General features: G+C 40.8%; 6 protein-coding genes across 10 annotated transcripts; 2 read left to right on the top strand and 4 right to left on the bottom strand.

Annotated features, from left to right (window-relative positions):
- Positions 1 to 1,257: 1,257 nt before the first annotated feature.
- acbd3 (acyl-Coenzyme A binding domain containing 3) lies at positions 1,258 to 10,930 on the bottom strand (the record flags this gene model as incomplete). Of its 4 annotated transcripts, none has more annotated exons than XM_083934491.1 (8): positions 1,258 to 3,583; positions 5,011 to 5,295; positions 5,665 to 5,911; positions 6,363 to 6,537; positions 6,682 to 6,840; positions 6,979 to 7,119; positions 7,804 to 7,945; positions 10,649 to 10,930. In XM_083934491.1, 8 exons carry the CDS (start codon positions 10,914 to 10,916, stop codon positions 3,369 to 3,371), a joined length of 1,632 nt encoding a protein of 543 aa, XP_083790617.1. In that variant the 3' UTR covers positions 1,258 to 3,368. The 4 variants fall into 4 exon arrangements, with proteins under 4 accessions (XP_083790617.1, XP_083790615.1, XP_083790616.1 ...); XM_083934489.1 differs by having other exon boundaries at positions 5,011 to 5,298; positions 10,649 to 10,916; XM_083934490.1 differs by having other exon boundaries at positions 6,360 to 6,537; positions 10,649 to 10,916.
- A 4,151-nt stretch (positions 10,931 to 15,081) lies between these two features.
- mixl1 (Mix paired-like homeobox) lies at positions 15,082 to 16,836 on the top strand (the record flags this gene model as incomplete). The annotated part of the gene is made up of 4 exons (XM_083933711.1): positions 15,082 to 15,178; positions 15,387 to 15,607; positions 16,053 to 16,182; positions 16,298 to 16,836. The coding sequence occupies 4 exons, from the start codon at positions 15,082 to 15,084 to the stop codon at positions 16,834 to 16,836; spliced, it is 987 nt and encodes a 328-aa protein (XP_083789837.1).
- A 505-nt stretch (positions 16,837 to 17,341) lies between these two features.
- On the bottom strand, positions 17,342 to 26,724 carry lin9 (lin-9 DREAM MuvB core complex component). 2 transcript variants are annotated; one of them, XM_083933910.1, is made up of 15 exons: positions 26,673 to 26,724; positions 25,076 to 25,108; positions 24,637 to 24,728; positions 23,361 to 23,474; positions 22,326 to 22,456; positions 22,008 to 22,133; positions 21,659 to 21,816; positions 21,148 to 21,281; positions 20,579 to 20,707; positions 20,106 to 20,207; positions 19,552 to 19,632; positions 19,323 to 19,448; positions 18,965 to 19,147; positions 18,301 to 18,398; positions 17,342 to 18,140 (listed from the first exon to the last, which is right to left on the bottom strand). In XM_083933910.1, the coding sequence occupies exons 1-15, from the start codon at positions 26,701 to 26,703 to the stop codon at positions 18,035 to 18,037; spliced, it is 1,644 nt and encodes a 547-aa protein (XP_083790036.1). In that variant the 5' UTR covers positions 26,704 to 26,724; the 3' UTR covers positions 17,342 to 18,034. The 2 variants fall into 2 exon arrangements, with proteins under 2 accessions (XP_083790036.1, XP_083790035.1); XM_083933909.1 differs by lacking the exon at positions 26,673 to 26,724 and adding an exon at positions 26,324 to 26,427.
- A 1,168-nt stretch (positions 26,725 to 27,892) lies between these two features.
- Positions 27,893 to 39,084, bottom strand: parp1 (poly (ADP-ribose) polymerase 1). Its single transcript, XM_083934424.1, has 23 exons — positions 38,933 to 39,084; positions 37,481 to 37,643; positions 36,816 to 36,931; positions 36,500 to 36,714; positions 34,566 to 34,656; positions 34,336 to 34,452; positions 34,038 to 34,214; positions 33,734 to 33,896; positions 33,054 to 33,194; positions 32,693 to 32,932; positions 32,522 to 32,587; positions 32,290 to 32,422; positions 31,864 to 32,059; positions 31,627 to 31,755; positions 31,329 to 31,412; positions 31,057 to 31,179; positions 30,841 to 30,969; positions 30,598 to 30,696; positions 30,297 to 30,449; positions 29,810 to 29,937; positions 29,642 to 29,703; positions 29,257 to 29,371; positions 27,893 to 28,550 (listed from the first exon to the last, which is right to left on the bottom strand). The coding sequence occupies exons 1-23, from the start codon at positions 39,053 to 39,055 to the stop codon at positions 28,469 to 28,471; spliced, it is 3,045 nt and encodes a 1,014-aa protein (XP_083790550.1). The 5' UTR covers positions 39,056 to 39,084; the 3' UTR covers positions 27,893 to 28,468.
- On the top strand, positions 35,304 to 36,440 carry adorb1a (adenosine receptor B1a; the record flags this gene model as incomplete). The annotated part of the gene is made up of 1 exon (XM_083934524.1): positions 35,304 to 36,440. The coding sequence occupies one exon, from the start codon at positions 35,304 to 35,306 to the stop codon at positions 36,438 to 36,440; it is 1,137 nt and encodes a 378-aa protein (XP_083790650.1).
- A 4,143-nt stretch (positions 39,085 to 43,227) lies between the features above and the next one.
- On the bottom strand, positions 43,228 to 55,123 carry LOC310962193 (adenylate cyclase type 8; the record flags this gene model as incomplete). The annotated part of the gene is made up of 20 exons (XM_083934576.1): positions 43,228 to 43,437; positions 43,877 to 44,079; positions 44,214 to 44,328; positions 44,417 to 44,509; positions 45,701 to 45,847; positions 46,165 to 46,323; positions 46,520 to 46,601; positions 47,374 to 47,534; positions 47,672 to 47,764; positions 48,820 to 49,021; positions 49,288 to 49,388; positions 49,477 to 49,647; positions 49,727 to 49,961; positions 50,970 to 51,128; positions 51,268 to 51,395; positions 51,494 to 51,605; positions 51,791 to 51,921; positions 52,104 to 52,253; positions 52,701 to 53,444; positions 54,968 to 55,123. 20 exons carry the CDS (start codon positions 55,121 to 55,123, stop codon positions 43,228 to 43,230), a joined length of 3,552 nt encoding a protein of 1,183 aa, XP_083790702.1.
- Between the last annotated feature and the right edge of the window lie 6,249 nt (positions 55,124 to 61,372).

The raw sequence follows: 61,372 nt of genomic DNA on the forward strand, positions 1-61,372 counted from the left end.
CATTAGTAGAAATCAAATGAAATTAGCCTATTAACTTAACAGTAACTTTATACATACAGACTAAACCCATAATCCCATTCTTTGAAGCTATCGTTTGTTTTGTTTGTTTGTTAAATATAATAAACCTGATAAATGGGGAAATGTCCTGTGAAACCACTACACTAGGATATTGTTGTTTGCGCATACCTTTTTAAAATATCCCCTGGACAACACAATCTCTGAACACTTGTGTCTGATTTATCTCCAGTGTGTGTGTGCGTGTGTGTGTGTGTGTGTGTGTGTGTGTGTGTGTGTGTGTGTGTGTGTGTGTGTGTGTGTGTAAAACCAGGCATGTTTGTCAAGGCTCTGCGTCCAGTCCACCGCCTGGCATTTCTTCCGCCGCTCTTTAAATTCGAAAGAGCAAACTCTCATCATTAATAGCATACCTTTTTACCCGGCTCAGCTTTAAACCTGTCATCTTGTGGCCATGAATTGTTTTTGAAAATCCAGCTTTACCATTTGGTAAAAATGTATCTCTATAGTATTTACTGTACCACTTGGTCTTCAAGAGGACACAGCCTTGTGACATTAGAACTAAGGCTAAAGGTGTTTGCTCTGTCAATGTTTTCTCATTACTCAACTAACTGGATATCTTCTGGAAATCCCTCTCCTGCTGGTATGTACATGTGGCGACAGTTTAACATTACTCAATACGAAGAGTATAAAATGCTGATACAGCTGTCCTCTGAACATGGTGACACCCCACGTGAAGGCAAGGAAGGTTGTCCTGTTGCCCGTTACACCAGTAACATCCGTATTTGCCATTTCCTCAGCACAAAATGCGTTTGAAAGGAAGGCAGGATGACACATTCACCACCACTGCACTGGAAAAAGGAACTGGACATTTTCAGAACATCCTCAACATTGTATCCTTAAATATAATCTTCTAAAACTGAAAAAGGTCTTCCACGTACAGTAGTCATTGGTTGAAGACAGGACAAGGACACCAATAGACCTTTCTCAGTGCAAATTTTGACTTGTCATAGCAGGGAAATCACAGGTGGACCTAATGAAAGTAATGACTGCCCCCTTAATTATCATTATTGATTGCACCTGTTTGTTCTGTCAAAAGGCAGTGAATGAATTAAATGTGCGAAAGCATTTAAGATTCACCTAGCAAAATGATGAAATAGCAAAAATAGGAAGATAGAAAAGTGAAACAAACTACCCACTTCTAGAGATGAACATAAGTTTAATCAAGATTAAATATATGCCCCCCCAAAAAAAGATTTTGCAACTCATAAGAGACCCAAACAAGTCAAAACAATACAAAAAGATGAGCTTTTCTGTCTGTCATGTCAATAGAGCCTTTAGACTTCCTACGAATTTTGGACTTTCATTCGGGTGTAAAATGTATACATATATCTCATTCACCATATTTTACAGTGCATTGATTCTCAAAACCATAGTCTTCTTCCACATCTAGAAACCCATACATAGACTCATTTATAGAATTATTTACATACAAGGCTTGAACAAGTCAACTCAAACCATTTGGTGAGCAATAAGAAACTCAGGACATCACACATCAGAACATACGGGAAACTTTCTTAAACGTTATGGCTCCGCTAAGCCATAGTGACATTTTGTTACACAAATCACTGAATGGATGGGAGGCAGGAGTGGCCTCTAATTAAATTGTATAATGAATTAACACTCAGCAAGGACATTGGAGGATTACCCAACTCGCAAGTAATTCCGCCTCTGGGTCTTTAAAGTTTGGTTGCATACACACAAAAACGTACAAATACAACTCAATGAGTGAAAAATGAAACCCAATGTTTCTGACATCTAATGAATACATTGCCCACATTGCTTATGCTGCACCTGGGTGGTAGATACACAAAGCATGCATATGCAATGTGAAACTGAACAACAGAATGAATCTAAAGTATGGCAACAAATTAACCTTAAAAAAAGAACTCAAGTTGAATCCAATTAGGTGTCACAGCTGTGTTAGTAAGCAACCACGCCACCAAACACAAAAAAATAAGTCTACATCATCGGTTTACTTACGATAACTTATTTGAGATCATTTGAGTTCATTCTTAGCCCAAAGTAATAACAGAAGAGCAACACTGTATTTTGTGAGTGCTGCAGAGATGTAACAGTGTGTCATGACCTCTAACACATGGACTCTGTTTATTGTGATATTTGTGTCAGAACTGAGTACAGCATCTTGATGAGCAAAGGACAGTCGATGACTTAATGTAATCAGTCACGTGGAAACACGCAGAAAAATAGATTTGTAGGAGAAAGGGAGAACAAATATTTATTTAGTCATTTGTTTGTATACTTCCTATTCTGTATCACACACACTGAGATGACTTGACTTTTTAAACTACTACTTTTCCATGTGCATGTTATATTATACTCTCTCCTTTAACACTTCTGACTCTGTTTGGAGTTCACCCTAAACCATGTGCCTGTCCTTCATACATTTTGCCAGTAGACTCCATTAAAAAAAAAAAAAAAAAAAAAAAAAATCAATTCCTGGTGCACTTTGTCAATCAGATTGAATCAAGAAAAAAAGATGAATATGGGGGAAATAGACCATAAAGAGTACTGCTTCCACCTAAAACGTCCTCTCTTCATATATGCATGGTGGCTAGGGAAGAGAATGACAGCCTACTGTTTTATAACAAAAAAAAGATGATCAAGTGTACAATGGTGTTTTTAATGTATGTGAGAGACTTGTCAAAGACCACAATCTCCCTGTGGAACAGAGGCATAGTGTTATGAAGTACATTTGCAATTTAATTAGATTTTCAACATTGTCTGTGTTCTTGTGGGATAAACGACCACTATTACCACCGAACCGGAAACATTGGCTCACGGGGTTGCTGGATTCGCCGGGTTTCCGTTTATGGTTATGCGAGCGTCACTCAAGGTCAGAAGCAGCCGCAAGGCCACGATGGACAGTGTTGGGCAAGGGTGGTGGGGGTGACAGAAGAGGAGCCCAGGGTGAAAAGTGGTCAAATACAATATGAGAGCGAAGCCCAACAGCTTGGTCTATCAGAGTGCACCGAGGACTGGTGGTGAATGATGCAGCAGGAATACACGCTCCTCTTCCTAGATCTCGATGACATGGGTGTATCTCGGGACACGCATACACATACAGTACATACATATTAGTCCAGTCTCCCAACAAGGGCTCCAGATGTGTTTCTTTGTCACCCTCTGGTGGTTTTGTCCAGAATAGATCTGGTATCACAATCTCCTTCACACACACACACACACCCACACACAAACACACATATATATACTGTATATATATATATATATGAACATACACACACTCCTTGGCTCCCCTGTGTCTATATTCAGGCTTATCTGGTGTAGTAGACTCTGTAGTAAACACTCTTGGAGCGCCAGAGTGAATAGGAGTTGTCAAACTTGAGCAGGTAGACTCCGCGGCCGGGGTACTGGTGGCTGCCGGCGTACACCTCCTCGTGACAGTCCCGCCGGTACACCGGCACAATCTCATCCACCTGGGGCTTACCAGCCTCCTTCTTCGCCTTCTCCTCCTCACTGGGAGGATCACCTGAGGACACAAGAACAACGGATCAAGTTGCGACAGAAAGCAGAAGGGAATCAACAGTAAGTCTGTTCTTTATGGAAATGAATTATATTATGTGGTAATAATAACAAATAATTTAATTTGAGCACAAAAAGAGTCCCCTCTGAGCTCAATCTGTGCTCTGAAATGGCTTAACACAGAGGTTCACAAATATTTTTCAATAATGCACCCCCTTTCAGCCAAGTACCCACTGACCACGAAAAAACATTTTTGGTAGGAAAAAAAAGGCCCTACAAAGAGGTACAATACAGTGCTGCACAGTCAGTGACTGATTTACTAAACAACTTAAAAATATTTGCTGCTATGCTTCAACCCCAAATCTATTTTCTTGATTTTTGTCTGTTACTTAGCGTGGAAAGTGGCTTCACACTCACAGTGAACGAACATAATTGTGAATGTGATTGGGATTTCACAGTTTACGGCTGCAATAGGAATACTGAATGTGAGGTGGATTTATTGAATCGCATTTCTTATATTTTTTAATTACCCTTAAAAAAAAATCTCACGTACCCCCTGCGGTAGACTAAAAGACACCTAGGGGTATGTGTACCCCCATTTGAGAAACACTGACTTAACATCAAGTCCTCCCAAACCCCTTATGGTATCAGTCTCTTACTTATAAAACAAAATGTGACACAATCTCTTATGCAAAACATACAGTGTTGTTAAACTAAACACAAATGCACAACTGCTACTCCAGCAGATAGTTAAGTGTATTAGGAATGGCATATCTGCCAATGGCTAATTTGTATAGTTAATTAGTAACAAAACCATGCCAAATACACTGCACAATAATGCTTTTATACTGCCATAACTTATTTCTTTTTCACACCACTCCACATAAGCAGGGCGCCCTCTGCCTCTGGGAAAACTAGGAGTTGTTTAACTATGGTGCAGGCAAGTTCTGAACTTGAGATAAGAATATAATATTATCTGAAATAATAGTTTTGCACCAGTTCTTCAGTGAGTGAGGCAACAGAAATAAAAAAGATAAAACGGCATTCCTATACAAAGCAACTGCTTCTGTGGCTTTGATGGAACTAAATAACCACCATGACATTAAAAAGCAAAGTGTGTCATATGGTATTCATAGCAGATCAGTGACTCATCTATACCATTTTATATCTGACAGTGAAACTTAAGGAACAGCTAACAGCCATTTTTAATTCTTGGAAAAATAGTCTGTTGATGTTTTGTTTACATAATAATGAACACATTATGAAAGGAGGGCCTTCACCCACACACACTATCACTAAGTAAAACTGACTTTTGTTTTAAAGCAGATATTTTCACCACATGTTTTTTAAAAAAGAAGGAAGAAAAAAAAACACAAACAAAAGTCAGAAACACTGCAGGCTTTTTTCTACACAGACTTCCCACCCGCACCTCACCTTCATCATCCTCGTCCTCGTCACTGGACTCTGACACGTGCACGCTGACCGACGCAGAGGCGGCGTCCGTCCACTCGAAGAAGACCCCGAAGCCGATGTCATAATAGTCCGTGGCAAACTCCCAGAACAGGTAGGAGCCCTCCTCGTGGGTGGGCACGCGCACCGTCACCACCTCGCCACGCCCCACTGTGATCACGCTGTCTGCATCCTGCCGGATTTTCTCCTTGAAGTCCTTAATCTGTGGCCGTGTCCACATGGAGGGAGCCGCTATGACTGGTGGGGAGTCTGCTGTGATCAAGGGACAAAGACTTCTTACCACCTGGTGGAAAAATCTGCTAATATGCTCATTAGGAAATAATAGGCATTTTCCTACCACAATAAACAGACTGTATGCCAAACTAGCTTAACTAACAGGCCACCTGTGGGTGATCCCTAAACCAGTAAACTAACTTGTATCACTTGCTTTTCTCCTCCCTGCCCTCCAGGTCACACCAACAAAGATCAGCTGATAAGAATCAGGTTTCAAGTTTGGAATAAAGCTTTACTCCTCTGCCCCATAGCCATTAGCTGCACAATAAGGTTAGATTCTTTCTGCATGAATTCAACTCCAACGGCTTTATTGGGTTTGTATGAGAAAATCTACGCCCCACCAACCTAATAAGGGCCCGTTCTCTGAGACCTCCTCTGCCGGCTCGGGCTCTGCCTCCCGGTCCATGCTCTCCGAATACGAGTCTGACTGGCCTCCGTTGACTGTAGGGGTTTCGTCGCCAGCATGTGGTGAAGCTGAACACAACGTTCCTGCAGCCGTGGCAGGGATGGGTTCGCCGCCGTTGAAGCCGCTAGATTCAAGGGTGCCCTGCACCATCGAATCAGTCTGCATCTGCTGCTTCTGTAAGGCCGCCTAGGACAAAAGGGAGACAACACCAAGTCAAGACACTGAAATCCAAACTAGGGACATGAAACAAGCAATGTTATGTTTCCAAGATGCCCTTGGAAGGATCCCCCACTCTTGCTTGAACATGAATTACATTTATATGCATGCAAGGCCGCACTATAATAGCTAAAATTGTTATCCTAATAAATTCACTCAAGACTTGTCACAATGGGCCTTGATTATTTGATGAGCTTAACAATGTAAATGTTGCTTCAATCTTTTGTAAACATTATGAACAATCTCTGAGATTGCATTTTTGGCTAAAGCCCTTTTTGGCCCATGACTACTTTGAATTTACTGAGTATCTTTGAAAGAAGATGTTGCCAATACCCAAACTTCTCCATTAACCGCAAAATCTTAAAAAAAAGAAATCAATCAATGAAAGTCTATCCCTCTGTTATTGATTACATACTACTACCTGTTGCTGGGCCAGCTGGACCTGGTAGAGCTGTTGCATGTACTGCTGGTAGTGCTGCTCCTGGAGCTGACGGATGAGGCCCAACTGCTGCTCTGGGCTGTTGGGGTATTGCTGAGCAGCATACTGTTGGAACTGCACTGCTGTCTGCGCATTCAGTGCCGCCATTATCTGTTGTCTGGGAAATCGAAGACCGGGGCAGAGTGGGTGAGGAAGAAATTAAAGGAAAAGGAGATGAGACAGTGGTGGACAGACGAAATTCATCCATCCATCATCATCATCATACAAAAACACACACACACAGTGATTCAGAAACACATACTTCTGCTGCTCAATCCGTAGCCTCTCTTCCTCTGCCTGTCTCCTTTCTTCTTCCTCTCTCCTCAGCCTTTCCTCCTCCTCAAGCCTCCGTCTCTCTTCCTCCTGCCTTTGTCGTTCCCTCTCCTCCTCCTCCAGCCGCTGACGCTCCTCTTCTTCTTTCCTGGGCGAGGGCAAAGCAATGAAGGATATTATAAATTATGCGAATGATTAACTTCATTAAAACGTGCCATACACTATCAAATTAATTACAAATTTCCCTGCTGCTTCACACTTTGGCTGGCTGCATGTTAGCTGTTACCTTTTCCTCTCCTGCTCCTCCCTTTCGATCTTGTGTGAGATGACGTACGGAGCAAAGAGGTTACAGCACTTGTTCAGCAGCTTGACAAACTCCACCATGGCATCCTCCTTTTCCAGGTTACCCAGGGAGGCCCACTCTTTCCTGCACACACAGAGCGAGAATGGAAGGCACGTGGGCAAAAGGGCTAAACCGTCAAGTATTTTTTGTTATTGTTTCACAATAAATAAAAAATTACAAGGAAAAAATAAATTGTTAGCATTTATAACAATTGTTTCTTTCAAACATAAAAAAACAAGGAAAACTACACTTTTACAACTATATATTTTTTATTTAATTACAGACATGAAATGTGTGCAGTTAGTTATAACACACCTATTTGAGCTGTAAACTAAATGACATAACTATGCTGTGGCTGAAACACATCAATGCTCCTGTTAATATTGCCATTTCTCAACAAATTTATAAAAATGAGCATATCATGGGTTGAAAAGGGCTTACTATGCCCCCTACTGTTGTAAATGAAATGTGGCCTTGCAAGTCCAATGCTGAGGTAAAGTTGACGGGTTGGGACGTCTCTATGCCATCAAATTTCTTAAATGTTAACGTCCTCTAAGCTCTCACTGCCCCCCTCTGAGTCCCTTGCATAGCTTGTTGCATTTTTCAAAAATGATGCAGGGGGTGAATTTACCCTTGAAATACCAATTGTGTGTCTGACTTCAAAGGTTTTCATGCATAAAAGAATAAAAAGCACACAACGTGTGTTTAATGGACTATATTAACACACTAAATTGCTGGCACACACATACAGATGTCTGCTGGGGTTACCTGCGGTCGTTGCCCAGGACATCAAAGAAGCCGACCTCCGGTGAAGCATCAGGATTATACGGGCCCAGTAACACCTGTTTGTGCAGAGCGACCAGTCGAAGCTTCTCCTCGTAGGTCGGGTGGAAGGCCTTTCCATCTTTATCTGAGAGCAGCAATGTGGACGCAGTGAGTTTGCATTCATTTGACATTTTATGTCCAGCAATGAAGAGTACTTGTACAATAAAGAATACTACATCGCACGCCGTTGTGTCTTAGCAGTACAACATGGTAGTAGAAACAGTAGAAGCACTCTGTAACTTAATAACATCCTCATGGCAAGATGACTTCAATCTAGAGCTGGGAAGATTAGTTGATTAAATGATTAGTTGCCAACGACTAAATTAATCAACAACTATTTTGATAATTGCTTATCGATTTGGGTAATCTTTAAGGAAAGAAAGTCTCTGATTCTGGCTTCATAAATGTAAATATTTCTGGGTTATTTACTCATCTATGCCAGTGAACTTAACATCTTTGAATTATGGGCAAACAGGCATTTAAGGACATTGTGTTGGCTTCGGCAAATACTGATCAACATTTTTCCCCATTTTCCGACATTTTATAGACAAAATTATTGATCGATAAATTGAGGAATAATCAACAGATTAATCGACAATAAACATTGGTTGCAGAACTACTTCAATCACAGTTAAATGTATTTAATCCAAGGTAAGGCAAGGAACAGAGTTATGTAGTTATGTAATAAACCTAACCGACTAGAAACACATGACTTAAAATACAAAGCACTGGTTACTATCGCACAGAGTAGCGACCAGGCCCAAACCTGTTTGCACAGTCATCTCAAGTGCTTTGCAATAATAAAAACTGTACAAATGCCCAGTGTTCAAAAGTAAGTGCATTTGCTCAGGATGTTTGCAGTGTAAAAACTACCATCAACTTGTGTTAAAGGCAGGGCGAGCCACAAAGGGCAGGATAAACTGTATATAGTTTGGTTTTAGAAATTACTTCTAACAAGTTAGATCTGAAAGACTGATACACTTTAGATACTTTGTGCTGTTTGGCTTGCTACTTTTTGGCGAATATTACCTTGTGAGATTGATTCAAATTGGGGCTTGGGCTTGAAACTTAAAGTAGCTGTTGTAGCTGGTTATACATAAACAATTCCCCCCTGGGATTATTAAAGTATTTCTGATTCTGATTGCAATAATATATTTTACGAGCTTTCTTTTGAGCAAAACGTATGCAGTAGTTAAAGGATGACAATGATGTCAATAAAGTCTTAAAGGGGATTCCTTTGATTCGGATAGCGTTCTAGTTTATATTGAATACACAAATGCAAGAATAAAATACTTGCACGTTTTATTGGATTTCCTGTTGGGAGTAGTAGTAGCAGGAAGTGATATATGGATATATGGATATGAGGAGGCAGTTAGGTTGTAAAAGCTGCAGCCCAGTGGTCATACAGCCTTTTAAGTGCAGAACACATGGCTTTAAGACTCAGACTTCTCTTTATTGATCCTTTGGGATGACTCCCGCAAGGAAATTGAGTTTTCAGCAGCTTACAAAAACACGAGAGGTCAAATACAGTGTGATGATGATAACCAACCAACTCTTAGCTAAATAAATACAGGAAGTATAAAAAATAAACAGTAAACAATAAACCCTCAGTTAAATATATATGAAGTATATGTAAGAATACAGGTAAAATAAAATTCACAGAAAGTTAAATCAGATATGTTAAATGTAGAGGAAATGTATAAGATAAAATATCTATGACCGCATGTGACAGAAATAAGCAGCAAGATTAAATCATTGCACTTAAGTGGTGGATAAAGTTATTGCGCAAAAAAAGACGATAAGTGTCCAGGTATGTGTGAGGAGATAAAGCAGCATTGTGAACTGGTTCTCAAGTCGTCGAGCTGAGACTGTAGAGCAGATTTATCCTCAGGACTAACAAACTCGTTCAGCACAGCGGGAACATGTCAGAGAAAGATCTGTGTAAGCAACTCACATGCTGCTTGCGTCTTGAAGAGCTCCTTTCAGCTGCATCAATGATGGGGCAGGGCGTGTTTTAAAGCTCCCCAACTAAATTACTGTGTGAGCAACCACTCAAGTTAGGGTGGATAGCTTGGTTCATTACAGCTACATCAGCTGATGGAGCAGACGCATGCCCAGCCATGTTATTCTTCCAGATACCCAAAGTAAAAGGTATACAGAAGGTAGAAAACACCTGCTCAGGCTTATCAGTAAAGCAGTAAAATAATCGGACTGGAGCAGGAACCACTCATCAGTATTTACAACAGAAGGACTGCCTATTTATTCTATTTATTTACATTACATTATTTACATAATTATGTATGTATATATATATATTTATACACACACACACTTTTTTAACATGTTTCGTGTTGCCTGTTCCCCATCCATTGTGCTTTGCAAGTTTGTATCTACCGTCCACTGCTGGTGTGTGATGTGTGTGTGTGATGTTTGGGGTATATTGTGATCGGTTGGTGAATATGTGACCTGCACATGCACTAAAGTTCAGCGGCTAAATAAAGTTGATTGAACTGAACTCGTATAGACACAAATGGACTGATCGGAAGTGGCGTGCTTATTTGACCCTTTAACAACCAAGCTATCAGCCTGTTAGCAGCGACGGCTACTCGTTAGCAGCGAAGCTAATGCACGGTTGCGGATGACAGCAGCAACATAGGCGGTGACAGCTAACAGCTAACGTTAGCACACGGCTAACCTCAACCAACCGAGCGACTCGCGTCACAGTTTAACGGTCGGTTCGGACGCCGGCTGCTGTCAAACACGAGAGACTCTAACGAGAGTAAAATACCTTTGAAGAATTTAAGGCCCATTCCGTACAGCTCCAGCAAAGGAAAGCCCCATTTCCTCTCTATGGCTGATTTGTCTGTCTCTCCATCTTCGCCTCCCGCCGCACCCGGCGTATCGGTCTCGGGTTCCGCGGGTTTGGGGTCCGGCTCTTCGACCTGGACCTGCTCGCCCTCCGGGTCGGGACTGAGGGTGAGGCCATCGATGGAAACTTCGAGCCGGCTGGAAGTAGCGCTGTCGAGGTCGCCGCTCTGAACCTCTGTCGCCATCATGCAAGACTGTCAGCTGAAGCGGCCACGTACATACTTCCGGTTAATTTTGGCGGAAGTTCCGGGAGATTTTTTTTTTTCGTCTACGATGTAAATAATGACGACGCTTTAGCTCCTTAGACCATTGATATGGGACTGTTATATTTTCTTATATCTGAGAGCAACATAATGGATACAGTAATGTTATTTGTATCACTGTGTTTTACTGTCACTTTATTTATTTATTTATTTATTTATTTATTTATTTATTTATTTATTTATTTATTTATTTATTTACCTACTTATTTTTTTTTAGCAATTACTGTGTGCATTATTTGGGTTTGTTTGGTCTCCACATTTTGGCTCACTTGTTTAAACTTGATTTTGTCTCATGTTATTAATTTTGTGTTTTTAAGTCATTTTAATTCTTTTTTTTTTATTCCATTGGTATTTATTCTTTGCTTGCTCGTTTCATTGTTTGGGTCTTATAACAATTGTATCACGTTGAGCACTTTGTGACTTTGTCTGTAAAAGTTGCTATATCAAATAAACTTATTGACCTTATCACTATTACTGACAGTATTATTATTATTGTTGTATTTGAAAACAAGGTGATGGATATACAGTATTCATTCATTTTATACAGTATTGTTATTTGTAATTTATTTTACTCTACTAAATACGAAATAACATATTCATACATAAGTGGCCATTTTTAATTGTGATTTGTAATGTTACAATATGTTACAATATGTAAAAGCAGTAGTAAAAAGCATTAATGACTAACAATCGGCTGTTCCTTCTTCCTGTAATGATGTTCAGAAGGACCTGAAACTGTCCGAGCTGAATGCTAGGGGGGGATTTAAGTCCATTTTAAAGGATCTAGAAAATAACAGTCATGATTGCTCCTGTTTTTCTGCAGAAATCGGTAAAAACTGGAACCTATTTTATGCAACAGAACTGTTTGTGAATTGCTTTTTGGCTGGATATTGTGTTCACTGACTTTGATGTGTGGCTGATGTATTTGTCTGTTTCTATTCTTTATGTTTATTATTATTACTCTTGGAAAAGAGATTTTAATCTCAATAAGACTTTTTCCTGGTATATAAAATCCTTTTAGTATGGTTTAATGAAATACCCCTGGCAATAGGCCTAGTAGCCCCATTTATACATGTCATGTCTTCAACTTTGGCGTCACCTTTGTACTGCTGAAGAATTGACATTAATCTTTGTCAGATAGTAAAAGACAATAAAAGCAAAGACATATATAACCCATACGTGACAACAGTGATATCCTTTTTTTTTTGTTTAGTGTTTTTGTCTATGAGTAGAAATTTGTCTTGCAGCCAGATGAAACTTGAACAAATCAAGATTTAACAAGAAACACATAAAACATAATACAGTAGATCAGAATAGAATGGATGGGGAGCGATTCACTTCTATTTATTTCATTTAGTAAATGTGAATTATTGTATGACTGATACTGGACTTTTAAGGCAGGTAACAATATTAATATTCGAGAATTGAAGTTTGATAACAATATTGGCAGACATTCATTTTTATATGAACATAAAAAAAACAAGTATCCATTAAACTTGGTTATTAAAGCTGAAAAATATAATTATCAGTGCTCTCTAGTGGACAAACTATGTGAAGACACTCTTTCCTAAATTACATATAATCAAACATAGTATGTACTCATTAGATGTGTACACAACAACAAACACACTCAACAACTGCTTATGATAATATTAATTTACACTGAGCCCACATTTTTATTATGAAACTATTAATGTACTATAACTCCTTACAACATCCCTGAAATACACAAAGACCTAACGCATAACAAAGGCCCTAAAACAGCTGACAGTTTTACATATACCTGCAAACTTGTGAGGATAGTTTACCTGTCTGTCTGCAGGTTAAATGTATAGTGGTCAGATCAAACTGTGGATTAAACAATAGTCAGACTTTAAAGGTGTGAACATGCTGTTGTTTGTGTCTGCATGAGTCAGCTGCCAACTGGAAATGGCCAGTAGAAATCCCAAAGTGTTTTTCCTGTTTGGTGTTTCGGAAAGTGCTGCTTTGGTCTTAGGTATGTATGTTAAAACACAAGACAAGAGGAACACAACAATAAAGTACTGACAAAACAATACAAGACACAACCATTAATTCATTTTTATCATGGGCTGCCAAGCTGAAAATCATGAATACATTTTGCAACAATGCTGGATTCATATTTTCCTTAGCCGTGACTGAAGAGCTTTATAGGACGCATTTACTGTTCATTTCAGTTCCCATAACATCCGTCATTGTCCATTACAAAAGATCAGGAATTTCAACAGCCTGATTTTAGCATAGCACTGGTCTTTGCTGTGAGCACAGGCAATACCCAATTAGGGCCCTCAGACAAAGCAGCCTCTGAACTTTAAACGTCTTTACCCACAGGAACGTCCTACCTGAACAATGTTGGATGTGTCAAAGCACAGAGATCAATAAGTGCTGTTGTGGATGTGAAATGAAACAATTGCTGTCAAGTAATTCTCCCACAGAGATCTACAAGGAAAAAAACGCTTTGGTGTTTTTAGGTTCACGCTACAGGTCTCTTTCAGGAGCATGATAGTTTAACATAAACTGAGACTCATGGAATCTACTCGGCAAAGACTTGAGCACAGTTACAGCCGCATCCCATAAATCATATCAATGAGAATGCGGTAAAAAGTCTGGCAATGACTTTACATTGAATTGAGTGAATTATGTCTCTCCACACCCAAAGTAATTCAATATGATGCATGAAACTGATCACAACGCCCAGTAATGTACAGAATAATGATGTGAAGAAATAAGGTATAGGACTCTTATTTAAAGTAAGAAGCTCATTCTTGTCCAAGTATGTGTGAACAAATTAGTCTGTCTGTGGTGCTACCTGACCTCGTGACTTGATCCCCCTCTGCATCAATTGATGGGGATGCCTTCAATAACAAGTGCCCACTCCAGAGTACTTTTGAACTTAGGTTTGTGTATTGAGATCAACTTTGTTGCCACTGAAAGGGGACAGGAAGCATAATTTCCTACAGGAGCAGACATCTAAAAACCGGAATCTATAAAAAACTAAAAACAAAAACATGACTAATATTCTTTGACATTTAAGCCTTAGATTAGATTAGATTAGATTAGAAAACTGTATTAATCCCCAAGGGGAAACTACTTAAGAAAAGACATTATCACCAAAGAAAAAAAGGACAACCATGTAAGAACACATCTAGATGCAGATAACAGTCAGAATAGGAGAAATGCATTTTGAATGACATATCCTTTCACTTATTTAAAAACATGCATTTATTAATTGAGTTTCTTACTGCTATACTATTTAAATACACTCAATATATATATGTATATACATATATATTATATATAATATATTATATATATTTCTATATACTCTGTACCATATGCTTATACATTTAATGATGCACACAAATCCCTAATGTATACAGAGCATGAGGAACCAGCTGCAGTTTAGCCTTGCCAAATGGCTCCTTCCATCAGTTGTTGATGAAATATGTGGGAATGTGTTTATATATATTTGCAAGATTATATGAACTTTGAATGGAGTATATATATCTATATATGTATATATTGTTTTATATTTCGGTTTTCTCAGATATATGTTATCTGTATAATATTGTTGTTGCTAAATATGTTGTTTGTATAGCTGGTGTTTAATAATTTCCCCTGGGATATAGGTCATTTTTTTTCTTTTTTTCTTATTATTTTTCTTTCTGATTCTGATTATCACCAACACACTGCAGTCTGCAGCCCTTGCCCGTTGAGGAAATAGCAGTTTCCGACTGTCTCTCTTTGAAGGCTACAGATCCATTATTGCTTCATCCATTCCAAAGCGGATAAATGTTTTCACTGCCGATGTGTATTGAGCATGCCGATTCCATTAAAGTCCCTTTAAAGAGACCTGCGGCCGCCCCACCGCCCCAGGTGTGACCCCTCACACCTCCAGCGGCCTGCAGACGTCTGAACTGGTGCGTCCGCTGCAGTGCCAGCCGGCACCGATGGTTGCCCCATTCACACATACGGGCAGCATCACCTTTGATCGCGAGGGAACTTAAAACCCAAGCGAGAAGCACGTAGGCCTCACACTCAGTCAGTCGCTGGAGATATGACGGTGAGGAACATGTCTTCAGTTCATGGGAGTATGCGCGCCGGGGATCTGAATCATTTCCACATGTTTCAGGAGGGACCTCTGCAGATAAACAGCATGGTGAACTCAGGTTGGTGCGGCAGCGAAAGTATTTTATTTGTGTCGATCTGTTGAGTATGCCTAACCTTCACCACTGGTCACAGAAAATAACGGCGCTGCGGCCGGTTCTTGTCCCTGGACTTGTGCGTAATTTACGCGTAATTTACGCACAAGTCCAGGGACGTGTTTCTGTGACTCCCCGCGCTCTTAATTTAATAGTCTGCGCGATTTCGTTTCAGATTACGGAGCCCCAGATGTTACGCACTACTTCAACCCTGCAAACTCTGTCCCGAGGGCGGATAAATGCGTGGCAATACTGACCCACAGGAGAAAGAGGACCAACTTCACCCAGCAGCAAATCGAGGTGCTGGAGAAAGTTTACTCCGACACTAAATATCCTGACATCTACCTGCGAGAGAGACTGGAGGCTCTGACCGGGCTACCGGAGTCCAGAATTCAGGTATTGTCTAGTTTGTGCATCACTATGGGCAGTTTGCTTTTTCATTATTCATTTTGGCTGTTTATGTTTTTTTTTATTTCGAATTTTGTAAGATATATATATATATATATATATATATATATATATCCTCCTATAGTACGTTTATAATACACTGTGTAGCTAAATGACACTAATGAACTTAAGGATGAAATGATCCAAAATGAAAACCACAATGTTTGATCATGTATTCTATTACAGCATACTTTCAACCTAGAGCCTTGACTTGAAAAAAAAAAAAGAGTATTTTCCACCAGGTTGAGCCAATTCATCATGTTTTCCATAAGGGCCAAAACAAGCCATTTACCTGGTTTCCAATTGTTTAAATATTGAATGCTGTTGCATGAAAACCCCAGAAGTTATTGTAATTTGTTAAACGTGACTCACATCTTCCACCTTCAAATTTCAGGTGTGGTTTCAGAACAGAAGGGCCAAGTCCCGTCGCCAAGTTGGCTCATCGGTGTCCATGAAGGTGGTCAACCCGCCAACAGCTGCTGGCCCCTTCAGCCAACTCCAGAACAGGATGGGCTCAGATAAGGGTAATTATTAGTCAGTCATAGATTGTTTTGGGTTCATATCCACTTTAATTCACTCAAGCATCAAATGCTCAATTGGAATTGGAATTTTCTTCTTCATACTTCTTTTGTCTTTCAGTTTACGACAACAATCATGGAACCGAGGCACACAGGATAGGAGGTTTTGGACCGGAGGACAGTTTCAGACCTACAATGCACCATAACACGGATGATCCTCACAGAACCAGTATGCCCACAAAACCCAGCAGCTACTGTATCTATGATGAGGGAACCAGAGTGAAGCCTGAGCAGATGCAACGGTGCGAGCTGAGCGTTAACGTCCCATGCTGTAACGTCCATCTGTATCCCAAGGAGAACGACGCCAGCATGACCGACAACCAGGATCCCAAGGTTCTGGTGGAATATGACAACTTCCCACCTAACAAGACCATTGGACCAGAGATGAAAGTTGTGATTCCTCCCATCCCTACCCAGAATCATTTCAGCAGGTCATCACCAAAGGATAATGGATGCCAAATCCAGTATCCACAAATGAGGGCCACAGGAGACAGGTTCAGTCACTTCTCCCCAATCCACGCCACTGAGGCACAGGATTTTACTGACTCCGACTCTGACTGGGAAAACGAGGCCATGGCTGGCTTTAGTGGCTTTATGTGATGTTTTATAAAAGCCGATATAAAGACAGCTACATGTATCATAAGGAGGCAGTACACAGTTGTTTGTGTAGAAAGGGAAAGGTGTATTTATTGTAAAATAGTAGTAAAAGTGTTAAAAAATAAAGCTGCTGATTGGTTATGTCTGTTAATAAAAACCTGAGAACAAATACGGCTCTGCAATATTATGTTTAATATAAAAAGACGGAAACATTTATATACAATTGCCCTGAGGCACTCTCATATACAACTTTACAAAACTGAAAAAGGAGATTCTCTAGGAAAAAACTGTTATTAAAGACTGTTATTCAGGCTTACATCGGTGATGCAGGCGTTGTGTGTGTGTGTGTGTGTGTGTGTGTGTGTGTGTGTGTGTGTGTGTGTGTGTGTGTGTGTGTGTGTGTGTGTGTGTGTGTGTGTGTGTGTGTGTGTGTGTGTGTGTGTGTGTGTGTGTGTGTGTGTGTGTGTGCAGCAACAGCCATGCCAAATATTGGAAATGCTAAGATTATCTTCTGTTGTAAAAGGCATCAAAACCACAGAGTTCTCCTTTATAAAAATACCAAAATCTCTTTTCAGTGCACACAAAATTACAAAAAAACCTTTTCTGAATACACGGCAGACATGTTGACTAATAATCAGAGATATTGTACAATTATCTACAATAAACAATTTTATAAAACATTCTTTTAGCCTCCCTGTACTTACCATCAGTGGAGTAATCGAACACAACACTTACAGGGGGACACTTCAGAGATAGTAAAATATTGTTTCATAACCATACACACCTACTCAAAAATAAATAAATATGGACTATAAAAACTCTAAGAATCAATGTTTGGCACATGAAACCACTTCATTTTTGGAGTTTTGGAAATATGGATTTGTGGCAATAGCTAAAGACTATTTCAGATTTGTGTTCAATTAGGTGCACTAACATTTTCATACAATGAAATGGGTGGGTAAAATACTTAGAACATCCTCCCTTCGGCGCAAAGCTTCGGGAGTTTGGGCAGAACTCTTGAGTCGTTTCACCGTGACATCCAAACTCAGATTGTACGGTGGTGGTCCACAGCATCCACATAAGCTTTTGTGTTTGCAGTCTTGTGTTAGCTGAGGTAAAAGCACCATCTCAAAAAATGATATTAACGGCCCACACCTCAGCATGAACATGCACCTGTGTGTGGAGTGGATGATGCAGGTACTCAGACTGCATTGGTGTTGTTGGCGGAAAATGCATGCAGATTGCCCAGCTGGCTAAGGCCACTCTGGATGTGTGCCACGTGGATCTCAACGTTGTTCTGGAAGCAACTAGAAACACAGAAAATATTTAATAAGAGAAATCTTCAGCACTTTGAGGCGGCCTCTTGACTCTTACTTGGATCATAAAAAAAGAACATAAACCATCCTATCTACATTTAAGTGTAGCGCAACTGAGGAAGTGTAGTTACAAAGTCTGCGTTGTTGTTACCTGAGGTTGGAGGGATCAATTGATGCCTTGATGTCGTTAAGGGAGTCTGTTAGAGATTTAAACTCAAAAGAGTTCAGGTCTCCTCCATCTGCCAGACACTGAAACAAATGAGGCAAATTAACAAGTTATCAAAGTATTGGTCTGTTATATAAATATTGTATAATATACATACAAAAGCTGTTAAAGACAGTTCACAACAGGCTTTTTACCGCATTAAAGGTTCCATTTTATGCTGTTTTCAGGTTCACACTTGTATTTTAGATTACGACAAACACATTGTTTTTCTTAGACTGTCTGTCTGAATATACCTTTATTCACCCTGTCTGAAACACTCTGTTTTAGCACCTGTCTCTTTAAGACCCCCTCCTGAAAAAAGCCCAGTCTGCTCTGATTGGTTGGTGTTTTCAAGTCCTTTGCAATTGCACTCTCAGCGTCTCAGCACCATCATTACCTTTGGTTAATGACTGTCACAGCCCTGTAGTTGCACTTTCTATCACATATACATAGTGTATTTGTGTTATATGCTACATAGAAATCCCACTTTTTACAATGTGGGACCTACCAAATTTTTCCAACAGCAACGACTGTAAATATATAATATCTCATGCCCTCCTGACATACAGTAAGTTATATGTATAAGCAGCTGAGAGTTTATATCCTCTACCTTGATCTGGAGCAGCAGGGCAGTGAGGCGGGAGATGAGGTGTGTGAGGCTGGGGTTTGCCACACTCTGCTGTCCGTCCTTCAGTGCGTTGCTCAGCTGCACCATCTGCTGGGCTTCGTCTTCACAACGCCGCCGCAGCTCTGTGGGATGGTCAGCTGGAACCATGCCCTGATCTGGAGCGAGCTGGACAGGCACATTAGGGATTCACATCTAATACAAGGTGCAGTTTTGTTTTCTCATTTAACTATAAAGTGAAATGCTATAAATATCAGAACAGGGCATGAATTATTATCCCGTACTTAGCTTCAGGATCAATAAGGGGCCTAATAATGGGGCTGAAGTGTGTCTATTGACTTACATCACAGCAGAACTGCTGAACTTCTTGAAGGACCTTGTTGAGATCTTTATTGAGCTGTTCAAGCTCAAGCACTGTGGTAGCATATCGCTTCTGGAATTCCCGGTCAATAGGCATCGAGTACGACTTCTGTACACAAAAACACGATCAAAGTTTTAGTTAGGCTTGATGTATGCATCTCAGAAAACATTTCATAGACAATAAATCTATATTTTTATGATGAAGATTGTACCAGTTTCTCTGCCTCTGTGTTCATTTCTTTCAAGTGCTTGATGTGCTCTTTCTTGATCATGAGGATCTTGGACAGCCTTGTCTAGTCATGAAAAATGAAAACAAATAATTGGTTAAAAAAGGTGTTACAACCCCAGAAAGCGTGCCAGTGACCAAATGGTGAAATTACAACCTCTGTCAGTCACGTGATGCCATTGGGCCCAAAAAGACTTGTCCAAAGAGACGTCTGTTAACCTTTGGATATTTTGAGTGTCGCAACCTACCGTGAAATGACTCATGTTAATATCAGCATTTGATTAACGAAGTTTGAAAGTCTAGAAGAGCCGTACGATTAAATAATCGTCTCTAGTGTGCCTGCTCTATGGACCCCATGACACGGAAACTGTGCCGATCATCTGGGGATTTTTAGATGTGGTAGTTGAACTTTTTTAGCGCCACTGAGCAGCTTTCATAGGAATGGACGGGGCTCTGCATCGAACGCTTTATGCAGGTTTCTTTATACATCCATGGTTACAATGTTTTAAGGTGTCGGATTTTATTATAGGAGGTATTTACCACTTGGACAAGGAACTTGACAGGAAATCCTCCCAGAGTATCTCCCTCAGCACCAGGCAATTTGTTCCTCCATGGGGACTGGTTGATAAGAGGGTCATTGTCCTTTTATATAAAAAAAAGAAAAGAAAAAAGGGCAATGAAGTAATTTATCATCATAAGCAACCTATGAAAAGATTCAGATGATTTGCACTATGATGATTTCTTTTCTTAAGAATTAAAGCTAAAACTGATTCACAGAAGATATCAATAATTAGATTTACTTTTTTGGATTCAAGTTTCTAAAGATTTGTTGATAAAAAAAAAATTAAACAAAATATTAAATATATTTCCAATTTAATTTCTATACCAGCAGGCACAGGATATGTTCAACAAAACCATCTCAGAATTATGGGTTGCCAGTCCAACTATCTGTTGCAGTAAAGATTTAAAATCAGTAACAAATATCATTGTCATTCGATGTAAGTTTACAGTACCATGAGGACAGGAGTGGTAGCGGACGGGTAAGGACCTCTTGGCGGAGTCACGATGTTCTGCATGTAGCGTGATATCCGATGCTTCTGGGCAAAGGCTGAAATGGGCATGGTCTCATTGGGCTCATTGCTCTGGAAAAACACAACCATTACCTCATGTTTAAGAATGTATTACTCAGGGTACATACACATTTTTCCAAGGTCAAATTCAAGCACTTTAAAGCACGTTTGAGGTCCATTTTCAAGCTTTTCCAGCACCTTAGGGCTGTGATAAATTGCATACTTCCTTATTACATATTTCACCTTTTTATCCCATTAAAAGAGATAGTATTATGCGATAAACAACTGAAATTGTGTTTCATAATACCAGAAGGATAATAATTCAAATTAACTTTCTATTCCATAGCTACTTGTTTTGAAAGTAATGCGGATACAATTTCAAGCACTTTTCACAACATTAAAATTCAAGCATTTTCAAGAATTTCAAGCACCTATACGAACCCTGATCACTGCATTGTGACGTGTCTAACCCGTTGAGCTGTTCAATTAGAGAGGCAACGAGCAGTTCTTACCAGGACTTCATAGTCAGGCACAGTGTGTGTTCCTAGACCACTGCGGTCAAAGGTGACACGATAAGTAGCAGCACTGGTGTCCACTGCATCGATCTGCCCGGTGAACAACCCATCATGGACGCCTCTGAGTCGAGCTGTGGAACAAAAAGAAAACAAATAACATCAGGATTTGTACTGGTAATACTCTCAAGATCCGTGTGAATTTCCACATCAGCCATCTACACATAACGATACAGAGACTTAGGGCTTTCACTCTTAACAGTTCTCTTATTTGGTCATCACAGTCAAAAATATTAGTTTCTGACTCCAGCACTGCTTAGTATTGTATTTTGTTCTTCTTGTGGTCATCTCAGAAATAAAATTAGAATAAACTAAAACAGGTACCGAGACAACGAAAGGTAAGGGGAAGACATGATACACCAGATATACACAATATAAATGAGGTATAACAGTATCAACAGTGTGCAAAGTTTATTTCTGACAGGACATCGGGCAAATATTTCAGTCTTACCAGTGACTTTGGTTCCTATGATGAGTGGCAGAGGGATTTCATCTGGGAGGTCTTTGCAGTTTGAAACGTCAGACAGTTTTCTTTGCTGCAGCAGGCGCATCTTCTGCCTCTTCTGCCTCAGCGCTGTCCGCTCCTCAGCAAAGAATGCTGATGAACACCTGGATAGGACAAGAAAGCATAGCGCTGTGACAACATTTCTTTTATGTCTTTGTTTGAAGAAACAGCGCACACAAAAAAAAAACAGGGACAACACAATTTCACATAGTTTGAAATGTCTGACATAAATGAGGACAAACATGATGAGTGAAGATGGTATGTAGAGTGACAAAGCTTAAGGATTGCCGCATACCGTCGAGGTTTCCCCATCAGTCTCCTGATTGTTCCCCATTCAACTCTTGTCAGCTTCCTTGTTTTCAAATTGGGGAAAGACTCTTTGAGACACAGGCAGAATTCATTGTCACCCTCAAAGAGAGGCCTGGAAAAGAAAATAATAACACACAACATAGTTAACACATACATTTCTGATGAAGTTGCCACTGATCTCTCAAACCGCGTTCAATGTAATTACAGATGGTCAAAAACCTCCCATACTGTTAAAGCATATTACAAATGATGAAAGTCAATCAAAATGAATTACTGTCTTATGAAGGTGAAAGTGAGCCTTTACCTGTCGATATTGGAATAGAACCATTCATAGATGCACCATTTATGAGCTTTGGGCAGTTTAAGAAGATTTCTTAATCTCAGCCCTATTTTCTGGGATGCCTTCTTATCCGGTGTCACCACATTAGAACATTTCTGTAAAGCAAAATATTAAAACAGTCATTCCGCATAAAGGAACATATGTATTCTAAAAATGAACACAATATTAGGGGCGGCAGTAGCTCAGTCCATAGGTAACTTGGCTGGGAACCGGAGGGTCGTCAGTTCGAGTCGCTGTGTGGACCATGAATGGAGTGTGGACTGGTGGCTGGAGAGGTGCCAGTTCATCTCCTGGGCATTGCCGAGGTGCTGTTGAGCAAGCCAATTGCTCGGGGCACTGGTCACTGGCAACCCCCTTGCTCTAACATCTCTCCATTAATTGCATGTATATAGGTCCTGTTTGTGCATGTGTGTGTATATCGGGCCTGTGTTTGTGCAAAATCAAATTTCCCCGTTGCAGGACTAATAAAGGAATTCTTCTTCTTCTGTGTGAAAGGTATGAAGACGGAAAGGGGGGGTAGTGATCTGATGCGCTGCAGCGTGAATGGGAAAGCTGGCAGGGAGGAACGACACACAGTAGTGACGCGTGACTAGACCCACAGGCAGGTCAAAAAGCGACAGAGCTGCATTTGCAGTTAATAATAACTTTCAGAAACATTGTGTGAAATAGTCCACCGTCTCTTCCCCTCTCTCTCAAATACACACACGGGTGCTGGGGCACTACAGTCCATCTGTCCTTCACTCTACTGACAATTGTTGACAGTTAGTGGATCGGGTTGAGTTTGACTGGTTAATTAACGGTGAAAATCGGCTCACACCCACTAGACAGTGAAACCTCTTTTACATCGGTAATGCCGGTTGAAATCATAGCTGGGGCATTTGTTTGGTCTCTGTGAATGAGCAAAAAGCTGGTGTTGTAGCGCTCCTTCATTGTTGCGCTGTTGCGGAGTCTCTGTGTGAAGGGGGCATATGAATCACTTTCATGGCGTGCAGTCTTTACCTGTGGTGTGGTGCTGACCCTTTGGCTCCTCCGAGGGGATCTGGATGGGAGACGCTGCTGGGGTGACTCATCCTCTTCCCGAAACAAACGGCTCCTCTTTGAGCTCCGGGTGGGCTGGAGGGAAAGATGTGGACAGGAGTTTATGAATAGTGCCAATAATGATCTGAAAATAAAAGCCTTTTCATATCAGGTTCAAATGTCTGTGTGTATTATTCTTGTGTAAGTTTAAAGAAAACAATCAATGTGCAGAAGGAGTAGGACAAAAGAACCAGAGCCCCATTAATTGGCTTTGTATGCAGAAAATATGGTTTGGTCAAAGCAATCATGTAGATTCAAGATAAAAGGAGAGTTGCTGATAGCTTCACATCTAATACCCCAGAGAGGGCACAGCATTCTGAAACAAAGAATTTTCTGGTGAGATGAAAATATCAGATCTCTCTTGCAAATAAATAAATAACAACAAAGATATGCAGATGTTAGACCAAGTTCATTTATTACAGGTATTCAAACCTGTGAAATTTCTTAGATGTTCCTCTTTCTCGAGCCAAAAGGAGTCAAAACAAGGATTTATTAGGGTAGTACTGGCTCAAAAATCTTTATAAAATAAAATTAATTAAATTATTTTTAAAATAAGATTGTATGCCCTGATCAGACATGAGGACGGATATATTTTTAAACCTTATGTACAATACAGTGTCATCTAATCTTCATCCGCTTATCCGGGGTCGGGTTTGCGAGTACAGCAGCTTTAGCAGGGGACCCCAAACTTCCCTTTCCTGGGCCACATTAACCAGCTCTAAATGGGGGATCCCGGGGCATTCCCAGGCCAGTGTGGAGACATCATCTCTCCACCTAGTCCTGGATCTTCCCTGAGGCCTCCTCCCAGCTGGACGTGCCTGGAACACCTCCCTAGGGAGGCGCCCAGGGGGCATCCTTACTAGATGCCCAAACCACCTCAACTGGCTCCTTTCAATACATTATTATATTCAATAGATTAACACTATATTATATAATAATGTATAAATATAACAATAAATAATATTAGTTTGTGCAGTTAGTAATGTTCTCTTGCTGTCTTAATTTAGACAATGTCTGAATCCTGTTGATTCCACAAGACAGCCTTTTTTTTTTTTTAAAGCTGAGGTTTGTATTGTACTTTATTGCATTATATTAGCCATCTTTAGCATCCATAATATTGTGTATAACAGAAGCTCATCTACTGCTTCATCTTCCCAAATTTAACAAAAAAAAAAGACAAACTAAAACCACCTCTTACCGTGTCCATTGTGAGGGAGGGATGCCGTCCCCTGGTGTTGTGAGCTCTTGGGAAGCTGTTTTTTTCATTCAGAGTGTTAGACAAACTGCCCTCTATTAAAAAAACAACAACAACACTGAATCTATTCAAAATAGTGCAAAGAAACCATATACAAGAGCCCAATGACCTTCACATTATCAACATCAGACTCAAAACCATTCAAATCACAGGAGATGTAAAGTATAAAGTAGAATCAAATAAAGGACATAATTTTCCCAAACACGTCCAATCATTAAATACATGGCATGTGTCAGCGAATACACATGCAGACAATATCAAAGAAAAGGAAAGTATGTTTAGGCGAGCAATTTGACTCCAGCTTCCAGTAGTTCCCAATATACTTACACACCGTGCCAGGAAGAAAAGTACAGAAAGATAAATAAAGATCCAGCCTACATACCTTTTAGGCTGACAAGTGCCTCTGCTGAGGAGCCTGAGAAAGAGGACAAATTGGGCCACATTAATCCACAGTGACAAACTAATGGCATAAGACTAACTATAAGCTATGAGTGTTGTAAATATGTTACTTAACATATCACGGTGAAGAAAATGTAATAAGACCACGCTCTATAGTTTTAAGTTATATTAACTTTTGCTATCAAATAAAACGTCTGCAAACTGCAGAGACTGTCCTTTAAGGGGGGGTCTTCAACATTTTTTTTAAAGCCAAGGACCCCTTAGCTGAAAGAGAGAAGAAGCAGGGACCCCCTACTAGAAATATTAGAATAAATGAAGTTGCATATTAAACTGGTCCTAACAGCTAGGGTAGCCTAAAGCCTATATACACATAGCTTTTATGGTGCATATAATACTAAGATATAACAATGATTAATATTAACATATTCATATATTTACACATCATACTTTAATGTTAAATGTATGTTTTGGAGGCACATTGAATCCTTCATCTCAACTGTATCTGTGCATGGCTACCTTGCCTAAAAGCCAGTAAGCCTATCATCAAGGTTGTGCAAATGTATTTATTTATTTATTACAAATGTAGCTTTGCTAATAATACGTTGATACAACTGTCAAACAATCTGGCGGACCCCCTGTCAGAGAGCTCTGATCTACAATAACACACTGATGACATAAGACTAACCATAAAGCGTTGTAAAATGTTACTAAGCATGTCACGGTGAAGAAAATCTAACAAGGCCATGCGCTACAGTTTTAGGTTATATGTATTTTTGCTATCAAATAAAACGCCTGCACATTGCTGATGAGATTTTCCTTTAAACACTGACAGCAGCCTGGTGTGGTGACTGAAGTTACACAGCTAACACAGTCAGTGAACGTTAGGCCTTAAACCCCGATTTGAGCTGTCAAGCACGGTCATAATAACATCAGCTGGGCAAGAACATATCAACAAATATGAGCTAAAACAAGCTAACGTTACACTATGTTACGACCCGGAGATCATATGTGGTCAAATACACTAACGTTCACGTCGACTGAAATCAACATTTCCTCTGTTACTACTACCCAAATAACTTGACTAGTTTCATTTCACCAGCTTGCCAAACCGACACACAACGCGTCACCATGTAAACGTTAACCAGCGCTAACGAACGTTAACGTTAAATATAAGGAAGACTAAAACTACAAAACATGCCCAGTAAAACAGAAATATAGCAGCTAGAGAGACCTTATAGTAGCCGCTTTGTTATTGGTCCTTCCGATCTAATGCTAGCAGCCGTTAGCTCACGGCTAAGCTAATGTTATTTGTTTACCCAGTTGGGCTAAAGTAACTTGCTCAACTCCCAACATTAGCCCTGGTTAGCCTTTTCGTGCTAACAAGCGCTAGCTGACTTGGACAAGACCGGTATCTTCTTTGCGTCTAAAACAATGGCTTTATGAATGATTTCCCAAGACTTGCTATACCCAATACATGGGCAAACAATGGCAGTTAATCGCCAAATATGTATTTCAATCACCACGGAGGCCGCTACGTTGTTTACAGTGTAAAAACTCCTTGAATTTGTGTTGTTACTCACTCTCGTCTAACAGCTGGTCCATCTCCGCCATCTTGAATTAGCCGCGCCGCTTTTTCAAAGACGTTGTCAAAATGCATTCTGGGTCGGGACGCTATCTGGAGGGCGATTTGAGAAATAAAAAAAACCAGAATTTATCCAAATACGTGGTTGGAGAATGGCTTTGAATTATTCAGGCGTACACATACTTATATTCACTTAACATAAAGCCAACTTTGCTTACTAAATGTTGCAGGAAATGCTTGGAAACACCGTTTCAAACGCAAAATTAGAAGTCCTCAGCATCCCTCCATTGTTTCATACCGCACTTCAGTTTATAATGCCACAATTGAGCTTTTCCTCACATTTCATTCCGTTATTTGGAAGCGGTGTCAATGTTTTATTTGAGTTTTAATATTGATTGATTGATAAACATCACCAGAAAACCATGTCCAGTAAATACTTTTCATAAAAAACACCAGGCTCTTTCAAATGGTAAAGTAGGATTTTTTTTTTTTTAAATGAAAGAAAAGAAAATACTATTTCTGTTTTTACGGGCAAGAGGGTTTCCAATGGTTCAATGGCCTACAATACCCAGTCCCTCACTTATCAGTATCTGACCCTGACCTGTGACCGAGGGTTGATGTTAGAATAAGAGACAGATTTGGTAAATGGTAAATGTACTTATATAGCGCCTTTCTAGTCATCTGACTACTCAAGGCGCTTCACAGTGTTTGTCACATTCACCCATTCACACAGACATTCACACTGATGGCAGTGGACATCTACATACCATCTAATCTGATCTAACCATTCACACCACATTTACACACCCATGCGCAGCACAGGGAGCAATTTGGGGTTCAGTGTCTTGCCCAAGGACACTTCGACATGTGGACCGGGGGGAGATGGGGATCGGACCACCAATCTCTCGAACAGAGGACGACCCACTCTTCCACCAAGCCACAGCCGCCCACATTTGATGAAATGAATCAAGTACATCATCACTGAAAAACCTGGCATGCATTTACTGAAATCAAATTCACCATTGGAGGTGGATGTAACATGCAGTAGCTACTAGACAATGATATTCATAAATGCAGACAGGACATTTTGAGAACATTTTTATTGTTTTTGAGGTAAGCCAGAAACACACTAAGAAAGTCTACCACAGCATGGCAGTCCTTTCTTTTGGGAGAATACTTTATGTAAACGCTAATCACATTTGTTTTTTTCCGGCAGGGAAGACATCTTGAGAGACAAACTAAACAAGTACAGTATATACACATGTCAAACCTTGTACAGTATTTTGATTCCAACAGTCTACAAATGTTCATCTGAGCGGCTACAGGTGTGTGTGTATCTCTGCATATTGGTTGTTCACAACTAAAGAACCCTTCTAGACTTGCAGTACTAAGCCTTATTAACTACAGGTTAATTAAAGAATAATGAAATAAGATCTTTCTCAAATTCAAGATAACCAAGTGAGACAGAAAACTACAAACATTTTCTGATGTTCCTTTCTAAACCAAAACCTTTCTATGTAATATGCACTTTCCTTCCACGGCTATATTAAACTGTGATTTCTGTCTGATTTATGAGCGACTGTGAAGAAGGTATTCAAGTACCTAAATGCATTCCTAAGGAAGGCTGTCAGCTAGTTAACCTGATGAAAAAGCAATAAAGTGACAAGAGATTTCCATTGACCATTATAAAGAGTGATATAGTATCCCTCCTCTGCCAAACAGAGAATGAAGCCCAGGCGTCGGAGGCAACAGTGGTCTTTGTTTTCCCTCAACAGGGTTCGTACACAGCCGCTCTTACCACAGGGACGTCTGGTAGTTAAACTTGATCTTCAGGAGATACTTCATGTTTACCTGTGCCACATCGTACACAATGTACCTGGAGGAACAGGGGTTAAGGGAAACACAGACTATACAGACAATATGACCAACACAGATCACAGACTTGAGGTGAACAGAAAACAATGATCTGAGGTAAGAGATCATGAATTAACGGCCCTGTAGAGTAATTGTTACATTTTGTGAGGGATCAGCACAATACCAGACAGAAAGCTGGGTTTATTTATTATTATTTATTTGTCTTGTCTTAAACTCAACATTCAGTGAGTCTCACCCCCTAGTTTAGACCGCAAACGTCACGTCAGCAGCTTCACTGAAGCAACTGTCTCTGCCTGCAAGGAGCCGTCGCGGATAGCTGTATAGATTAAAAGTGCGTCTGTTGCGTCAGACATGAAATTAAAAAACACGCCTGAAAAGTTTGCGGCCCAGACAAGGATAAGTCAGTGAGATAATGATTTATGTCCGAATGGTTTATTTCATCCAGATTTGAAAATTCACTGGTGCCTCAGAGTGATCCAAAATGTGATCAGGAGGTTAGAAATAAAAAGATGAGTGCCGCGGACTAATATCACAGAGCTTCTCACATGTAAACGGCAATCCAAGATCTAACTCTTTGTCTCTGCACTTTCCTATAAACTATTAAATAAATAATTATAAGGCAAAGCACGAAACATGGGTCATTTGAATGGAAATGTATTATTAAAGGGTAAGAGTTCATGAACCAGGTGGTGAGTGTTAAAGGATACTCGTTGTACAGGAGACTCGTGTCATCAATGTTGGTGTGGGTTCCTTTTCCCAGAGGCACTTGCACCCCGTCTAAAGTGACGGTTGCACTTGGATCAGGAGCAGTTCTACCCAAACCTGCAAGGGAAAAAAAACAGTTAATGAATGAAAGTCTGAAGCAGCACACACACACACAAAAAAAAAAAGCTTTTATGTATTATGAACGAGAGGCACTTGAGATTTTGACTTGAGACAATTTGCATACCATAACAATGACAGTGTTCAAAAATAAGTTGTTAATTAGATAAATAACACAATATTAATCAAATGTGTCTATGCCAAAACATTCCTCAAACTGCACACGGACAATCAAAATAAAATCTGCACTGGCCCATAAAGTTTTCTCACCTTTAACACTGTGCTTGCCCTTAGGTACTTTTGTAATGTGGGACGCCTTCTTCAATTCATGTCTGCATTTAAAAAAGACATTCATTTATATCACCATCACATATTTTTTCAGCACAAAAAAAAAGGTTGACATTAAGGTCTTTTTTAAGAAATCTAACTGTTACTTACGTGTTGCCGAGGGCAACCTCGGCCAGCAGTAGGAGGCCTACGGGGTCTGACTGGGAGGTGTGACAGTAGTTCGCACTCTTGGACACCATGTCGGCAAAGTACACACCTTTGCCGAACATGTAACCAGTCTAGAAAAAAATTAAGCAAAACTGTAATGTAACACAGAAAAATCCACGATAAACATGACAGAAGACAAGTATTTATGAAAGCAGAGGTATTGCATGAGTGAGAGCCGGGGCTATGCTGCAGGGCTGTGTGTGTGAGTGAGTGTGAGTGTGAGTGTGAGTGTGAGTGTGTGTGTGTGTGTGTGTGTGTGTGTGTGTGTGTGTGTGTGTGTGTGTGTGTGTGTGTGTGTGCGCGCGCATTATGGGTGTCAAATATTTATATATATATGTTTCAAATATTCAATAGATATGTATCGATAATTCAACATTTTTGACAACGCTACCACAAACTTAAACAACAAACTACAAACAACCAAACTCACAACTGGGGCCTCTGGAGGGGCAATGCGAAGACCCTGAGACATGATACCAGCGTAATTGGTGGTGCGAGAACCGTGCCATAGTAGCTGGCGATTGTGGAGCTCCTCGAAGGGACGGTAACGTTGACTCTCTCCCTCTCGAACAATTTTGAAGATCTAGAGGATGGGAAAAAGTCAGAAAACACAATGAGACGGTAATTCATGATATTTCAGTAATCATTACACAGATTTATACAAAAAAAAAGGAAAGAATTTGCAACATAATATTTAAATTAAGTGTTTTTCCCCCCAAACAATGACTTACCTCTTGAACTTCCAGTGTGTAAGTGTTGTGTGTAGCAGCGTGGGTATTCTTAACATATTGCAGAATGATCTCAGCCTCATCTGTAGTCTTGTCAACAACCTGTGATATAACAAATTTATAACATACTGTAATCTCGTCATACAGTCACCATGCTGAACATTGTTCTTAAGAGAAAAAAAAGGAGGGAAACGCATAATCTTACAGACTGTCCTTAACTATGAAAAACGGAATTGCACTCCTCACCTCAATTTTGGTTTTGAGTTTCTCATAGTTGATGTCGATTGGATCACTCTCGTTGTCCTGGGCCCCTCCTCTCAGCAGGCTGTATGCCACTTCGATGTCCAACAGGTTGTCCAACATCTGAACTTTATTCTGAACAGTGATGCATGTGATTATGAATCATCAGATCCATTTCTAAAGCGAGAGAGAAGTGTAAAGTAGGAGTATTTGTGTACTTACTTGAACGTAGTCCAGGCTGTTGAGCAGTGGGGGTTTCTTCATGCCAAAGTCGTGAGGTATCAGGGTGTAGAAGCGGTTGGAGAGATCCAGGATCTGGGCCTCAGACACACAATCTGACACAGCCTATAATAAAACAAAATGACAGATTTAGTCAAATTCATCACAAGAGTCTAGCTGAAATACAGGAAAAGGAACTGCACTTGTTAAAGTGGATTGCACTGCACCACACATTACTACAAAGAGCCCTACTGGAGGGGTTGTTGGTTGCTAACCTGCTGGACATCAGTTAGGAGAGCATAGGCACTCTGGATCTGCCGCTTACTCAGCTTCCCCAGGGGCATCTTCTGGAGGTCAATCTGAAAGCATGGGAGGAGGGATTAGCCATATGTATGAAGGACACATGAAAGACTAATGCACACACCAGTGTTGCATTAACACTATGAAGTTGAAATTTTTTCTTTACAAAAAAATAAATAAATGCTCAACTAAGATGGAGATGTGGACTTTCATTTTATCACAGCTAGACTTTTCTCTCATGTACACAGCCGCAAACAAATGAAAAAGTCTTACCTCAAACTCCACCATGGCCTTCTTCATGCTCTCTACATCAAAGATCATCTTGATCAGCTCCTGGACGGGTTTGGCCAGCTTGGACTTTGTGCCGGCGGTGGCCGTCAGCCTCTTCACTGCTTCCTCATCCTGTCAGGAAACATGAAGATCGCAGAGAAAACCAGAATCCAGTCAGATACAGATAGAAAATGCTGCAAGGTATCCCCTTTCTAGTTATGCGTGCGTTGATGTGTATACCTGTCCGTAGTCGATCTCCAGTGGGTAGAACTTATTGGGATATTTGGTGAAGTTGGAGGAGCCCCAGTCGTTGCCTGTCTTATCTTTGTAGACTCCCAGGAAGTTATCCAGGGCAGAGTTTTTGTCATGAAACTTGTCCAGCTTGTTGCCTCCGATAGTGGTACCCACTCTGCCCCATGACCTAAAAACCCAGTATCTGAACATACACAAGAGAAAGTATGATTATTCTAACGATTGGGAAGAAACAGAAAAAATAAAACACAGCAACTATAATGTAGCTAGCAAGCTAAGACCCCCCATAAAGTGTAATGTATGGGTTGTTACAGTTCAAGAACTTGTCTAATCCCTCATTAACGGACCTGCATGTACCCTTTAATAGCCTCTGCACTACTAGGAATTGAAATCCTTTTCTGCAGCAACACTAACCGTTTCTGTACATCATCCTCCAGCAGCTGCAGTTTATAGTAAGAGTTAGTTCCTCTGACAATGTCGACAAGACCCAGAGTAGCACTGTACATCTTCCCGCTCTGCTCCAGGACATGAGCGCTGTTCTCCAGACCTAAGGAATCAGAATCATTAGTCATGGTCAGAACACAAAAAAAAAAATAACAATAATATGGACGGTGAGAAAATGGTAATGCAGGGTGCTCATGACTACCTGAATCTGGATCAACAGCAGCTCCTCCTTTGACTGTGAGTTTCATCTTCTTGGATTTGCTACTACCTGTAACAGTGTGGTTGCAATTATTTCTAAATATACACCAAAGAGCCCAAGGCTATGACACCAGTCTACATTTAGATAAACTTAACAGCACCATATATCCTTTACCTTCCTCCTCCTTCACCCTGCCTGTGCTCTTGGTAGCCAGCGTTCCAGACTTGGAGGCCGCAGACGGCGCTTGAGTCTCAACTTTGACCTCTGCACCCCAGGGTGAGATGGCGTGCAGGGAGACAAGTTCCTGGAGGGCTTTACCCGACGAATTGATGTCTGTGAGGAAATCCTCAGAAACCACGCGCACGCCAGCGTCCCTCGCTTCCTCCATTTTCTTACTCATCTTCTCCACCTCCTCTGTGAAAACGCGAGGAAGAAGCCGTGTGTGATAAAGATAGCAAGTTAGAGAAGTTGGAAATTGTGTGCTCTCACTGGATCACATATTGGTAATTCAGCATTTTTTTGCCTGGTTACTTACTTTTGGTGCTGAGGCAGAGAGAGGCCTTATTGGCTGTGCCTGTAATCTTTCCACCGAGCTCCTCTACAGCAGCCTTTAGATCATCCTTGTTCTTGGTCAGTTTGCCAACAGTCACCAGTTTCATACCAGTAAGAGGTTTGTCTATGGGACCAAACACAGATATCATACATGCACATGTGGGCACTTTCTACCTATATATTGTAGCCTATATTTGTCACATCACAACCGCACAGTACGCAAGTCCTGATGTCTCATTAAAAAAAGGCACAGTTTTTGAGTACAGGCTGTGTGCATTATTCTGTGGAATGAACGTTTTAATTGATAGAGTACTAGTCTGAGTAGCCTTGCAAATCAATGCACAAACCATGTACAGTAGAAAAGGTCTATTTTCATTCCCGGTCAAAAATTCCCTATATATTGGTATAATCAGTGACTTTTTCTCCTCTAAAAATCGATATAAGCCTCCAAAATCGCAGATCGGTTAGGCCCTAGTTTTTATACTTTCATAGTATTTGCAGTATTCACAGTATTTAAAAGACATGGAAATCTAATTTTTTACTAAATGGGACCTCTAAAAGCACCACTTTAATCCAATCACAAGCTCAGCATTCAGAGAGGATATTAAATCCAAATAAAATAAATATTTCTAATATTTGCAGGATAATGCTGCCTTGACTGACCTGCAGGTGCTCCCTCTGGAAGTGGCTCAGTCTGTGCTCTGGATGCACTCGCCAAGGGCTGTGCTTTGGCTGCGGTGAGGGTTTGGGCAGGGGCCTCCTTCGGGTAAACCCTGTCCTGTCGCTTGAACTTAAACTTTTTCAGGAAGTTAACTTCGTGGAATTCCTAAAATCATAAATCCGGAATATATGGTTGACCAATTAAAACACAGCTGCTATATGCAACCATTGCATTTCATTACAATGAATACTGCTCAAAGCTAGAGGTGGTGATTTAGCCACTGAGCCCTGAAATGAGGTGACCTACCTTGGGGGTGACCCAGTCTTTGCGTACGGGTGTTGTGGTTCTGAACACACACTTTGTCCAGGCCGAGATGTCCCCTGTACAGTAATAAGCATCACCCTTAAACACCAGCTGGCCCTGGCACTCCTTACAGCCTTCAAGAGCACCAAAAGCCATGCCGTCAGCCAGGCAGTCCACCACCTGCCAGTTAAAGAACACATACATGCTAATCGTGGAACAGGAACTACAACCGCATGGATTTCTTTCAGTGCAATTTCATTTTGAACACAGTGGGTAGATAAATAAGATAAGACTATCTTACGTTCGAGTCTCCAGAGGGAACTTCCTGGCCATTTGCAATCAGCAGCTCCTTCATATCGTTGGTTGAACAAAACTTCTTCAGCTTATCCTTGATCCCCCAAATCAACTGGCTTTGGTTCTGCAGATGCATGAAGAAAAGAAAAAAAACAGCACACACAAAAAGAGCAGCATATTTAAAACATGGCCACCAAACAGAATGGGATGTTTACTCCAAAGTAGAAAAAAAAGTACCTTCAACTGTTCCTCCAGCTTCTTCTTCTCATCCTCTTCCTCCTTCTTCTGTTTCTTTGATGCTCCATCCACCTCATCACCTTTACGCTTCCTGTAAGAGCACAGAGAAGGCCAAAATAGTTTTTTTACAAAAGCTTTTGGTGGTGTTGTTTTGTTTTTCTTTATAATTCAGCATGGATAAAAGAAAGAGTTGGAAAAATATCCAAATTAACTTCCTAAATGAGGCCAATGAGGGATACTGGAACAAAACAAAGACTTGGAACAAACAAGCCTGAGTCTGACACCTTTATTCATTAGGCAAATTCATTAGGGCCCCATCGGTTAACGCACACACATTTCCACAATCCCAGGTGTCAATGCTGAGGTCATCCACCCTGCCCTGACAAGAAATATTTATTAACCCCCCCATGAGACCAGACGCACACCAGCACACACATCAGGTAATGACCATCAGTGACAGTCTCTTGATAACTAATGATATCAAGAAGAAAGAAGGGAATTCTATAAAGAAGCCTCCTCCAAATGTGTTCCAACAGAAGTGTGAACGTGCTCTCTAATGTGGGGACAGGTGTGCAGTATCAGGATGGTTGGATGGAGCCCTTCGTTTCTTGAGTAATAAAAAGAACCACTGCTGCAGATTGGTGAGTTATTTTCTGACTTTCTTGTATTTCATCGCCCCCACAGAGCAGTCGAGCTTGACTTCTAACTTGAATCTTATGTATTTCTTCAGGGATAACCATGGAGAACACCACTGCACTGTTAAACCTCTACACTTTTCATCAAACTAGAAACTCATTCCATCCGTCTTCTACTTTCCTGCAGCTCTCCCAGAACTCATCAACTCCTTCCTCCCCCTCCACTCCTTCACCTCCACCTACTGACCTGGTGATCTCGCCTAACGTGGCGTACATGGCTGCCGAGCTCGTCATCGCCTTCCTTTCCGCATTCGGCAATATTCTGGTCTGTGCAGCTGTGGGCCTAAACCGCAAGTTGCGCACCGTCACCAACTACTTTCTGGTCTCGCTCGCGGTCGCCGACATCTGCGTCGGTGCGATTGCCATCCCCTGCGCCATCCTGACTGACATCGGTGTACCACGTCACGATCTCTACCTGTGTCTGCTCATGCTTAGTGTTTTAATCATGTTCACACAGAGCTCCATCTTCAGCCTGCTGGCGGTGGCTGTGGAGCGCTACGTGGCCATCTTCATGCCCTTCCGTTACCGGGTCCTGATGACGCCTCGCAACGCCGCTTTTGTGATCCTGACCACGTGGCTGCTGGCCTTTCTCATTGGGCTCGTGCCTCTGATGGGCTGGCACAAGACACCGCCTGATTCAGGCTACTGTTTTTTTGTCTTGGTGGTGGACATGACCTACATGGTCTATTTCAACTTCTTTGCCTGTGTGCTGACACCCTTGGTGATCATGTTTCTCATCTATGCCCAAATTTTCGTCACAGTCAAGCGGCAGGTGAAGCGCATTGCATCGGAGCAAAGTGGCAGAGGGGACGGACAGATGAGAGCTGCAGCCAGCATGCGCCGCGAGATGAAGACCGCCACTTCACTTTTTCTTGTTCTTTTCCTCTTCACAATCTGCTGGATCCCGCTCCACATCATCAACTGCTTCCTGCTGCTCTGCCCGCACTGCCCTGTGCCGCTCGAGCTGCTGCTCACTGCCATCATCCTGTCGCATGCCAACTCTGCAGTCAACCCCTTCCTGTATGCATACACGATGGCGGCTTTCAGGGACACCTTCAAGGCAATATTTATGTGCTGCAGGGCAGTAGGAGAGAGGGAGGCTTCAAATGCAGCCAGTGGGGACGATAGAGAGGGGGCGGCCGTCCGAAACGCACACCGGAGCAGAGATCCCAAACACTGAATGTCACAAAAACTACCCAACCTGCACAAACGGATGTCATCTTTTCTTCTTTGTCTTACCCTTCAGTTTTGACAGCAGGGAGCCTCTTCTTAAGTTCCTCCTTGTCTTCTGCCCGTAGTGCGTTGAAACCTTTCAGCTGTGCGGCGTTGTATTCAGGCTTAAAGACCAGCTCCTCCCTACGGCTCACAAAACATGCAGTGTGGTACCAGCGGTCGATCAGACCCAGCTGGGGCTTCTCTGGGTCGACAGTTTTCTTGGATACACGGATCTGATCCTGAAGGAGAAAAATCAATCTTACATGATATCTAATATATGGGTCATGTTGAATAAATTGATAGCATTTGTTACGGCTTGCAAATAGAAGTGGCTGCAAACCTTTTCTATTTTCTGATCACAGCCTTTGCATGTGCTGCGGTTTGATTTGGCATATTCAACCGCAAAGTCATTTAGAGTCTTCTCTCCTTTAGCTCCACTCTTCTGGTCTCCTTTTCCTACGAGAGGGAAGTTTCAAACAACCAAGAGTAATCCTTTCTCCAGTGTATATATATATATATATATATATATATATATATATATATATATATACATATATTTATCACATCACAGGCAGTAAATGTATATCAATATCATTCATCAGATGTGGTGACCAGAACTTAAATATGTGTCAATCAAACCCTTCTGAAATACTACTACAATATACAGATATGCTGCTGAGAATTGATGGCAGAACTTGTTCACTGCTTGTTGTGAGTTGCTGCTGCAATGTCATGATGTATGTATGGTAACCCATATAGCTGTTTTACAGAACAAACGTTTACTAAGCCACTGAATAGAAACACATGTATAAATGTAATAAGCCGTTTGTCTATCAACCTGAACAGAAAAGATAAAGTCAGCTGCTCATCTAAGGAGCCAGATGACATGAAATCCTCCATGAAGCCCCACAGAGACTACACTCTGTGCATGTTGTGTGTGTGGAAATGTGAGATTACAAACAACCCATTAAGATCTAATTGAACAGCTAAAAGTTGAGTACTGACCTCCTGTTGCTCCACCACTTTCAATGGCCTTTTTGACCTTCTCCTGGTCGTCCCAGCGGAGATCAGAATACCCAGCAATATCAGCTGGGGACTGAGCTGCTGCCCGCTGCCAGAAGCAAGAGAAGTGGTGCCAGTGGGGGACCTTCCCATCAAACATGGGTGACTGCAGGACAAAAACAAGCACAGTATGTTTACAGTGAACCAGTGGTGATACGAGATGGGGGCCCTCAAATGTCAGACATACATTTCTGAGATGATCCTGCTGTGGAACTGACGTGTGAATATGTTTATATCTATATCTGCAACTACTGAGAATGACTTATTTTGTATGATACATGTTTTTTATTAAACAGATTACGGTGTAGTATGTATGATGCTCTTATTCAAAATACATTTGATGTTTTTTTATTATTCAGGCTACACTTTATAGTATAATGTGTCGCCTGTGTGGATGATCTGTGTTTGAGAAAAGCATATTTTGTGGCAAATTTTGTTTGTAGAGTTCGGGGGAGGATACAAAAATATTTGTTTGCAACGTAATAAAAGTTACATAGTCCCCTGACAGGTTTCACCACAGCAATGCTATTTTAGCAAGGTGAGCTGGGCAGTTGTATGTGCATGACACAATTAGGGCAGCCCCCTAAATAGTTGATTAGTAGACTAATAATCGATTGTTTTGGTCTTAGTCAACTAAGATTTCTTTAGTCGATTTGTCACTTATAATAGTGTTTCATACCAGATGACTTATTTCCAAGAAACTCGTGGGCACATCTCTCGTAATCACAAGATTTAAAGTGGTAAATTATTTGTGGAGAAACTCAGTTTTACAGATATGTCGAGTAAATCATCTAATCAATTGGTCGAGTGTTAGTCGACCAATGTAATGATCTTTAGAAGAAAAAAACGGCTTATTGAAATATGATGCAATTCCAATGAAAGGTGATGAACCAGTGTCCCTGCAGACTTCACTGGCCTGCTGGGTGAAGTCTGGAGCAGCTCCACAGGCCGTGAAGAAGAAGGTTTCTCAGCCACTTAATGAATGAATTCTCTGTGGGGGCAGACTGTTGCGATTCAGGCTTCAGCTGGATGCTCGTTCACTCACACCGTTGGCGCACTTGTAGTATTTAAGCACAACCTCAAGGTGCACGACTATGTATCAATGAACCTCAATGTTATGAATAGCAGAATGCGTATTCGTAAGAAAGGGAGTGCGTCATTAAGAAAGGCTCTTTGTGAACAACACTCCATAGACAATGTCAGCCATTTAAATGCTAACGAGGGCCTAACCTAACACAACTGAAACCACACTGTGGACTACATTTGTTCATACTCCTGTCAGTTCATATATATTCACCATGTTCGCAGACTAAAGCACCGCATTTATAACAGTAGTAAGCTAGCTAACATAGCAGGTTTGTGCAGATTAAGAGCCTCCACACGCCGCTGCCTTACCTGCACCATGATGGCCATTCTCAGAGAGTCTTTCGCTATGTTTTCTTTGCATTTCTTGCACGACGCACGGCCGCTTTTGGCATATTCCGCTTTGTATAGTTTGTCCTCTTGAGCGTCCGCCATGCTTCTGTAATATTACTACGAAATGAAAATGCGGCGAACTTTCTCCGGGTGACGGGGAGCCACAACAATCAATGCACAGAGAAGCGAAGCCCGCGTGTGCCCGCACAGAGGAGACCCGAGCGAAGAGCTCTCACTCGGTCTGTGTTTCCCGACACCAAAAACATCAACTAAAGCATCAGCAGCTCTCTAAAACAGGGGTCTTGAAAGAGAGATGAAGCAGGGACCCCCACTACAGATATTGTATTAACTGAGTCCTAACAACTAGGCCGGCCTGAACTAGGCCTTGGGGCGGCAGTAGCTCAGTCCATAGGTGACTTGGCTGGGAACCATAGGGTTGCTGGTTCAAGTCCCTGTGTGAACCATGTATGGAGCGTGGACTGGTGGCTGGAGAGGTGCCAGTTCATCTCCTGGGCACTGCCGAGGTGCTGTTGAGCAAGGCACAGAACCCCCAACTGCTTGGGGTGCTGGTCACTGGCAGCCCCCTCGCTCTAACATCTCTCCTTAATTGCATGTATAGGTCCTGTCTGTGTGTTACATGATTAATAATAAGAGTGAAAAAATTCAATTTCCCCGTTGCGGGATAAATAAAGTAATTCTTCTTCTTCTTCTAAAGCCCATACACACGCATACAATACATTGCAATTATCATTATTAATATATTCATATATTTATTTATCATATGTTCATGTTAAACATACATTTCAAAGACACATTGAATCATTCAGCTCAATTATGTCTGTTCATGGCTACCTTAGTGACTAGCCAGTAGGCCCATCATCAAGGTTGTGTAAATTATTTCATTTTTATTCATTTTTTTCACAAATTATCTTTGCTAATAATATGTTCAATTTGTGTTCATGTATTAAAAACATCAACACAAAGCATCAGCAGCTCTCTAAATTACAGCTTATCAGAATAAGCGAGCTGTTTATCGGTTTCACATACAAGGAATTTGCCTTGGTGTTCAATGCACACAATCATTCAACAGAAATAAATAATAAGCAAGGTACTGTAGTCAAGTACACAACTAGAAAAATGACCATATAAATATGAAAAGAAATACAGTAACACATATCACAAATTATGTACAATTTTACATTTAATCAAATATTCCACCAAAAAAATTGTCCAATTTTGTGCAGAATGTGGAAAAAATTACTGATTTCTTATTATGACTTTAATGAGTCCTCTGAAGTCTGAGTGTCATATTTCAAGCTCTGTTGCAAATGATTTAAGGGGGTGGAGCAGTATATCTACAAAGTGAAAGTGCAGGCCTATGTGGGCAATAACTATTCACATGCACATGGACTCACTACAATAAATACCTGAGACTCCAAAGACTTGATTTGACGAGACATTTAAAAGGAAAAACTCTCAAATTTGGACCTTAAAATGTTTTAATCTAAAACTAAGGGTGGCTGGAGTCTCCCTTAGAGAGAGGGTGAGAAGTTCAGCCATCCGTGAGGAACTCGGAGTAGAGCCGCTGCTCCTTTGCGTTGAAAGGAGCCAGTTGAGGTGGTTCAGGATCATCTAGTAAGGATGCCCCCTGGGCGCCTCTCTAGGGAGGTGTTCCAGGCACGTCCAGCTGGGAGGAGGCCTCGGGGAAGACCCAGGACTAGGTGGAGAGATTATGTCTCCACGCTGGCCTGGGAACGCCTCGGGATCCCCCAGTTAGAGCTGGTTAATGTGGCCCGGGAAAGGGAAGTTTGGGGTCCCCTGCTAAAGCTGCTGCCCCTGAGACCCGACCCCGGATAAGCGGATGAAGATGAGATGATGAGATGAGCTAAAGGCAGGCTTTGCATGAACACAGTTTTTCACTTTTTTATGTGCTGAACGGTCTGTTCTGTAAAAAGCATTAACAGTAACACAACTTTAATAACATTTTTATGGTCATCCAGAGACCTTAAAGTTGTGCCTGGATTCGACCTCCAGAACTTAATTTGTTCTCATCATAATAACTATGAAACTTGACTTTGACTTGCACTAGAAGACTCTGAAAAATGTAAAATAAGGTCAAGTCGTTTTCCAGCTACTGAGTGATCCATCTTCCACAGTAGACGATCGAGGGCTCGGCTTCAGAATACCCGCGCGAGTTGCAGCCAGAACGAATCGAGTCAAGAGAAGTCGCCCAGCAACGAGAGTCGGAAGTAATGTGTTATGTTTTTATATCATTTTAGCCTAAATTAGCTCAAAATATGTTCATACTTTGCTTTAAAATAAGATAGCATATATCTAGGGCTAGTCTATATCCTCCGTGGTAGCGGCTGGATTAAAAATACATCATTAATAAATATATATATATTTTTAGTGAGGGGACGTCACATACTGGGGGGTGGATGCATGAATGAATGAATCATACGCACAAAAGAAATGACAAAGGAACACAACTTTTTGTTACTCGTTTATTAGAAGAAAATGTAGACTAAAGTTTAGTAAAAATTTTGAAAAAACAAACATAATAATATACCTCGGAAAAATGAATTCCACAATGTTACACTTTTGCATTTCCAGAATACCAGACTTTTTGAAAACACAGTCTTATTTTAAAGGCCCAGCTCAGTCACGTGTTTAAACATATACTTTTTGATCATGGCTTAATCAATATTTAACTCTTTTTGAGATTGTCTTTTTCCCCCCCAAAGGTTTATATGCCAAATTACTTGATGCACTCCTCAGGAAGTCCCATAGCATGTCATTTGCACATTTGCAGCGACAAGGTGCTTTTTAGCCTGTATGACAGTGACACAATATAACACATTATTATATCATTATTACATGGAAAAACAACCTTCTGTGTCCTATGCTTTAATATGCTGGTATACAAGAGGAGGAGTGGTTTTGGCATTAGTTATTATTATAAGTTGGTTAAACAGATAAACACTCACTCATTGTGGAGTTTGGCTGCCTTGTTGGAAATAGACTGTAGTTAAGCAACGCAAGCAAAAGCAATCGTGCACTGAGACAAAAGTGTTTGACAAAAATCCAGAGCAACAATGACTTGAGAGCTGACAAGGAATATCACTTAAATGGGAGCTAATGTATACACAGGTGAAGTATATACAGCACAATATGAAACCAAACCATCATAAATAATGGGACTAATCGGACCAGAGTCCGACTAAAAACAGATATTTCTGAAAATCTGGGATAACTGTAGCTTAGTGGAAGTAATGTGTCAATCAACAATACAAAATATACTGAAACAATGTGAGAATGATGCATGATAACAAAGTAAAAAAAGAAAGAAAAGAAACACAAGTCAGAACTGTATAGGCCATTGGAAAGTCTGAGAGGTTAGGATGGTTGTTTTGAGGTATTTTGGTTTAGAGGTCTGAGGACTTGCTGGAGTGTTATCCCAGCAAAAGAAAAGAGAGAAAAAGCATGTTGGCGTTTGTGAGATCTGTACAAAATTACATTTTTCGGAAGCCCAGAGAGGCAAGTGAGAAAAAAAAAATACTGGTGATACATTTCCTAAGTGGGATGTAAATAGTTTAATCTCCTGTTTTTATGACTTAAGAATATATGGAGGGAAAAAAGCAGAAAAAAAACTTTTGCCAGGGTAGCTTGTTAGCAGTAATACTCATTTCTGCCATAAGAATGTTTCAAATCTGTGTGTGTGTGTGTGTGTGTGTGTGTGTGTGTGTGTGTGTGTGTGTGTGTGTGTGTCTGTGTGTCTGTGTGTGTGTGTGTGTGTGTGTGTGTGTGTGTGTGTGTGTGTGTGTGTGTGTGTGTGTGTGTGTGTGTGTGTGTGTGTGTGTGTGTGTGTGTGTGTGTGTGTGTGTGTCGGTGTGTCGGTGTGTCGGTGTGTCGGTGTGTCGGTGTGTGTGTGTGATAGAGATAGAGAAACTTACCTGGAAGAAAATATGAACACTATAAGTCCAGTTTAGAACATGGGGTAGTGGTGCACTTCAGCTTCATGTGGAAGAACAACAACAAACCCTTGGAAACAAATGTTTTTTTTCCTCTCACTTGCCTCTCAGGGCTTCCGTAGGATTTGGATCCTTTGGCTATCAGCTACACCCTCTTCTGTTTGTGCAGCCTGTTTGGTTATGGCAAAGTAAGAAACACACACAACAAAATTGTAAACCAGTAGAAACAATATGTCCGGACTTTGACTGTGATGCATGTCCTCCTCCACCTCCAGTCACCTGACCCGAAGAGTTCTCTTAGCATTAAAGGGCACAGGGAGTCAGAGCGAACCCCCCGTTGGTCTCTCTCATCTTTTCCTTGTGTCTGGCCTGCACGAGACCAAACACCACTCCTGCTAGCGTCATGCGTCCCCCTGTCCGCGCCCCCATGTGAACATCTTTTCCAAAACTGGCCATCTTGCTGCGCATGGTGCTGATGAAGTAGGTGCGGACCTTTCCCTGATGCTCGCTCACCTGTGAAGACAGCAGCGGTCACAGAGTGTGATAATCCTTTCTTAATTTTTATCATTAGGACCTCTTCACAAATACACACTAATGCACTAACGTCTTCTTCCTGAACAGTGATGATCCTCTGTCTGTCGTTTCTTTTTTTACCAGAAGATGTCACCCTTGTATTACCTGTCCTTTTGTTCCTGAGCCTGAGGGCCTGAACATTAGTTGTACTCTACTGTCTTTCACAACAGTTGCACTACAAATTTATTCATGTAATTTCTGCAGATGCCTAACAGTGAGGTTTTAAGAACCTCACTGACCGTTACCGACCCTTTAAGTGAGCTTTGTGGCTACCCAGTGAAATCAGTTCCACAGTATATTGGAAGGTGTTTCTCCATTTCATTATACTTGTGTTTAAAGACACAAGTATAATGACAGAATAACAGAATCAGCTACTCACCCCCTTGACAAAAATTTCTCCACGTAGCTCCAAGACAAACCCCCATTCTGCCAGGACCCTGCGCGTGGCCTCAGGTACCTGGATGCGTCCGCACACCCCAGTGCTGTCCATGCGACTGGCCAGGTTCACTGTTGACCCCCAGATGTCATACTGTGGCTTGGTGGCACCGATCACCCCTGCGACCACCGGCCCGTGGGCGATGCCTGTTTCAGTGCAACACAGGCAAGTCATTTACTCAAGACGAATAATGACTTTGTGTCAAATCGATGGCAGCAGAAATCCTTGCACAGAGTGTTTTTTTAAAAAAAGAAATCAAGCATCCATTGTTTATGCTTACCCACACGTAGCTGAAAGTTTTTGGCGGAGAGCCTGTTAATGTCTTTTAAAGTCTCTTGCATTGCCAACGCAAATAAAACCAGCTCACTCAGGTGATTCCACTCATTCATTGGTGCCTGATAGAGACAGAGATAGATGAAGATATAAAAGTAGGTGCAGATGATGTCAAAGAAATAGCAGAATGTGTGCAATGATATGTCCCACCTGTCCGTCTGGAGCTAAGCCAGAGGCTGCCATGTAGCAACTCCCAATGGTCTTGATCTTCTCCACATAGTGGAAGTACGACTCCTCCAACAGCTGGTGAAATATTTCAGATAAACATGTGAAATAACACATCAAGCTCATATATAGTGTTATGCGATGGGTAATAATAGGGGTGGGGATGGGGGAATCCCTTAAATATACCATACACAGATAAATCTAAACATATTAAAATGCATTATAAAGAATGATTTTGTTCTTATTTATAGTACCTAGATACATACTGTATATCTACACTATACTATAAATAAATGACCCTTTACACCTCAAAAGCAATACTATACTTTAAGTATTTAAAGGTCTGATATTGTATAAGTGGGATTGCCATGTCTTTTTTGATTCAAAAATGCTCAATCCACAGAGAAATGCACGCAGGTTCGTATTCAGAAACTGTGACTTTAAACGAGCTGTCAGGACTTCTGTACGATTGTGATGAAACAATTATACTATATAGTAATTATACTATATAGTATAAAATGCAGCAACAGTGCTATAACAGACATTCCCCGGCTACAGGTGCAGAGACACAGAGAGAGCAGATGTAGAAGACCCGGAAACGCTGACCAATCAGAGCAGACTGGGATTTTTCAGGAGGGAATTTTAAAGAAAGAAGCTATTTTAGTTGGCACACCACACCAGGTCCGGTCATCTCCCATAACACACATCACATTCTCTGGTCAAAACATACCCCTGTCATCAACAGTCACCAACCCGGGGGTAAGATTCGACACTCATCTAACTTTTGACACCCACATCAAACATCTCTGCAAGACCTCCTTCTACCACCTTTGTATCTTCCTGCCCTTGCTTTTAACCTTGTCTTACTATGTAGCACTTTGAGATTGTTTTAAATAATGAAAAGTGCTTTACAAATAAAATGTATTATTATTATTATTATTATAAAGAGACTAAGATGGAGCGTTTCAGAGAGAGGGTGAATTCAATTCAATTAAATTTTATTTACAGTGTCAAATCATAACAAAAGTTATCTCAGGACACTTTACAAACTAGGTAAAGAGCACACTCTATGACTCTTTTATGATTTACATAGACCTAACAATTCCCCCGTTAAGTACAGAGGCATCGAAAACCTTCCCCATAACAGGCAGGTGAATACGGATATATTCCCCTGAATGAGCACAATATGGGACCTTAACTTTGTTCCGAGTTTTACATAATCTGCATCTACTGAACCGAGCACACTTTCATTTTCAGTCCCGTACTCACCTCGTCAAAGCCAGCTATGATCTCATTCAGAAGTCGGAGGCAGTCCACTCCTTCATGTCTGATCTCTTTCTGCTCAAAGTACTCGTTGAACCCAGCGATGGAGGCAAACATGACACCAACTTCATCGTAGGACTGGGAGTAAAGCTCCTGAAAATCGTGTCATAAACGTCATCCCTAAAAACCTCTTTGTTTGACTGGTATATAGATTTATTTTTTCAGTACAACATTTACCGGTAGTTATCATTACAAGATGTCAGCTGTTGTTCCCAAAGAAAATTAAACGTAAAGAATCTACTGAAACACTGGAAATGGAAATGATGTTGCTCAGCTGACAATTCAAATAGTCCACTGAACATTTATAATAGATATAACTTTCAAATATCCTCCCCTGATAAAGGCAATGAAGGCCAATTCATTTGTGAAAAAAGGAAGGAAGAGGCTGACACGGGTCATGTTTTCTGCACCTCATCATACTTGCTCCGGTCCAGAAAATGTCTCGCCACGTGCATAGGCAGGATGTTGTGTAACAGACACTCGTTATGTTCCCGCAATTCCCTCATGTCCTCCACTTCCTGTTGGGCCTGCAGACGCCACAGGAAGTCCAGTCTGGCAGTTGCCTCCCACTGGGAAAGTAAAGCACAAATGACACTTTCAGGGATCACATGCCTGTGTGAGACACAATTCATTGCACGTCTACTCAGTGAAGGAGTACAGATTTGGTCTCAATAATACAAGTCAGAAAAAATGATGCCATGATGGCTGACGAATATCAAAGCAGCATGCTCAACGCAGGGAAAACTTCACTGCGTTTAACAGTACCTGCCGCCCGTTGTAGAAGACAGCAACAATAAACATGGCCATGAGGAGGATGGAGATTCCTTTTCTCCTGACATAGTGAGACCTGTGCAGAAATGAACGAAGAGAGGTGAAATATAGAGGGGTGAATTATGTAAAAATAAATTCAGTACCTAACCAGGAAATCAAGTATAGTTGACATAATAGTATTACTGGTATATTTGTAATTTTAACATACTGTACTTTATATGAATAGTTCCATTCTATACTTTATACATCTACTAGAGGGGAAATATAATACTTTTTACTCCACTTCCTTTATTTTGACACTTACAGTTATTACATGATGTTGCACTATACTACCAACCTACTCAGAAGTATGTCAAATATGTATATAATAGTAAAATAATATGTAAATTGGCTCCACACTGAACTACAACATTAAAACACTGTTAAATGTATTTGTTAGTGATAAAAAACAGAATAATATAATATTCTGTAATAACATAATCTGCATAAGGAATAACTTTAAATTCCTTTTGCTTGTAATACATACATTTATTTAAGTAACATATTTGAATTCAAGAGTAATGGAATTTCTTTAGAATACAAGTAAACGATATACTGTATACATATACCGTATATTTATATATATATATATATATATATATATATATATATATATATATATATATATATATATATATATATATATATATATGTACAGACAAACCAAAACCCAACTACTTACACACTCCCAAGAGCAACAGTCAAGGAAATACTGAATCTTTTTTTATAACTACTCAAAAAGTTATAAACATCAAACTGAATGCAAAAAAAGCCCATCCTGAGCTGACTGGTGTGTATTTTGCACCGACCTGTGCAGCATATCATGGCGTGTGAGTGTGAGGAAGGCCAGGTGGATGAGGTAGGAGTAGACGACCACCGCCAGCAGCAACACTGCCAGCTTCAGCAGAGAGTTTAGACGCAGGAACACTGCACAAGTCACCATGGCGATCACACCACTAAATACAAAGACCTAAGGAGTGAATAAGAGACACTCAAGAACAAAGTATCTTGATAACTTGCTTGAAGTGAAAAAATGTGATAGTGTTTAATTTAATGAGACCAAACGTTTGTGCCGACAGATGTTGAATGTGAACACGCTGTCTTTACCTCAGGGTTAGTGCAGAGGGTGACTGGACGTGAGGCTGTGTTGGTTCTGTTGATTACATCAGTCTCCCCCGTGTCTGTGAGAATGCACCATACCTGGACACAGGCACACAGCACAAACTATACAAGTCACATAAAACCTCTGGAGCACAGAAGCTGCCAAAATAAAAAAAATACTCGATATATAAATGTACAAAAAACAATATCAAACATAAATATATGCAAAATTAAATAATAATCTGTGATTTTTTTGGTTTTAATTAGCTTCTTCATCTATTTACCTTTGAATTAATTGATTTAGTCTGGCTTGACTAATTTGCATTTGCGTATTAGTCTGTAATCTCTCAGTTTATGTTCAATTTTAAGAAGGCGTTAACAACAGTGAAGACCAAAATGCCTCTGGACGCAGCTGGATAGACCAATTACCAATCAGAACAACGAAACGACATAGCTTGGCTTCTCACTGCTGGGTCACAAACTTTGTCAAATTACAGCTAAACAGTACACTAAAATGTGTTTTAGGCACATATTAGGCAAGAATGAGGCAATGCAGTAACAGAATCTTAATTCATATTTGATCAGCACCGTCTAGTTTGACAGTCTGAGCTGAGTTTTGTGAGTAAATTGTGGTGGGTTTAGAACACCAGCTATATTTGGTAACTACGACGTTATTCTGTCGTCTTTAACCCGCCTCACATGACATAAGCAGTTGCGATTGGTCAGATCTCAAGCTGCTGGAAATCTGTGTGAACGGGAGAGTGGACAGACTCAAATGTCAAAGCAAATAAGACATGAGCTCAGCAGACTCGCCTGTTTGCTAGGCTACTATATATTTACTTTCCTATTTAATGTTCCCTTTTCTTTCTTTTTTTTCCTTTTCTTTCTTCAAATTCATGAATACATTTTTGCATCTATTTCAAATGTATTTCTTAATTCACATATATATTTATTATTATTATTTCTATTATTATCTTGTCAGTTTCCGTCCTCCGTATTAAGGGGGGTATAACGTTCATGTAATCTGCAAGGTTCAGTTTTATATGTAAATCTCTTGACTTCCTCTGAAGAGCAGGCACCAACAGCAGTATAAAAACGAATGTTGTAGCAGGGAACTTAATCCAATACTGGAGCCATGTTTTTTAGACTCTCACCATGTCAGTAGAGACCAAGCCAAAGTTGATGACGATGGCTGTAAGAGTGAGGAAGTTGCGGGCGCTGTTGTTTTCATGGATCCAGCAGCAGAAATGCTGCAGTGGTGCAGGAGTGCACATGAACTCCTCAGCAAGGGCCAACAGCAGCAGCAGCATGTAGATGAACAGGAAGACTGAAAACTGGAGGACGGCTGGGAACAGCCTGCCGAAGAAAAACAAGGGAGGGATGTAAGCGGAAGAGGAAGGAAGTGAGTAAAGTAGTAAAAATGTTAATGTGATAATGTGTAATGTTAATTGAGAAACAATAGGAAATGTGCGACATATGCTCCAGAAAAGTGTGAATACAATTCTCAATATGACCTCCAGATGGCACCAAAGTACAACAATGTAATGACTTTACAAATCTGATAAACCCATAAAAATGACATTAACTTGAGCTTCCGATTGACAATGTTGGTGCCTCCTAACCTGGGCGCAGGAACAAGGGCCTGTACAGCTATAAGAAAGAGGAGCATGATGAAGGAGCAGACCAGGTTGGAGTTGAACATTTCATCTCTCATCTGGGAGAACTGCACAAACCAAAGGAGACCAAAGAAAGATCAGCCTAAGTCACTCTGCTGCTTTAACTTATTTCCACCAAACAAACAGCGTCTGTACCTTTTCCTCGATGTGCGTGTCTTTGAACACCAGGGTCAGTTGAGTGATGTGCTCCCTGTGCATACGGTCACTGCTTTGAACCTCAATAGCATGTTTGATGCGTTTGTTGATCTCCTTGGAGGTGGACTGCCATATGTTGGGCATTGAGCCATTGGTAAAGGAGGCCAGGATCTGCAGGAAAAGAAACCAATGGTGTGAGTTGAATCAGGTATTTAGTACCAACAATAAAATGCTGTTCAGAAACACCTACACTGTTCATGTCAACGACATTCCCAAAGGGCAGCTCTGGGGTCCAGGTTCGATTCGTTTTCAGGACTTTGGGTGGCTCAGCATGGCCAACTTGGTTCTTTGCCTCTTGAGGGCAGATGAGGAAAGTGTCGATGTTGTGTTTGAGCAGAAACTCGTTCCTGTCACGGCCATTACCAGCTTCTGTTTTGTAGGTGCCTTCTAGGCAGTCCAGAGTCGCTCTTGAGATGTGGATGCGTCTAGATGGGAGATGAAAAAAAAGCAGAGAAAATGATTTAATGTGATATAATTTATAAAGAATTCCTCTCCAATCACAAGAAAAAAACAACGAGGAACTGTGCTTAGCTTTTTACATAACTGAGGAAGCCATTAGTATTGGACAAATCTATCTGCGATCGCTGAGTACATTGCTCTTTGTGCTTATACTGAATTTAGGATTTGTTTCAACCAATTCAAATTTGGTGACTGTTGGAACAGTTGAAACACTAACAAAGACAGGTTTGGTGAGTTTTGTTTTTTTCCAGCCCAGTTTGTATGCAGTGTGTTTTGCGATGAGTTAGCAAGTTAATTAAGCTAACACGTTAGTTCTGTGAACTTTCAGAAGGCTGTATTTTCCTGTTTACTAAGGAAAATAAGTATATGTCCTTCCTTCACAGTTTGTGAGTTTACTTTGCTTATTTATCTGGTAGGTCCTAGATAAATAAGCGATACAGGGATCGGTGCATCTCTTATAGGGACCTCGCAGCTTGAACACATCTCCCAGGGGTCACTCCCACCAACGCACATACACCTGGGAAATACATCGGCAATCGCTGGATGCTGGGCTGATGGTGGCTGGTTTGAAAAATTTGACATACCGCGTAACCTTAGAAGCCATAGACTTAACAAGCCTGTCTAGTATCATCTAATGTAGAAAACCAAAGTGTGGCTATATACACTTTGCTGTGGTTACAGTGTTTCTGGATGAATATGTGATTTGGGTCTGTGTTGAAAACTGAGGCTAGAGGGAAAATGCACATACTTAATGAAATAGCAAGGGCTTATGCTAAGGTTATTTGTTTGTTTTATGGAGGTTTCGGAATTTTGCGAGGCACTTTCATTAAATTTTAGGACATTTTTTTAAGGTATAGATAAAGATAGAGGGATAACAGTGGGATCCAGGTGGTTTACCATAAAAACATGTTGCAACCCAGGTGAGGATTAAATGTGTTACATCAAAGGTAACACAAACAAAAGCTACCACTCACCCTGGTATGCCCCCGGCCTCCAGCATGTTGGCAATGCCCACGTCCCAGGACCAGACGTCGAACTGCCATTTCTGCAGACCAAGCACCCCACACAGGACAGAGCCCGAGTGGATCCCAATCCTCATGTCCATGTTCATGTTCAACTGCTTCCGCAGGTACCTGGTGTTGGTCGGTAGTGAAGTATGTAAGACTGATGAGTTATTGCTATTGTTCTTTCTGCACATAAACATGCAGTATATCATTATTATGCAGGAGGCACGATAACCCCCCTCTAGAACTCCACTGAGTTAAGACTGACCGTATGGTGCTGATCATAGCCAGGCCCAACTCAACACAATGATGGGCATGGGCACGCTGAGGCTCAGGAACCCCTGACACACAGTAGTAACAGTCTCCCAGTATCTTTATCCGCATGCAGTGGTGCTCCTGTGATGAGGAAGGGACCAGGGAAAAGAGAAAAGAAATGATTGATAGAATAGAACATATATGTTATCCTTAAAAAAAAACAGAGCTCAAACTCTCACATCTGACAGTCGGTCGAAGCGTCCAAAGAGCTCGTTAAGGGTTCGGACCAGATCCTGGGCCGAGAGGTTCATGGACAACAGTGTGAAACCCTTGATGTCTGCAAAAAGGATGCTGCAAAGAAGAGAGAGAGTTGTAAAATAAGTGGTATGTTAACCACACGCACATTAGATATCCAGATTCCTGCTGAAGCGTTTGGTTAAAGTGAACGCATGACTGAATGTGACTGTTTGCACTTTGAAAAGGACGACAACAAGTCCTCTTATACAGGCATTGTAATAGTAACAGTGTGTGTGCACCTGACGTCTTTGTACTGGTGGATATAGATCTTGTGAAATTCATGGGGATTGAGGTCATCCTCCAAAGAGCTCATATCAGCGATCATCTCCAAGGCAACAAAGCGAGGCAGAATCGATAGCACCAGACGCTCCTGTGTGGCAAATTATAAACTCTATTTCAAAGTGTTTGGTATAACCAGCATATTGCTTGTTTATACACCTTTCAAGGTTTTGACAAAAGTGAAAACAGTCAACAGTGGTCCTAATACAGCACATCACTGTCTTCGTATTGCTCCAAGTCTAACCTATAGCAGAATGCCAGCCGTCACTGTACCTGTCTCTGGTTCTCCTGCTCTAGTTTGAGGCGACCCTCAATGCAGCGCCGCGTCTCCAGGAAGACCTGTCTTTGGGCGTGGTCAGTCAGGTAGTGGATGAACAAGCCGGCAGTGTTCATACCCAGGTACAGCAGGCCTTTGGCAAATACCTGCATCCGAGAGAGATTTTGCATTCATACAGTGAAGTAGGAGAACCCAATGCATGCGGGCTAAGAAGAGGATAACAAATAGGAAACAGGATGTCAGAGGGAAATGCATGAGCTGGAGATATAATTGTGAAAATAAATATAAAGCGGTTAATTAATGGTTATAAAATATCAACTTAGACAATACCCAGTAAGTCCAATACATGAATAAAACATGGCTTCTTCTGCATTATACACTGGTGCTCTCAGAGATGATTTTTACACTTTGGGAAGACATTACAACATCATCAGTCTGTTTTTTTATTAAGCCTCAGACATAGTAGATAACTGTGTTATAAGGACCTGAAACAGAAGGAATCTTCATCTGTAATGAATTGGACTAAAAGTTTCGACAGTTCAGATAAAACACTTAGCAATCTTTTCTGACGTACCAAATACCGATTTTCTCACCTTTCTCAAAAGCACGGCATCATTGTAGTGGTATACTATCTCCACCAGAAGGTGCAGTAATGAGGTGAAGGAGCCGGCGCATATGGCCCAGAGCAGAGGTAACGGCAGCAGCGTGTATGTGGCGAACAATGTGAATAAAATATACCACGATGGGTCTTTTTCCAGTCCATACCCTAGTCCTCCCAGCACCTGTGTGGTCTGCGACAACCAGCTGGCTAGCCCAGCATAGTGAAGCCACTGTGGGGACAGGGAGTCTTTGCAGGTTAACACCAGGATGCACAGTGCTATAGCTAACACCATGAAAATGCCAGTCAGGCAGCCACGCAGAGTGTCTGTATCTGTCTCAGGGGCCAGTGCCAGGTACAGAACCAATACGTGTAGCTTCGCCAAGGCGTCGATTACATTGGTGATGGCTAAAGAGTTGCGTCTTTGGTGGGAGTAGTGTTGCTGGTACAGTTTCTCGAGGTCCCGAGACTTGAAGGTGTGTCTCAGGGTTGGTATGTAGACGCCACGAATTGTGTGGCCCCAGTGCACAAAAAAGTCGGCATCGCTGGCGTATTCATTGACAGAACCCCTGGCACTTCTGTGCGTGCTGGTGGAGCCACGGGGCTGGGAAGGGTGCACTCTCAATGTGGAGGAGCGACGTTTTGTGACACCACGTGAGGCCTTGCTGCGTATTTGTTTGTTGATCTCCTCCATGTAGGTATCAGTCACAAAGATTTTACTTGCTGGCTCCACACCCACCTGTCAAAAGCCACAGAAGATTAAATGGGTTTACTGTAACATCAGGCTTTTTTTTCCCGTTCCCATCCTTTTTGCTGAACTTCAGACCATTCCTTTAAACGACAAATAGGTTGTACTGGTCCAGAAATGGCTTTATGTTGGAAAGCACACTGATTATGGCTGTTGATGTCTTTTTTACCTACAGTATGTGTAGGGTAGGCTTTTCGGTTCTTAATAATTATCACTGAATTGTGCTTTTGGAGACTGATCTATGAGCAGATCTGTGCTCATACCCTTTGTGGTAAACCACAACCGAAAAACAAATTCCTTGCGGTTGTATTCCTCCGCCGACCAGTCACATTGCAGTTTAAATCCAAACTGTCCAGAATTACTAATATTTGTAGTGAATACGTGTATTTTTTAAGGACAGCTCACTCACATCTTCAACCCGGCAGCACAGATAATAATCAGCAGTTTCAAGATTAGCGTCACCAATTCAGTATCTGACAATCCACCATTCATCATTTCATCATTTTTATCCTTTTAGACATTTATGTGAAATGTTGTCATAATTAGTGTAGGAATTCTTGAGTTACGTTTTGTGAGGTCTCAGTCATCTTGACCTTTACCTCTAACATCTAATCACTTCATCCAAGTGAACATTTGTAGCACATTTCTTTTCATCTTTCATTCTCTCTATTTACTCTGCTCCCATGTTGATGTCATCATTGAAATTGAAAGCAGAGTTTTGTGCTCCTAGTTATGTCAGTATGTGAATGTGCAATTAGAGCCATAGGGGTCAACAGTTAAAAACGTTACCTAAAAGTCTGCAAGCCCATGTGTGCCAAATTTGAAGAAAATCCCTCCAGGGCTTCATAGGATGTCACATTCACAAGTGTGGGATGTACGCAAGTACTGACAACCCGAATACATTAAGCCTCTGGGCCATGGCTGTTGCCGGCGGGGAGCTATACAAAAACATTACTTCCCTCCTTAGCCTGATGGTACCCATGTTTATTTCTTCCGATTTTGTGATACATTAAACTATCTGCCTGATTTGGGCCACCAAATTTTACGTTTTTCAAAAATTTGAGCTCTACAAATTTAGTTCCATTCACCTCCATTGTATCTGAGTGAAGGTATACATCAGAAAACAACGGGCAAATACTGTAAAGGAAGTCGTTTTTTTGGTTATTTGGCACTGGGTCTTCAAAGTATTTGTTCAATTTAATTGAATTTAACATTTGATGACAGCATGGGTGATCTGAACTTATTCTGCAGTGGCCCAATAATTCATGTTAATAATGTTGATGCAGAAACTATCAGACAGAGACAGCAAACTGGGCGTTCAGCTTAGTTCAATTTTCTTTCTGGTTTGTGTGAAATGAGGAAGTGATTCATAGGATAGGACATCTGTTCCAGTACACACAGCACTCATAATCTTGTAGGGGAATATTTACAAAACAAAACAAAACAAAACAGTACAATCAACAGTTCCATCTGGATGCAACAAACCTACTGATGACTGTGGGATAATAAATCACCTGGGCACTGAGCTCCTGCTGGATAATGATGTGTTTTACAGCGTTCTGCCATAGCATCTTTTTCCGCCGCAGCCCAGGGGACAGGGTGGCGGTCAGGCAGGTCGGCTCACACAGCTCCATGGGGGAGACCTGTGTCGTCTCAGAGTAGGTCACCATGGTGATGAGCTTAGCTGACCTCATCTGCTGATCTCAGATCAGGTGGAGGCAGAAGCCTGGAGCCATCATCGTTGGGGGTGGGAAAAAAGACAAAGATGATGATCAGATCTCACACAAGCAACATTCTTTAAAGGGACAATCCACCAAATTAATTTCATTAACCAAGTCTAAAAACAACGGCATAATACGTCTTAAAACAACTTCCCAGCAACGACTGTCGTTGGCACTTGGAGCACAATGGGTTCCAGTGACATCATCAGCCTTGTCAACGCCCTCACTAGAGGTTAAATACCTAGATCTCCACACCAGATAGTTGGACCAGTCCCAGCCTGGTCAGATGCGTAAATTAACTGATGAAGCCTCTTGGATGAGAGGTGAAACGTCTTCGTAGACAAATAACCAAGTCCAGTTGCTTCTGACTTAAATTTCTTTGAGGATAACGACGACCAGGACAAATGAGAATATTCACAGGCTAACTGCATAATATCTTCTTTGGCTCTGGAGGAGCCTTGTCATGAAGATTACCCTGCTGATGTTGCAGTGATGTCATCAGGGTCATCTCAGTTTGGACTCGGAGACATCAAATCTATAAGCGAAGGTCTCACAAACTGGGGGCGTGGTGTTTGAAGGATGTTGGTCTTTACCAGGTGGAAGGGGTTCGAATGAATTACACTTTTCAGTTGCATTATGGGAAGGATCCATTTCCCAAAATGCAACGGGATTGGAAAATCTTTGAAATCTTTTGGTTAATATTGCTGTTGGTCTCCTTTTTCGACAACTACTGGTTTGAGATAACAGTTTATCCACCTCCTAATTTACCACGGCTTCCACTCTGTTGCTTTCTACTGTAGCGTATACCGATGAGGCTGAGTCATGAAAATCTGTACTATTGGTTTTACAGCCTTTGTCGCTCCCGATTTCATTTACACTTGGATCACACAGGACATGTGTCCGATAAATGTGCCCGCACCTTTTAAAATGAATCAAATCAAATCATCTTTAGTATTGAAAAGCAATTCATAAAATGAGCATTTATGTGAACAGAACTGGTTATGCTGCACGCAATCAACATGTTGGAGCATAGTAGGCTCCACGTGTTGTGTGTGCCACAAGAAGGGCAGCTTTCCAACAAATTATCCGGAGGCCAGATTTAGATTAGATTTAGACTTGAGCTGGTTAATGCCCAAAGTTAAACTCCTCCGCGTCCTTCTGGCTCTAGTTGCTGCCATCCTTCCCCCTAGGGGTCCGCTGTCAGCAGTCTAATTGTCACAGACTGGATATGATAAAACACTTTTTTAGAAGAGCTGCATTTCAATGAATGCTGTCATTATGGCAGCTGAAAATATTCACAATGTGAGCGATTGATGTATTGATAATAATATGGCAGAACGTGTTGATCACACAGCAAGCATTTACATTTCTCTTGTTACTCTAATATCAAAATATATTATATAAGAAAAAGTACACCTGAGAAAACAAGAGTTGTGAAGAAGCATAGTACGTATATCTGGCACAATTTCACTTACTTCCAAGGTGCATGGAGAAGGGGAAAAGTCTGAAGAGGTCAACACTTGTAGTATAAAGAACAACTTAATTGTCAGACAAACGGATTTTGGCTTGTGGCCACAACTGACCTGTATGGATTTACATATTGCGTATCCTCTCCTCATGTCCAGCATTTGCCATAGGATGTATTCGTCCAGCCCGACATAATCCACTTTGCCGATTCCATCGCACAAGAGCTGTGTGCAGATCTGAAAATTACGGCATACTCCATGAAAGGGAAAAATAAAATTTGAAAAAGTCCCCACTGTGATGAAGTGTCCAAAACGGATGAAGAGAGGGGGATAAAGGTCGCGCCAGGAAGTGTGGATTTGCCCTGGCAGGGTTGTAGACGACCACCGGGACGGTTTTGAAATGAAATTAACAAATGCCCTGAAGCAGAGCTGCAGGAGAGAAGAGTGCAAAGAGGATTAGTAAATCAGAGGCAGCAACTCTCACTCACCTTCAAAGCTGAGATCAGTGGCACCAAGACAACGGCAAGATAAATGCAATGTTCCCAACCTTGGGCAGAGTCAACCGAATCTTTTAAAAGCAGAGCTGACATTTCAATTCAGTAGTATTATGATCAGTGCTTTTTCATGTTCTCTCTCTTTCATACTCTCTACATTTTTCTTTTTACATTTGCTCTGCTCCCATGTTGATGTCATCACTGAAATTGGAAGCAGAGTTACTGCATCCACATCGCCTTTTGTGCTCCTTGGTTATTTCAGTATGCGAATTTGCAGTTAGAGCCATAGGGGTCAACAGTTTAAAACGTTAAGTCTGCAAGCCCAGGCAGACTGTGCCAGTGAGGATGCTGAATCATCTCCGGGTGACCAGGGGCGATTTAAAAGCAAATGGCTGCTAACTGCTGTCTCTACCGAGCATTTCTATTCAGGTGTGAACTAGAGGGCATTACAATATTACAGAGCTATCTGCGCAATATTTTGATGGAGAAAATATTTTGATTCCTTGCTGTAAAATAAAGGCAGTTTTATTGTGTTTCATACACTTGAAATATACTGTGTGAGCTTTCGGATATTGTTTTCTTTTTGTAAACACTAGTAGCGTGTTAATCAGATGAGGACCAACAATGCTGTTGATTTGTTTCTAAAGGATAAGTTAAATGTTTTTTTCAGTCCAGACTTTAAATGTCTGTTTGCCATCAATTATAAAAAATTTAATTAAATCAATAAAACAAGTGTTATCCCTGTTTTTTTGAAGAGTATATTTGCCGATTGTCCGACGTGTCTCTCTTTTCCCTTGATACAGATATGCTTTCTCTCATGATATTATTTACCTGTAATTCACATACAGTCAATCAAACTTCATTATCTTTAACTTCCCTGTGAACACATTTACTGTGAAATTTAACATTTTCTTAAAAATATCAATATGGCAACACTTTACACAAATCATATTTAGTTGAATCAACATCTCTTTTTTTCTTTTTGAATTAAAATGAACTAAATTTATATAGTTGAATACATTCACTTAATTTAAGGACGGGTTATATAATGTGGTAATTCAACTGAATCGCTTCTACTTAATATTGTGTACATACATATTTATACTGAGTAAATACAACCATTTTTAAATTCCAGGTAACACAATTTTGTATTTATTTTATCATTATGTTTATTACGTTCAGGGAATACATACAGATTTAAACTGACTTTTAAAAAAATGGTTTGCACTTAATATTACAATTTAATTTTGTAGTTGTGATGTGTACTAAGAATAAGCATGATACAAAAATACTCAAAAAATGTATTCAAAGACACAAATCATGTAAAACAGCAGAAGAGCAGCATTATCTGAAAAGCGGAGAAGCAAGATAAATCATTGCTGTAGATGATAAATTAACTGATTGATTGATTGAATTAATTATTTTCTCCATAAGACCTCACTTAAGAACATGAGATCAGTGATATACTCTGCTGCTCAGCGTCCTCTGCCTCATGCTTGCTCTTGGTATCAGGCTGGTTGCATAACAAGAACTTTTCTGTAACCAGTGCACAAATGTTCTAATTATTTTGTGGCATCGCTTGATGCTTTCCTATTTTATTAGCATTATGTGTCGTACAATAGCATTATGTGTCGAACAATTATCTCTTGAAATTTGCACTGAGTTGTTGGTGCATGCTGATGTTGTTTTTACAAGGTATCCTTCAACAAATGAGATGGATTATTCTATTTGGATTCACCTGGGGCCGTAAACAATTTACCTAAATAGTATTTTTTTGTTTGCTGTTTTAAACAAGACACAATCACAACATCAAGATGAATTTTATTGTACCTACAGCAAGGCAACAAGAGAGAGACTAAGAGAATCAGACCAAGAAAAGAAAATATCAACAAGAACAACACGCGTGTTGAACAGACAAACATACCTCAGTATTGATAATGAAGAGTACTTGAGGCTGAGAGCATCAGCAGGTCTGGGGTCCTAGTTGTAAGCTGGTTATAGTTGAGAATAGCTTTGCTAATTGTGTCCAGGCCCCTAAGGCTGATCTAATGAGTTCCCATCTGTCCAACTGTGACTGCGTAACTCAGACCTTTCTTGCTGATTACTGTACATCTAAAAATAGTCTCAAGGTCTAAGGCAATTAGTTCTACAGTACTATTACTGCATAGCTATGGTACACTTGACAAACATGCGGTCAAACAACTCTGAAATGTTAAACAATAAGAGTAAATCATTGTCGATCATTCTGATATAGCACGAATGTGTTCATTAAGAGCGACTGTAGGCTTGTCTTCTGCACAAATCTGCCATTTCATTTAGTGACTCTATTCGGAGTGTCCACCTGAGGGAGGAGTTAGGATGAATTAGTCTGCTAAGGCTATAACCCCAGAAGCTAATTAGTATTAGGTCACTGCTTTGGTTGTGCACTAATCAGCTGATTGTCACACACACTAAAGCCAAACCAGCAAACAAAAGTTACCCTGTGGCTTACGTGCTCACCAAACATTTCGCTACTGGACACAGAAATCTATTTGCATCTGTCGGTATTGGTGTTGTATTGCAAATGCACTGTGTATGCATGGGTGTGTGTCGTAAAACTACAGTTGGAGAGTGAACGCATGCTAGCTTTTGTTGGCAGTCTCACAAAACTCTTGAAAGCAAAGATGTGTAAAGGTCAGTTTATGACAAGGTGAAACAAAGATGTTGACCAGAGCAGAGATTGTGTTAGAACTTTTTCATTTTAACAGTTCTTGCATTTCCCACCACACAAAACCTTCCAGAAAAGCCTGCTTTACACCTTCAAAGTGAATGTAAAGGGCTTTTCCTCTGGTGTTTCAACAGGTGTTTGAGTGATCTCCTGATCGACAGGAAATGTTACAAACAATAATGTCACACAGGCCCTGGCTTGGGGGCTTCCAGACCCATGGGCCTGTCCCCAGTAAGCCCATTTTGGTAACCATAGTGAAATACTGAAGTTTTTGTGCTGTTAACATCTTCAACGTTCTGCAAACATTGTTCAACTGTTGCATTTACCTACAATAACAACTAGCAGTAACCTCCCAAACCCCTTTGTTTTGTGCTTTAGCTTATCAGCTCAAAATAAGTAAGATTCTAAAAGGGTGAGGCACCAGTAGCCATCTAATGGGGGCTGAATAGATAACGAGATGACAGCGGCATGGAGGACAAAAATACTGTCAGACGGGTCTGATGGGTTATAGGGGTTAAAAGACCTTTGGAATTAAACATGGTCCACCAAGAAGCACTACGTTGAGATTTCAAAAAAGGTGGCAGATAATGTGACATGTCATGTATACAATTTAAAATATATTGTCCTTAATGCATGTTAATAACTATAGGGTATTGCAGACTGCTTTGCCTGTAGCAATCTCCTATTAGATTCTCCTGACTCACTGATGCCACCAACTGGTAAAAAAAAGACCCATCTTACAGCACACTGATTTTAAATAGTTTTTGATGTATTCCATTATAGCCTGATGGTCCGTTTGAATTGCCTTTTCATTTCACTAATCATTCATTTTTATTAATTTTTGCATCACTGAACGAATTTAGAGAGGTCTGGATGGCTGCACTTCTACATAAATAAGGATATGATCTGGAGTTGTATGAATGAAAAGGGAAGTTCAGACTCTATATAGGTTAGAATCAGCATTCACTGATTCATGAGAAAGCATGTAGTCATGTAGTCAAGTGGAACTTTTCCTTAAAATCTTCAACCTTTTTTTTGTTTTTATGACAAGGACCCCTTAGCTGAAAGAGAGGAGAAACAGGGACCCCTACTACAAATATTATATTACATTGAGTTGCACAATAAATTGGGCTGGGGGGGGGGGGGGGGGGGGGCTGTAGCCTATACACACATCTTTGTAAGGTACATACAATACTAAGATATGATCATTGTTATCATATTCATATATTTATACATTGTATGTTAATGTTAAAAATACACCTGGATCCTTCAGCTCAACTGTATCTGCGCATGGCTACCTTAGTGGCTGCTTTGCCTATAAGCCTGTGAGTCTATCATCATCAAGGTTGTGTAAATGTATCCATTTATTTTTCCTCGCAAATGTGTCTTCGCTAAAAAATACGTTTTTATATATGTTAATTTATTTTTTCAGACATGTTATCAAACAATTTGGCGGACCCTCTGCAGTAACTCTGAGGACCCCCTGGGGATCCCGTACCCCCTGTTGAAGATCTCCGTCTTCATTGAAAAG

Source organism: Echiichthys vipera (assembly GCF_963691815.1).
Source record: "Echiichthys vipera genome assembly, chromosome: 19".
Lineage (NCBI taxonomy): Eukaryota > Metazoa > Chordata > Actinopteri > Perciformes > Trachinidae > Echiichthys > Echiichthys vipera.

What these genes read in the sequence shown, in the direction of transcription:
- lin9 (XM_083933910.1), bottom strand. Translation starts at nt 26,703, where the DNA reads ATGGCGGAGATGGACCAGCTGTTAGACGAGA. An exon ending in CATAGGAACCAAAGTCACTG is followed by an intron (nt 21,282 to 21,658) that starts GTAAGACTGAAA and finishes TTTGTTCCACAG; the next exon opens with CTCGACTCAGAGGCGTCCAT. An exon ending in CCCTGCTGCTCCAGATCAAG is followed by an intron (nt 18,399 to 18,964) that starts GTAGAGGATATA and finishes CATTTGTTTCAG; the next exon opens with TGTCTGGCAGATGGAGGAGA.
- parp1 (XM_083934424.1), bottom strand. Translation starts at nt 39,055, where the DNA reads ATGGCGGACGCTCAAGAGGACAAACTATACAAAGCGGAATATGCCAAA. An exon ending in ACACACTGGAAGTTCAAGAG is followed by an intron (nt 30,450 to 30,597) that starts GTAAGTCATTGT and finishes CCCATCCTCTAG; the next exon opens with ATCTTCAAAATTGTTCGAGA. An exon ending in GGGCAAGCACAGTGTTAAAG is followed by an intron (nt 29,372 to 29,641) that starts GTGAGAAAACTT and finishes TTTCCCTTGCAG; the next exon opens with GTTTGGGTAGAACTGCTCCT.